This window comes from Misgurnus anguillicaudatus, chromosome 25, assembly GCF_027580225.2.
Source record: "Misgurnus anguillicaudatus chromosome 25, ASM2758022v2, whole genome shotgun sequence".
NCBI lineage: Eukaryota > Metazoa > Chordata > Actinopteri > Cypriniformes > Cobitidae > Misgurnus > Misgurnus anguillicaudatus.
In genome coordinates, this window is record NC_073361.2 from 33785000 (window position 1) to 33857088 (window position 72089).

Below are 72089 nucleotides of genomic sequence, written 5' to 3' on the forward strand. Positions count from 1 at the left end.
ATTACATGACACTCCCATACACATTTACAGTCACTGTTATGCATTACACACATTTTTCTATAAAGTAAAATCGCACGATTGTCATGGATCGCGCTGTCCCTTACAAAAATAAAAAAAATTCTACATATTACTACACAGTAACCATGGTGTAACTATGTTTTTTTGTCAAAATCATGGTTATTTTGTGGTTACCACCATGGTTACAGTAATCTTTTTTTTTTTAGTAAAACTATGGTTTATTTTCATTAAGTGCTCTTTCAACTGAAGTATTTTCTTTTTCATTGTGCAAAATTTGTTTTCATGCAGGTCTGTCTGCTGTTGATTGTAAAAAATAAGCAATATATACTTTTACTAATATTTGATGTTATCCCAGCAGGCATATCCCTGCTAAAAACCAATAGACACCATCACAGAAATTCTATTGGATTTATTGGTTTTAATGGGAATTGTATTGGTTGTATTGGAAACTATGGTTTCTATGGGTCTCTACTGGTATGTATTGGTTCTATTGGTGGGGCCATTAAATTCTAATGGAATATGTCTCAAAACACACTACAAAAAGGAATTTTGTAGGAATTTTGTAGTGGTTTTAATGGTAAAAGCTAATGGTTCATATTGGTATTTTAATGGAAACCATTAGGAATTTCTGTAATGGTTTTATTGTATTTTTCGGCAGGGATGACCGACCTTTAACGTTGAATTTTTTTTAAATAAGGTCTGTGGTTTAATGTTGAATAAATTTGCAAAATCAAAAGGTAATTCAACGTTGATTCAACCTTGTCCTTGACTTTGATTCAACGATGAATCAACATTGAAATGCCTGAGTAAATTATACAGTTTTACCTTCAAGTTTCACACAAAAATAGGAGGAAAACAGTGTTGCACAATCATAATAAGTAATTTAACCCAGATGTTAAAGTTAACATCAGCCCACATGTGCATAAAGAAGATTTGACAGCAGTAAATAAAAACTTGAATTCAGAGTTTCCACATCACTGCTTGTCCAGGAGACAGACCAGTTTACCATCATACATCAAATATTTACCAAACCATCATTAAACAAATCCATATATGCTTCTAAATTAATAACATAATGAAATAATGTAATAACTTACGCTGAGGCGAACTCATACAGCAGGTGTCTCCATATGGATGTTATCTGATGGATTGAAAATGTAATGAGGTTTGACATATTTTGAAAGTTGATCTGTCAGCAGTATTTATAACTCTCTGAAGGTCATTACCAACCCGCAACAACATTAAACTAAAAGAAACGTTTGCATTACCTACTATAGATCAATGCTTTCTCAACACTGTGTAATATAACATATTAATAACAGGTCAGGTGTGTTAATAAAGCAAACCATTGGGAATACTGTATGATATTAATTCTGTTTCTGAAGGAAATGATAGTTGGATCACAATGTCAAGTGCAATGTGTTCAACTTGATCTTCCATGACCAGAGGATTATATCAACCAGAAATAAAATAAAACCAACAAAAACTCACCCTGCCAATAGTCTTCATCACCAAAATAACTTCAGACCATTCATCAAAGTAAACATGCAGACACATTTCACATGTGTAATGTATGTTTGGTTTATGTATTTTATTTTGTATCTTAATGATGTCACTTCCTGTCCATGTTCTTCTGTCTCTATTGTGTTCAGGGGTTTGTTGACAGAGATGAGGTTGTGTATTTATCTCACACACAACACAATTACACATCAGAGAGAATCAGAGGTTATCTTATGAATGATGCTGTAACAGGACCGTCTCACAGGACATTAAAGAAGATTCTGCAGTCTATAACTCTTCAGACTGACACTATGACGATACGTGTGCTGCTGCATCAGCTTGCTAGATGACATTGATTTATCTGGAATGGCATGCTGTCTGTCTCAGGCGCACACGACATGCTAATGCCTTAAAATCAAATCAAATGTGACACCTTCATTGATTTGGAAATGTTGAATGCCAGACTGAGCATTATTATCTACAACAGAATGCTTTAAAGATACAGTAAACACAAAATATCTGTCTGAAGTTAGCGTTTAACACTTAACTTATGATTATCAGAAGACGTGATTGTGTTTTATTCTAAAATATGAAACATCTGGTAGAATATAAAATGAACATGTATAGATTAGATGTCTCATGTCTCGGCAGAAATGTTTGATTGCCTAGTGAGATCTGGCTTTTGAATGCAGACTTGGCAAATATATCGAGATTTCCTCTGAAACTTAAAAACTCAATTTATTTGAACACTAACATGTTCTCTGAGCAAAATCAACGCATGATCAGATCACAAAGGAAGAGCTATTGACCTCCCGATTTATTCAATGGCCAGCCAGCATCCCGTTACCATGGAAACCAGTTTGAGGATCACAAGGAGGTTACACACAGGTGTCTCATCCCCCCACGCGCGCGCACACACACACAGACACAGACACACAACAAATACACACACAGAGTCTTTTTAGACCTTTGAATCTATGGAATCGATTAAGGTTGTTTCTTTCCTGTTCTTCTTTACTGTAAAACACTGAATGCAGAAGTCCTTAAATCAAACCCATATAATCCTCAAAGAGCATAAGATCGCCCATAAGAGCTGAAGAATGTGTGTTTGAATCTTTCTCTCTTTATATTGATCTAAAATCACTTCTGATCTTTGTTGTACCCTGTAGATGTGAATATGGTGAGTTTATCTCTTGATCTGTTTAGAAATATAATTATAAAACGGCCCGTTCTGGCTCTTCATTCTGATTGGTTGAAACACATTCTAAGAGTGATAAAATACCTCGGTAACCCCACGGTTCAGACTTACATAAGTATCACTGCGCCACTGTTGCTGCGTACTGATTTATGAAAATAAAACACCACAGTCTTTAATCATATTTTTTATTTTTCTACAATTGCACAATTAAAGCCGATATCCAGATAAATGTCAATAAATATTGTTGAGTCATCTCGTCGATAAAGAGAAAACGTTCCCTGAGGAGTTTCTAACTCAAATTCATATTTCCGCTATTATCCACTGGGTGGCGATCTTACCCAACTTAAACACTGACGCATTCTCTCAACACTAAAAACACCGTGTCAGTTTTGATGGCTTTGAATCTGATCTCTTACAAAGGTTCTTCACAAAAATGGAATTAACTCCGCTTTTTAGCTGAAAATTTGAGAGGTGATAAGAGAACAAATGAAGGTAGGATGAAACGTCTGTTCTTTCATTGGATATTTTATGTTAATTTAAAGAAGACCATTTTTCTGCAAGGCATTAAACTAAAACTGGGTGGCTACTTAAAAAAAAACGCTGACGTGGAAAGAGTTAAAGTTAAGCATGCTTCCAAGCATTTTTGATAATCACTTCAACAGTTGCACAATATAAATGTTAATGTATTAGATGAAACACCACATTCTTAAATCATATTTTCATTGTGTCTTTGCTGCATCTGTGTTGGTTGGGAACTGCGCTCTGTTGCAGCCACACTTGATTCTGAGGAACTACTTTGTTTGGTGGAAGACTAATATTTGAACTAATATAATTACAACTTATTTGTGTTTTATTTTACGAAATCCCGCTAACGTTATGCATATGAAGTAACCGTTTTATAAACGCAATAAACCCCGCAAAGCAGTGGGGTTACAGTGTATTTTATAACAGCTAATGGGGTTTTAGGCACGACGCGAAGCGGATGCACTGGTAACCCACTGCTTCTTGGGGCTTATTGCTTTAATCTACACTTTCAAAAATGGGAAAGAAATATACATAGACGATTTAGTATGACTTTCATTTTATAATTTATTTATTAATTCTTATAAAGCTGAAGAGAAAAAGGCAATGCTGTGTTTTACAAATCTCCAGCAGGTCTGGTTATTTAATCACAAAAGATGGAAATGAGAAACTTTATTTTACCTGTATAGGACCAGCACTGATCAACACATTTATTTTCTCTCTCTCTCAGACCCGGTGGAGTCAGATGTCCAGCTGATGGTCACTAATACCCAACATACATTTATGCATTTGGCAGACACATTCAAAGCAAAGTGCATTCAAACAATACATTTGATCAGTATGTGTGTGAATCAAACCCAAGACCTTTAACACTGCTAACACAATGCTTCACCAACACAACCAACATCATCCATCAGGAGAGGCGTTGAATCTGTTACAGATGTGAAGTGTAAGAGTTCACTTTAACATCAGACTCATTTGAAGTACAGACACTACAGACATTACATTAAATAAATAAGATCTTTTCTATAGAGGCACACAATGACCTGCACATAAACATTTAGGGACAGTTTCCCAGACAGGGCCTAGTCCCAGACTAAAATACATGTTTAAACTGCCTTCATTTAAAAACATCTTGCCCTGACATATCTTAACATATATCAGTGTCATTGTTTTGTCTCAAGATGCACAACAAGATTGTTTTATGTGAGGTATGTTTGTAAAAAACTACTTAAATGTCCTAATATATCCTGGATTAATCTAAACCCTGTCTGGGAAACTGCCCCTAAAGTTTAAAGAGTTAAAAAGGCAACTTACTAGTGATTGTTTCACATAAAAGTTATAAAGCTAAACTCATATAATAGAGACTGTTAATAAGATAAAGCAGCACTGAAGCAGGTGAACCTGAATCTCTGGTGAGAACTCAGCAGGTTTGTTTCTGATTCAAGCGCTGCTGCTTTGACTCCTGCTGAAATGACCATCTGTGTTGTTTTGAATCATTTCTGAACTGAATCACACTGCTGTGATGTTTATAACTTCTGCATCACAGGGATATACAGTACTGTACATATCTACACATGAACAATTCATCACACGCTCAGAGATTAGTACTGAACAACTGAAATGTTATGACACATCATTTAGTTTCATAAACCTCCTGAAAGTAACCAGTCCACATATACTGCATTTATCATCCAAATTTGTGTAAAATATGCAAGACTTTTTTATGTTTAATTTTTACATGAACCGCATTTAAAATCAAACTTTTTCACTGTAATGCAACTTTCATGTAAAAAAAAATTATCTTTTAGAAATGGAAATTAATTTAACTTTTGTCTGAGAAAAAGCCCCTAATGTATCTATGATTTTCCATTAAACATGGCAGGCAGAATTTTAAACACCTAACATCCCATACTAAGAGACCTAAAAGACCAAAATGATTGTCTTCTTTGTACAATTAACTCTACAAAAAACACATCATGTTACCCAGGTGAATAAAGTACACTTCCATAGTGTACTTAAGTGCTCTATTTTCACATACTAATTTTGTAATTAATATACTTAAAAATCTTTTTTAGTACTACTTAAGATAATCTTAAGAACATCTAGTGTACGTCTATGTGCTATTTTGAGAAGCCATGAATATGAACCAACATCTGCTAAAATGTTTAAAAGATATATTTCTTGTAGTAAATTTAAATTTCCTTTGTATGAAAGTTGTGTTCAAGTTAATTGAAATTGTAAATATATGTTTTAAGTGAAAAAAGCTTGTCAAGTATGCCACACATACTCAAAATGTGACCTCTTCATAACCCATCCCAGTCAGTCATGAACACACGCACACACCCGGAGCAGTGGGCAGCTATCCCAACACCCGGCGAGCATTTAGGGTTAAAGCAACACTATGTAGTTTTTTTACCTTTAAATAATGTCTCTAAAATTATTTCAGTGATAGAACTACTTTTAACTGGACAAATTGTACTGTTGTTGCAACCTGAGCAGCCTCCTAGCTGCTACGAGCACACCCTGAAAGTGGCGGTGGAGGGTAGAGCACACAGCCCCGCCCCTCCCCCTGCCTGCAGAAGAGTGTCTGATACCAGCACTATTGTGCTTTTCAACCACATGGGGGAGCTGTAAGCCATTTTTACATGGACACTACATAGTGTTGCTTTAAGATGCCTTACTCAAGGGCACCACAGTCACAACCCACTGGCCGTGAGATTACAAGCCCAACTCTCTTGACTTTTAATACAGTGATATATTTAAAGCACATGTTAGTTCATATTCATTGTGTCTCAAAATGGCACAGATAAGTACACTTTGATAATCTTTAAAACATTATAAATACTAAAAAGTTTTTTTGTATATTACAAAATTTAGTTTGCGAAACTAGATCACTTTAAATGAGAGTGCACTACTTTTTACCTGGGTATAGATGTCAAAGTTATTTAAAAACCAGCTGCTCAACATTACTGCATCAGTAAGTGAGATTTATTCAACTTAAATGAAGAAAAAGTGTGAAATATGGACAACTAGCGCAGTCGTGTACAAACCCAACATCACTTCATCTCTCTGTCATCAATGGTTTGAAGAATACTTGATCACAGAGCAGAAACTCAATGCATCCCTTTGTGAAGATCACGCAGAGGAACATTAGATATAATATTCATCTTCTAAAGGTCTCAGCTTTGACGTTTGAAGTTATTCATGAGGGTTATGGATGTATTAGAAACTCATTTGAAATATCTGTGTCCCTCACCACTGGCCTTCTAGCAAAGTCAAAGCCCTAAAGATGGGATTGTACTACAGTATATAAGCTATAGTAAAATCACAACCAAACACCAGAGGATATACAGTATAGCCTACTGTAAACATACCAGCAGACCATAAACTTTTATGTAATCAGAAGAGTTAAAAGGCCACAGTGATGGTTTATAATGAATATATTTTAACCATCATTGCTTATTAAATGAAACATTTATGTATACTGTATACATGAAAACATAACATACTGTATATACAGACCTGTTATTATCAAACTGATCACAGATACTGCAGACATTAGTTAGAATTATTATTTATGGTCAAGGTGACAAACAGTAATGTACTGCACCATTACAAAGGACTAACCAGATCAATGTGGATGGCATGACTTTAATTTTTAAATAATTCATCTGTCAACACTGCCATCAATCACAGCCAATCAATACACATTCGCTGTCAACTCAAAATATCACTAAGATTATTTATTAGATGACGTCCATAATGCCCCTATTTGGGGTGGGAGTAAAAAAAATCTGGGACAGTATCTTTATCCACATTTATCCACAAATACACTTAAAAAAACTTTTGGGTTAAATAAACCAGTCAGTCAGTGGCCGTGGGTGGGGCTTTATCAGTGTGACATCACATTAACAAGAGAATCAAAACAGCATGTCTAATGAGAACTCTTTGGTTTAATGAGGATTAAAAAATGAGTGAGTGGATTTTTTTCATTGTAGGGACACAAACATTTATGTCCAAAAGTGAATTTGGCATAATAGGTGCCCTTTAAGACACTGCGATCATGTTGATTGTAAGTGATGTATATTAAAAAGTAAACGCATTCACACTTGATGTTTCTGATTCAATTTGGTTTGTTCTTGAGAATTTCTGCCTCCAGCTCTGTGAATCTGTGCAGCAGTGGTGTGTAAACCTGCAATGAGGAGAAACACATCAATGCACAGAAACAAACAGCAAACCTTTTCACCTGTCACTAATCACTATATGAAAATATAAGACATCAAAATCTCCTGCAGAACATTCAGCCTTTACTTTTAAACACAGTTACTGCTAAGATGCCTTAAAGGGATCATACTATGAGATTTTTTTTATGTAAAATATAATATAAGTATAAGATGTAAAATAAATCTTTGGTGTCCAACAGTTCATAGGTGACGTTTTAGCTTAAAATACCCCACAGATAATTTATTATAAAGTGTTAAAATTGCCCCTTTGTAGGCGTGAGCAAGAATGTGCTGTTTTTGGGTGTGTCCTTAAAAATGCAAATGAGCTGATGACATGCAAACACTGATCACCATAATGATGGTTTGTGGAAATTGAAACGCAATTGTCCTGTCAATTATTTTCTCTCTCTGCACTAAATGGCAGTGCTTTATGGTTGGATAGTACAGATTAAGGGGCAATATTATTATAATAAGACTTCACATAAGAGGCAAATTCTGATCTATTTTTTCACATGCTTGCAGAGAATGGTTTACCAAAACTAAGTTACTGGGTTGATCTTTATCACATTTTCTAGTGACCCACTTATAGCACTTAAACAGGAAAAAGTCAGATTTTTATGATATGACCCCTTTAACTCTTTCCCCACCACTGAAGAGTTATCTCGTCAATTAACTCTTTTCACGCCAGCATTTAAAAAAAAGGCTGCCAGCCAGCACCAGCATTTTTATGATTTTCACAAAAGTTTAATCCCTTCCAGAAAATGTTCTTCTTTAAATATATAAACATACAATATATTAAATGAAAGAACAGACCCTCTGCTTTCAAACAAAACAAAAAAAATTATCTTTTTATCACTTCTTTAATATGGGTAGGTTTCTTCAAAAGTACCAAATTTTGAATAAAAACCTGAGATAATTGCATTTTTGTGAAGGACTTTTAATAGAGATCAGATTCAAAGTGATGATTTTTTTATAGATTCAGTTTGTTTCCAGCCTCTTCATTTGTCCTCGACAAAACCATGAAGAATGTGCAGTATAGTGAATCATGTACCGTATAATCTCAATAATCCATCAAAGTCATTAGTAGAGTTTGAGCATCACAGTAAAAGTTTTCAACATCAGTATCAACACTACACGTTATCTTATATACACATCAGCTCACTCATACAACATGAACTTATCAAAACTAGGTTTATATTTCACAGACAGAAAGCAGCGTGGATGTCTAATGTACTTAAATAGCAAATAATAATAACTTTAACACAGAGACTGAAACATGGTCTCCGTTGACTGTAATTGATGCATTAACCTTGAAAGTTCACTTTAAAGAAAGTATAAATAAAATGTGAAATAATGCCATAAACCAGACAAACAGAAATGTAGAACACAAATAACACTTAAATAAGGAACACAAGACATCTAATAATAAATATTTTAAATCAAAGCATCATAAATATATAACACATCTAATAATAACCGTACAGTGGATTCAAAAAGTCTACACACCCCTGTTAAAATAGCAGGTTTTTGTGATTAAAAAAATGAAACCAAGAGGAATCATGATGGAATCTGTTCCACCTTCATTCCAAAAGTCCAACCTATATATTACATTTAATAACAATTATAATTATGTTTGAATGAAAAATGGCAAACAAAAATGCTACAATATCCAGGTTGCATAAGTCTGCACACCCTTACACTAAAACTTAGTTGAAGCACCTTTAGATTTCATCACAGCATGCAGTCTTAATGAGTAAGTGACAATCAGTTTCACACAAGTATTCAAACTCTGTCAAATTGGTTTGGTGTCTCCTGCGCACGGCCCTCTTCAGATCACCTCATACATTTTCAATGGGATTTAGATCTGGACTCATGGCTGGGCCATTCCACAACCTTAATCTTGTTTTGGTGAAGTCATTCCTATGTTAAAGTGGAGTTGTGCTTCAGGTTGTTGTCATACTGGAAGGTGAAATTCCTCTTCATCTTAAAGCAACACCAAAGAGTTTTTTTTACCTTAAAATAACGCTTCCAAAACCGTTTCAGTCGTTCATCCACTCTAAACAGGGTGAACAGCACTTTCACATTCGCTTTGCAGCCCTCTATCGGCCAAAACCGCACTAAAGAAGTTTCCAACCGTCGGGTAGCAGTCCTGTAGGCCGAGTGAATACTACAAAAACTTGCTTTACGGCAGACCTACAATCCAATCAGAGCCAGCTATGCTGCAGTATTTATGACAGTGGGTAATGGACAATTACGCTTCTAACCTGTAGGGGGAGCAAAGAGCCAAAACTCTTTGGTGTTGCTTTAAGTGTTTTAGCAGAAACTTTAAGGTTTTGGGCCATAATTGAGTGATATTTGGATCTATTCCAACTAAAAAAGCAGCGTCAGAGCCTGATGCTGCCACCTCCGTGCTCTACTGCGGGGATGATGTTCTTTATGTGATGTGCTGTGTTTTTTTTTTTTGCACCAAACATATCTTTTGGTATTATGGCCAAAGTTCAACTTTGGTCTCTTTAGACTAGAATACATTATTCCACATGGTTGGTTTTGGAAGACAGATTTTTTTTACAAACTTTAGAGGTCTTTGATGGTGTTTGGTTAAAAATTGCTCAAAGTCCAAACATGAAGAATTCAGGAGATTATTGTCACATGTAGGGAGCTGTCAGTACTTGCCAGATATTGTTGTAATAATTCATTTAATGTTGCTGTCGGCCTCTTGGCAGCCTCCCTTACCAGTTTTCTCCTGGTCTCCTCATCTATTTTAGGTGGATGTCCTGGTCATGTAATGTAATGTAATGTCACTGTTGTGCCACATTTTCTCTACTTGTTGATTATTGTCTTTACAGTGTTTCATGGTATATTCAACATCTTGGAAATGTTTTTATATAACTTTTTAGGCTGGATGTTACCAAACTGAAAACTTTAGGACCAGTCACGCTTTATTTATGACAGGCATGTAGTCATTTATATTTAGTTTAAGTCTGAATGTGATTGGTTGATTCTGAACACAGCCACAATCCCTATTATAAAATGATGCGCACACTTATGCACTCAGATATTGTACTTTTCTATTTTATTCCCCTAAACGATTCACATCGTTATTTATTTTAATATATAGGTTGCAATTCACAATAAAGGTGGAACATCTGATTCATCTTGGTTTCATTTTTTAAAATCACAAAAACCTGCAATATTTACAGGGCAGATTTTTTTATATGCACTGTAAACAATGATTAAATGTATGAACAGATCAGGTAGGAAATATTAAAGGTGACAGGTGGTCTTTATGTCAAGTTGAGGTGGGTTTGTGCAGTGAAGAAGGTGAAACTCTTTCTCTCTTTCACACAAAATTGCTTTCCGGCCCTTGACATGATTCATCCATTTACCACAGTGTCAGAAGATCCCTCGGGTGAACAGAGAGAAACATCTGTGTGTGTGTGTGTGTGTGTGTGTGTGTGTGTGTGTGTGTGTGTGTGTGTGTGTGCGCATGTGATACAGCAACAGAGATATGATGAAAGTGAGAAACAGACCACAGCAAAAGATGTGGTCCAGTGTAAAGCAATGCAACACAACACCACAAACACAACTCAAAAGTGTTTTTCTAGAACGTTCAGCAGCGTGAAAATGTCAACATGACTGTGATCAAAGAGCGTCACAGTTTCACTCGTGTGAAATACAAAGAGATTTACAACAACCCAACATACAACACAGAGAGGCAATGATCCTATAACCTCACCGGCCCACTAAGACAATTTTGGGCCACTTTCCTGAACCCGACCAAAGCTGTGATCATTTATTGAACAGCTATACTGTGTGATGTTTCAATGGTTTGGAAACAGATCTGATCTTACCTCTTGAGCTCCTGGAGTCGGTGTGACGGCCAGCTGAGGATCTGGAGCCGTTCTGAGCAACTCCACAAAAGACACCGACTCTTCTCCCACGACACCTTCACCAAAAATTATTGGATTTAGTTCGCTTTAAAACACAGATATGAGGAAACACAGAAAGACCATCCATCTTTCTGTGTACTCATAAAGATAAATAGAGGCTATCATTTAAATCTATTGCAGAAACATCTCATGTGCTCCACAAAAGAGAGAAATTCAGTATCAGATCCTGGATGAAGTAACCAAACCTACGCGGACATTTCTGCTTGTTCTGATAGACGGAGAGATGATAAAGAAATGAATGAATGTGAAACAGAGCAACCTTCAGACCAGATATACTCTATAGAGATGATGTCTGAAATATTATCATCTATTCAAATAAAGTTCAGTGGGTATAAGGTCTGAAATGCTAAAGAGAGATGGAGTCAGACTGCAGTGGACGTGTTTGATGTCCATTATGACTTACAGACGAGAGGAATCTCTGAAGGTCAGGAAGAGAAGATAATGAAAGAGATATTAAACCAAATATCTTTAATAAAAGCCAATGAGAGAAACGTTATGAAAAGTTTCCACAGGTGACAGGTCATATGGTGTCATGTGACATACAGTATTCAAATCACACACAAAATCAACAAAAGCTAAATAAAGAGGAATGCAAGAGCATCTCCTACAGCTTATAAAACACACCACACAACCTGATGACCTTTCACACGACTTTATCAATATAACCACCATAAACTCACAAAGTCATGATGAAGAGGTACAGACTGCAAAGAAAGTTAAAAATCTGATAAAAGAGTGAGTGAAGGTGAACCTACATTAGCATCTTTCCTCAGGGACGTCTAATCCAGAACAATGACTCAATCCAACATCTGATTCATTTCACAAATCTATTGATGTAAATCCAAGACTTTAAAGGATTACTCAACTTTCATAAAAGACAAATTCTGATATTTACTCACATGTCATTCAAGATGTTCATTTCTACTTGACTGAACAAAGAAAGACAAAGTTTTTTGAGGAAAACATTCCAAGATTTTTCATTTCAGGTTCTAAACGATCCCAACCGAGGCATAAGGGTCTTATCTAGCCAAACCATCAGCTTTTTCATCTTGCACTAACTGTATGATGCGCCAGCGTGACCTTACATATTACGTAATCCAAGCATTCCACACAAGCCCTGAAAAGTGAAGCCAAAACATCTCGATCACCCCCCAGTGACTGGTCCCAGTATAGGTCATAAACCCCGCCTCCCCATGCTATTTGAATGGGACTAGAAACCAACTAAAAAATTTTATTACACTTCAATTATCTTTTTTCCGAAGCTGGTTTCTGTCATTTACTTTAGTTTTTATACATTCAAATGTTTGTTTTTAAAATAAGTTTGTGTTTAGTTAGTTATTTAATGATATAAAAACGGTGGTGTCACTGCATGATTGACAGCTGTGATATCGTGTCATATGCGCATTCTACGAGAGCGAGGGCGGGGTCTTGATTTCGCGGCTTCACTTCCTGTTCACTACTGCGCAGGACTGGTCCTGAAATCACTACTGCGCAGACTCAAGACCCAAAATGTCAGCGCCATATCAGGACACAGGTGGCTTCACTTTTCACCAATGGAGGAGAGCGAACAGGCGGTGTCCATATTTTTTTACAGTCTATGGCGTAACCATGTTGACAGGTCTCGCATTATGTATGGGAAATTACTCCAGTGTTTATACTGTAAATGTGGAAAAGTGGACTGTTAAGATGTTGTTGTATATATAATCTATAATGTCTTAGTTAATTTATTGTTTAAAAAGTGTGCATTTTACATATGAAAGGTGTGACCTTTCCACGTGATTACCCAATATGTAAGGTCAGGCTGGCGCATCACACAGCTAGTGCAAGATGAATATGCTGTTGGTTTCGCTAGATAAGGCTCTTATGTCTTGATTTGGATCGTTCAGAGCCTTTAAAGCTGCATTAAAAATGTAAACCACTGAAGTCCACAATATGGAGAAAAATCCTGAGATGTTTTCCTCAAAAAACTTTATTTCTTCTTGACTGAACAAAATAAACATAAACATCTTAGATGACATGGGGCTGAGTAAATTATCAGGATTTTTTATGAAAGTGGAGTAATCCCTCAAAAACACATTTATAAAAAATTGATCGTGGATTGAACCTTTAAAAAAACACCAGATCTCACTTCCAGTTTCTGAAGGTTTAGTATGGCAAATAAAACTCCATCAGTGCTGATTTATGTGAATAAGTCAGCCAATCAGATTGGAGCTCATCTTTTTTAAATACCTGTTTGTGGTTGCCAAGTTCATGCATTTAATTCTTCCTAATTAACACAAGCTGGGTGTCATGATTAATAAATAATGAGATGAATTTATAAAGCCTTTAGATATGTGAGGAGTGTAACAGTGTTAAGTGTCTCTCCATGTTAAGTCTCTGGGTCATTAATGAACGTTTATATGAATGAAATGTAATTAAAGTCTGTGTTTGATTTTGACCATGAACGTGTCAGATTCAGACTCCAGCAGACACCCACAAAACTTTTACATTTTATTATTATAATGTCTGATCATTTCACTAGTACATCTGGTTTCTGTCTAAAGTTAATCTTTGTTTTCTGTGATGCTTTGCAGTGATTTTTTTATAAAGGATAACATGCATAGCATCTGTTATTACTGTATATTGTGTATTTGATCAACTATTTTATTTGTACGCTGATATATGTGCAATATAAAGTCTTACCATGTAAAGCTCTGTACGCACAGCCCAGACAGGCCGAATCAGTCACATCAATGGTGTATACTGGAGAATTAAAGACATCGCTCAGCACCTGAAGAGTCAAGAGAAGATCTCAGCAAACCATTTTCAATACAGTAACACAACAGATCAGATCACATGCAGACATACAGTACAGCTATAATTACAATACAAAGCTGCAAATAAACAAACAAATGTATATGAAAATGTAAAAGTTTGTGCATACTTGTAAAATGTCCTTGTTTGATGAAGCTCCTCCTGTCGCCAGCACACGTGTACCTGGAACTATAGAGAAAAGCTTTCATTTAAACAAACTAGAAGATCCACAGACTGATTTAACTTTTTGTGTCTGTGTGAATACATATAATATCATTACAAATCTTCTATATGTTTGGAGGAGAGAACTCAAGTCTATAATAAAATACTAAACAAAATAACAGCTAGGAATACACTGAATCATGTAGTGTGTATATAAACTACATGCATTATTGATACAGTATAACAGACAAGCTCTAAAACACCAGCAATGATGCCTTAAAACACATGCACGCATGTACACACACACAGACACACACAGACACACACGCACACACACACACACACACACACACACGAACGTGCACGCTGATCTGCCTTTATTTGACATTTTTGTTTATTTTAAAGAAGATTGATTACAAAAACTGCTAACCAAGGTTTAGATTTTTACTGTTTTAAGTAAACATCTGACCAAACTGTAAGTACTGTATGTTAAAATGCTCATGGTTTAGACCAGACTCTGCTTAATTTACCTATAATAAATAAATGAATAATCCAGACATGCAAAGAGATGAATGATGATTGAGAGCTGCAGTACTGAATCTCATTGACTCTCAGTGTAAACAGATCACACAATCATTCAGATCAGAAGAAAAATCCCTGAGCTCAGAGTTTCATTAAAGTGTGTTTGTGTGATTATAAAGAAACTCTGACTGCCAGAAACACAAAACACACAAAGACAAACCTCAAAACACACAAACACCAGGACACACACACACACACACACACACACACACAAAACACAAAAACAAGAACTGTGGCACTCCCAGACACACACCATGCCTAAAACACACCGACACACAACATGACTCTTACACACACACACACCGCTGTGCAACGCAACATAAAGTGTCAAACAGAGCGAGTAAGTGTGAGAACATGACTTGAAGTTCAGACTCACTGATCTTGTAGTTGAGCTTTTCAGCATGAACCCGTTTGGCCAAGAACTGTCCTTCAATAAGAGCTCGAATTTCCACCTCACGCTCAAAGACATCGACCTGTGAGAGAGCAAACACAAAAACTGACTTCAGGTAACCACAGCTGAACTTCTCATGAACATTCACTGAAGAGAAACACTGATGAGACACGCGTGAACGCATGATGACAACCACACGTGCTCTATTCAAAATAAACAACCCAGAGAAACAAGAATAAACTTTCATTATACAGAATATTTAAAGGTGTAATCTTCACTATAATGAGCATTTAAACATATCCTAACAAGTCAAAAATCCATGGAAAATAATGACTAACCTGCTGACCTTCAGCATTAAACCTGTAAACACCAACAGCCGGCGGTGTGATCTCCATCACATCAAAATACATCCCTGAAAAACACACACACAGTGTTTGACTGATACATCAACATGCTGTCACCAAGAGTTTCACAAAATTTATTCAATGTTAGTAAAGTGATTTATAAACTAAATACAGCGTGAGTGCAAGCTTGAGGGGTAAGGGGGGACAATCGTCCTTGTGCACGCTTCAGGGCAACCCTGCCAAATATAAGTGCGAGGTAAAGAATCAGTGTGTCCGCTAAAGCTGAAATCACCATTACAATGACATCACAGCGTTTAATTGGTCAGATGTGTATTTACCTAAATTCCCATTGTTACCCATCGGTGTTGACTTCAGTGCACTGGAGAAGTTTTCCCATGATCCTTCAGCGAGTTCATTACGGATTCTCTCTCGAGTAAAAGAGCCATTTTTAAAGCTGATGAGTGACAAAAACAAGCTCAGGTTAGACACAGAGACATTCACAAACACACATTATAGCATTGATCAGTTCCTCACTGATGGATTCTGGGACTCACACTGCAGCTGAAACAACACTGTCAATTCTCTTCTGGTTTCGAAGATTTTCAGTGTCAAGTGTTTTAAAGGTGAAGAGAGATTTTTATGTGTATTGAATCCAACTCAACATCAAAATACTTAACTACAGTATATACTATAACCTCTCATACTTTTTAGCCTTGACTGTTAAAGCACCAAAAAAATTGCTTTAGGAAAAACACAGAAGAGAAAAATCTAATAAAACACATCCCCAGCGGGACACCTACATGTACATTTACTTGAGTGTTTTGCATGTGAATTTTAATCTAATCATGACAAACTATATATCGCTGGAAAGCTCTAAGAGTGTAGTTTTCTTATTTCAAGGCCATCTGATGATAGAAATGAGGTAGTGACAGTCATTTTGTTACATGTCACTGACCCCCATAGGAATACATATTCATATATTCTTAACACTATATCCTTTAATAAATCTGCAAAAATGTTGGCAAACTATATATTATTGGAAAGGTTTAAGAACATAGTTGTCATATTTCAAATCCTTTAGCAATAGTAATAATGTGGTGACAGTAATTTATAAATTTGTGACAGGAGTATGCAGCAAGACATTGACACCTAGTGGCCTTTGTTGGTAAAATCACTAAAAGTGTGACACAAATCTCACTTTGTGTGATTAAAACTTGAAATTTTGATCACAGCTAGTAACTATTTTTTTATTTAATATTTTTACATCCAGACATTAATTTGAAGGTGTACATCACCTTTTCACCCCCCCATCCACTCAAAAAGTGCTGTGCCAGTAAAGGGTTTAAGATGTTAAAGGTTCTTTTCTTTATGAAACAATACAGCCAAAAATGATTTATCTATGGCATCATGAATCACCTTTATTTTTTTAAGAGCGTAGAGTCACTAAGAAGATTTTGGTAGGCTTAAAGATGGATCAATATTAGGATCAATAAGTAAAGCATTGCATTAGCAGCTTAAAGGTTTTTGATTCCCAGTAAACACACAAACTGATCAAATCAGATTTAATCCATCAGAACTGTGACAACATCTCAAAGATTCTTCAAACACTTTACCTGAAGATCTACTTTAAAACGCTGTGCACGCGATCTAAAGACAGATGCTGTTTAAAGGGTAGACAGATTAAAAAACTATGATGTTACCATATTAAAGCCATGTATGCATCCAAGTCGACAGGATTACAGAAGACGTGACCCTCTACAGTGGGTATTGGCTGTTTGATCCACAGAAACACAGTGTCACTGGTACCTAAACTCACCTGAAGAACGGAGAAAACTATTAAAACAGATCTCAGTCCTTCATATACATATAAATCATATTACACTACAGTGTATCACTGATCCACAGACAGGTATTATTATCTAAACAGATCACAACTGGTGTTCAACCCAAATACATTTCAGAACAGAAACCCAAAAAATTTAACAAGTGTTTGAAGACAGAGTTAATATTATTCAGATACTTACAGCTATATCTCCTTCACACAGTCTCATACCGGCCAGTGATGCTGTAAAGACAAAACAACACAACAATTCACATCCCAATAACACAACCGTCAAAATCAATCTACACTTCAATCTCTGTGCTTCACCTCTCTGGACAAAAGCCTTTCAAAGAGAACAACTCTGAACTCTTTCAAGTCAATCTACTATTTTAGTTGACATAACTTATAAAAACAAGTTGTAATTGTTTAAAAATATATGCTGACTTGACAAAAATGCTGTATTTTTTACAGTGTATGTAGACAAGAATCAGAGGAAAGAGTTTATTAATGTTGAACACGTGGTAAGAAGGTCTGATTTTCATGCACCAGCATCTTTACATGTCTTCATTTGAAGTGTAGAGGAAGATACAGAAAAGATCAATAAATCACCTAAAGTCTTCATGCTATCTCTGCACAACACCTGACTAAAATAATAATCCTGCACTTCTAATGTTAAATGTTGTTAACTGTGAACGTCAGGCAGAGATGATGCTGTGTCCCAATCCGCTTTCTCGTTCACTCATTCACTATTCCCTATATAGCAAAAGATGATTGAGTTCACTATATGGGGAAGAAGTGACGACAATGAGTGAGCATCAGAGAGCTGTTACAGAGATTTGGCATAAACCCTTACACCTGTGTGCCTTTATTGTACTCATTTTTATCTGCTTTATAACATTTGGAAAAATATTTTATTCATAAATGTAGATTTTTTTAACCCCTTCCACGACTTATTATATTCAAAAATGACTTAGAAACGAGAGGTCGGAGGGCAATAAAATTGCTTGATCTTTTGATTAATTATGTTTTGCCCTAAACTCTTTTTTTCCATTTCTTTTTACTCTCTATTTAAGTTCATTTAAGTTATGATTTCAAATTTGCATTTAATTATTCTCTTTGTCTTTTCTAAATAATTTTATTTATTTATGAATATGCTTTTTGGTTGTACTGTGTTGAGCCTTTTATTTATCTCCTCATGTAAAATAAATATATTTGCCTTCATTGTTTCTATTATTTTGTATTCATTAAAAATGGATTGTACTGTGAAACGGTAAAGTTTACTTTCTTACTGTGTGTCATATTTGTCATGTTTATAGTATAATAAAGAGAACAAAACAACTGCTTGTCATATTTATATACTATTATTACATTTAAAAAACATATGTATTATATTTTAAATAAAAAGTATCAAATTTATTTTAAAAAGTAGGAAATAATTGACAACAAAAACTGTATAAACATAAATTTATGGTGTTTACTGTCAGTACTCCAGTTATGCGTTTGTCTCCTATTGTATTATGGGAAATATGAGTGAGCGAGTGTACCTTGAATGTTACCTTAAAGTCAGAGTGCATTGTGGGTAAAAAGTAGGGAACGAATGTAGGGAATGAAGTTATTCACTCAGGTTTCTGACATCACTACAAAATGGCAAACAGCAAATGTAACACACTGATAGGAGATCGAAAGGGGTTTCGGACACAGCAACAATCTACGCTATAAAATCATGTACACGTCACCATTAAACCTGAACATGATTTTCACAGCCAGACGGGTCAATAGATGATGTGTGTAAGATTGTGAGTGATAGAGATTGTTGGGGGTTTTTACCAGGATTGTCTCCGGTAAAAGCCACCACTTTACAGTTCTTTGAAAAGCCGTAGCGTTCAGTGTAATATGGAGATATCTCACCCTGTAACCAAAACAAACAACAATGAATCAGAGTTAAACCTTTTAGTCTTTGTTATTAATATAAGAGTGAAGAAATGATTTGACCAGAACAGCAGTGGACGGCACCGGGTCACCGAGTTTTCGGGCCAACCGAGGTGCTGTGTTTCTCAGACAAGACTTTGACCAGTTTTTGGTAAAAATGGCCATCAGATTCATTCCTGAACCTTCAGGCAAAGAGAAACGATGCTGCAATTAATAATCATTTTAATTATGAATTAGTGCTCGTTCGTGTTTTAATAATGAATTATTGTAAAATTGGAGATTTCTGAGATTATGTTCAGATGTGAAGAGTTCGATGAGATGCTTCTGCTTAATAATTCACAGTTTAACACTCTTGACTCATGACAAACTTACTTTCATTATCTTATGAGACTCATATTCACAGATCATTCAAGTGGGAAAATATTACATAGACAAGTTATTAATAATGCATTCTCTCTTGACATAGCAAAGGCAGTTTAAGGTCACAGAAAAGTGAAACATGAAGGTGAGTCTGAATAGTGATAAATAAATCCACCATCACTGTAGTCGATCGCTGCGTAGTCGCCCAGAAAGAGAGATGCAGCGAAACTGCTTATCAGTGATATTCTCTAAAAAAAATGACAGCAGATAAAATGTTATCACATCAAATATTTATACTGTAGTCTCACTTAACCCTAACCCTACGTTTTTGTTTATGTCATATATGTGTGTGTATTGTGTATAATAATTTATATTTATAAATATCTAAAAAATACACACACATGTACCAAGGAGGAATAGGGCAAAGCTAAAATGAAAAAAATAAAAACATCTCAAGATTAAAGTCATTATAATGTGTGATTTAACTAGTAGTTTTTCGAAGAAAAAGTCAAAATAAAATTGTGTTGAAGAGAAATAATAAGAAAAATAATGAGAATCGTAATATTGCAAGAATAAAGTCAATATAAGAATCAAGTCTGCTTTGTAGATCTGCTTGTTTAAATCACTCCATTTTCAAAATATTCCAACTTTATTCTCGAAACCTCATGACTTTATTATGATGGTGTTGACTTTATTCTCGTTATATTACAACTTTTATTTATTTTGACTTTTTTCCTAATAGATTTATAATGATATATTATATTTTTCGCATTATAATGACTTTAATCTCGTGATGTTTTTATTTTAGCTTGGCCCTAATTCTCCCCCGTATACATGCATGTATATATTTAAGAAATATTTACATGCATATGTACGTTTCTATGTATAATTTATATTATATATAAATATGAATACTTTATATATATACACACACACATGCATGGGTGTGTGTGTATATATATATATACATAATTATAATACACAATACACACATATATGATTCTGTTTTTATCTGTATTTTTGTCAAAAAAAAAGAGCACATAAGCTGGTCTAAAGTTAAACTGTACCTCTGTTAGATCATATTTACGCTGCTTCAAATGCCACATCTTAGCAATCTGATTTCCAGTAAAGCGCTGTTGATAAAATATATCATGTGCATTAAATTCAGTCTAAAGACAGATGAGTTGAACACATCAGGTTTAAACTGACTTCATATGCTCGTGATCCTGTGACGTTAGCGAGAAAATGACCGCCCCCTAGTGCCGTCTCCAGGTTCTGACACTCTTTTGCAGTACTGGAGTCCATCCAAACAGGACTGTCTTCAACCGTAAAACAATCCTTCAAGAGACATTCAAATTAGACACATTAAATCAGTAATGTTTACACAATACAACCATATAAACATGTGGGTTACAGATCTGAGAAATCTAACCTCAATGTAAGAGTAAAGTATATCAAAGACAAAGATAAAGAGAAGCTGTGATTTTTACACTGAGAGAAAATAATAATAATGATTCATTATTTCAAATGTAAAGTATTTGTACTGTACATCATGGCAGTATGTTTTCTGGTGAAATCTATTAGGTAAGATATTAACTTGTTGGACTATAGACCCTGAACAAACAAGAGCGGCAGTATGAGGTCATGGATAAAAGTGTCTGCTGCTACATGAAGAAATATCAATGTTGTCACCTGTAATATCACATGCAAGTCTTGCTGTGGGTCGAGGTGATTCAAGGTTTCTTTTGTACCTTTCTTCCAGTATACACTGCCATGTTGCTAAAAAAAACATCAAATAAGATTTCAATAAAACACACAAAAATATAATCAACTAGAATTAATTACACCAAACCTGCTACAATACAAAGAAAATATGATTTACATGTGACAACTTATTTTAGATTGTTATAAAACCATCAAATATATTTCTCAAACATCATTTTTACATAATCTGAAGAAAATCTTAATGATGTTTATCTATGTGAAATGTGCCATTGCATTGCTATATGGATGTTAAAGGATGATAATTCCTGTAAAGTTATAGAGATGAGGGGGTTCATTTGTTCATATCACTGAGTAAAATATTAATAATGTTATATTCACCTGTCCACTGCCTGAGATGGCTCTGACACGAGAGAAGTCAAACTCAGAGTCGCTCATTTTCTTCAGGAGAACATCGAGTGCCTGTGCAGAAGATTTCAGCTTTACTTTTACTACTGTACACTGATAAACAGATGTTCAACTGAGGTGACAATACCAAACCTCTTTATGAGAAGATTATTTATTAGCCAAAATATAGTAAATGACAAACAAACATGCAAAGGACAAGCCATGTGTGAAATTTGTATTTTAATGTGAAAACTGGCAAGCTTTTCAGTAAAGTAAATATTATGTTTCACATGAATCAAGGACACAATTGTAAGATAATAATAATAGTAGTAAAGTCAAATAAAAATAGCAAAAACTAGATATTTAAAAAGATCATATATGTCTCTAAGATTCAATTCAAGAATCAGCCTTAATATCAAAAGGTTTTTTAGGATCATGAGAAAGTAAAAATGTTGAAATGTTTGTCTTACATCACATGACTAATTTGACTGTGACATGTAAGAAAAGTGAATATGAATGTTTTACCTTCACCCACATCAGTACAGGTGATGTTACTGTAAGTTTATCATCATGGATATGAACTCCTCCATGAGTCCTGTGGAAAATACACCATGTGCTGCTGTTAGTTATCAAAAAATTAGCGCTGGGCAAAGACTAATCGCGGTTAATCACATACTGTGTGTAATTATTATGTATATATAAACACACACACACACACACACACACAAGAATATCATGAATATATTTCAGAAACATTTGCATGTGTATATTTATATGTTTTATATATTCTATATTATATATAAATTGATATATTATGAATACAATTTTTTGTGCATTTATGTGTGTGTGTGTGTGTGTGTGTGTGTGTGTGTGTGTTTATATATACATAATAATTACAAATAATAATACACACACGTATATTATGCAAAAGCTCGCTTTTATTTTGTGTGCGATTAATGGCGATTAATCTTTGCCAAGCACTACAAAACACCACCCAAATATCAAAACAGTCCACATGTCATTGCAGTAGATTTTCAAGGCAAAAGGCTACTTGAAGCTTTCTTAAAACCTATTTCACTTTCTTAACTATTTTCATAATAATGACTTTTAATTTGGTATTGCAATTTTTTTTTGCAACATTTATTTGACAAAATTTTGTTTTACAATAGAGACATGTATTATTAGGTCTGTTTGTAAATCAGAAGGGCACGAATTCACACTTCATTCTGATTCATTTTAATCGCTAAATTTCATATACAAAATCACTGGTCGAAAATCATGCTTTACAGTATTTAAAGAAGAAATAATGCACTATGTTTAATTCATATTATTATTGTCAGATTCTACAGGCATGCAATTATTTTCATCTTTTTTGTATAACATTGCTTCCCCCAGCAACAATATCTTTTTTAAGTTATCTATTTTTGTTTGCTTTTCGGACAGTTTACTTTGGATACACTGCTGTAGTGTTTATATTACTGTCAATTGTTCAATAAATAAATACAAATAATGACTTTTAATCAGCTGGTATCAGTGTGATTTTAGTGAAGTCAGTACTCAGTTCTTCTTAAGTTCACAGATGTATATATAGTTTAAAAGCATTATGAATGAATGAATGAATGTTACTTGAACTCCTGCAGCTCGCTGTCGAAATGAACAGCATTCTGGTAAATAACTGTCAGGTTTCCATCGATAGCGATCACTTTCAGCTTTAAAACATTCAAATACAATGACATTAGTTATAGTGACATCATACAATACAATAACTTACAATACCTGTAGGCAAGACAATCATAAAGTTCACACATTACTATATCTCACTGTACCATGGTAAGGCCACCGTACTTCTACTGTAAACATTCTAGCAACAGCACAGTTTGTGCAGCAGGACTCTTATGTCGTATACATTACCTGCTGTGTGCTGAAATCAAATCCCAGGTAATAATCTGCACGTGAATCCATCAAATATCAAACATCCCGCTGCCGAAAACTGCATGCGCTACTGTAGCCGATCTCACTTCATGAATATTAAGTAGAACGTGATGACGCGAACATTTCGTGCGGTCACATGACTTAAATAATATTCATAGGATTGGTGCATTCGCCAGCTGTCCAGCACTCGCTTACCGCCATCAACCAATCACGACGGTCTTTTGAGGTACGTCGTTTAACTTAATGAATATTTATAGGCTTATTTGACTTCATGCGGCGCCGCAAGAACCGACAGACGGATGACATCAAAGTACCGCGAGAGCGAGTGAAGAAATCATATGGAGCAGTCTGATTTCGACTGGCTCTCGCGGTATGGTGATGTCATCCGCCTGTCGGTTTTAAGTCAAACAAGCGCGTGATACAAACAGAGGCGTACATACGCGTAAACAAACAGTAACCAATAAAAACATGTTTTGGGAATCTTTCTGAACTTTCACCTGCGGCTCTTGTCATGTCAGCTGTTTAATTATTGTCATGTTTTTTAAACGTGTGTAAAACAGCTCAAAATTGTTATTTTAGCAAGTTTTTCGAAACAGGAACTGATGCATGTCTGAGACAATTCATGGAAGTAGCAGACTTGGGTGTGTGCACATGAAAACTACATTACACACAAACATGTGCAACACTTTCACTTACTAAGTATATGCTTGAAATAAGCAGGTCTCTCGAAAATAATAAGTTTATATTCCTGGTTTTGTATTTTATTGATCTTTATTTTCTACTGAGCCTATAAATATAAGACAAATACTGATCTCAGTTTGCATAATTATCAGCATCATATTAATATGATGCAATGAAGTGTAGACAGCATTTCCTGCCAGGATAAATCTAGCATTGCAAACAGTAAAGTAAAAAAAGGAAAAAATATCTGGAAGTGCAGTATATTTTTGCATTGTATAATGCATTACTTTTTAATAATGGAAGCATTTAATTTAAACATTTAATCTAAAATGTGCAAATTCATACTTGGTCAATACAATAAAGTAAGCAGCATGCAGAATGATTGAGTTTGTGAATATTCACCTCACCCACACCCACTGTGTCAACATTACTGTGTAAACATACTGACAGATATTCCAGCTATATGGGCTGAAGTCCCAAAGCTTTAGTCAATTTATAAACTATTTTAATTACTTTTCTTTAACTATTTATTATAATATAAGTCAACATTTGTAATATGAATATGTTTATTTTCTTTATAAATACACAGATTTTTTGATCCACTCTTTGCAAAAAGTTGAATGCCTCATTGTTTGCATTTGTCACAACTCTCACTGGCAATGCCCACAAAACACATAGAGCAGCCACACGACTCTTTAGATGGGGAAATATCAAGCTTACGAACTGGTCATGCTTTAATAAAAGTACAGTGAAGTTGCGGTTATCAGAATGTTGTCAAGTTGTCATTGTACATGTCTGACAGGTGCAGATGTTAGGAGGGAGTTGAGGAACATTTTTGCAGGAGAAGACCAGAACAACATGGACATTAAGATGGACATCGCATTTCTAAAAGAGCAATATGACTTCATTAAAGACAAACGGAGACGAGAATCTTGTGTGGTGTGTTTCAAGAAAGGTACAAAAAATGTCCTTTTAGTTTATCTTTTACCTTTCATATATTTGATTAAAGTACATTTAACATTTTCTTTAATTGCTTAATACATGTTATTGACAGGTTCATATTGTAATAATGATACTATTGTGGCATGTCATCAATTCAAGTCAATGTGTGTTTATGGAACAATGTTTGTGTACTGGATGTGAATAGTTTTGTAGCCAAGACAGACAAGTTTTGATGTACAAATAATATTTACAAGTAAAACATTTTTTTGTTTTTGAAGCAATTCTCTTCAGCTTTCATATTGCATAAACTAGCAGATACGTCTACACAGAGCACTTTGATTTCTATTTGACATGTACTTATAGATCTTATCTTTTTCAAAAGGGTTACAAACAAAAGACTCAACGCCTAGTAACACACTCTTTAAAAAATAAAGTTATAATAAAAATGTTATTTATTGCACTGTGTGGTTCAATAAAGAGCCTTTCTGTTGCACACAATGTTGTGAAAATGTTTCTGCAGACTAATAAAGGTAAGAAAGAAACAGTTTTATTAAGAACCTTTAGTGAAAGGGATGGTCCTTTTATAAATCCCTTAATTTTATGGAGTACAAATGTATAAATGTAATTCACATTCATCTACACACTGCATGCTTTAAACAACAGTCACATCACACAAATGTATTGATGTTGTATGTATGTAGTAACTGATCTTTCGTTCTTTATTCACAGAAATAATCAATCAAAAGATATATAACCAAAATCTGATGTCCCAGATCGAACAAATGTCATTATCAGACTCCGAAACCCAGTTTAACTTTATTAAGGGTTCTGATAGCGGCCTGTGGCGCACACACCTGGACATGCACCGCATAACTCACACATTCAATGTCACTGAACACGTCGATCACATGTCCGACTGCAGTGATGTCACAGATGATACCACATCTACTGAAGAGTCCAGCACTGATTTAAGTGAAGATCTAACTGAAGACTCAGATGTCTGTGATAGAAACCAGCATCTCAATAACAGAATGTCAATCACCAGCAGTGCCCTGACCTCCAGGAACACCTGCTCACCAGATGTTTTGTCCCGACAGCTGAGTTTTAGGAGCTATCGGTCATGTTCCTCATCTACAGGATCACAATATTACCCCTTCCCACAGATGAAATGTTTAAAGAAATCTGAGACCGCCAGGAGACTTGGCCTGTACGCTTCATTTTAATGAGAAGACTCAAATGAAAATCTGTTTAGTGTATTAAAAATATGAGTTGACTGACATGGAAATAAAGTACAGTATCTTATTGTTTTGTACCCGGATGTTGACAGATAAACTGTTGACTGTGATTGAGTTATTTCAATGCATGCAGCCTACTTTTAATTTAGTCGTGTTTATTTTTTATTTGTAAAATTAATTTTATTTCCTTTTTCTGCTACTTTTTCTCCTTAGATTTTATTGTATTATTTTCTTTTAGTCATTTCTATTTCAAACACTTTGAATTACCTTAGTGAATTAAATGTACTTTATATAAATAAACTTTGCTTTGCCTTGAACTTTCTCTGCATGTTGCATGAATATCTTTTAACTGTCAATGTCATTAACATATATATATATATATATATATATATATGAAAATCAGACCAACAATCAGACCAACAAACTTTGACAAGCAAGAAATTATACTGTATTTTTTTTTTTTTTACAAATCTTAACAGTCAGCAAACTAAACTATTTTTTTTACAATTTAATTTTAGTCAACTGTCCCATATGGCAAAAAAAATATTTTAAATATATTCAAGATATACAAAAATGGCCAAAAATATACGTTCAAAAATATATTTTTTGTATATTTTGAAAAATATAATGCATATTAAAATTGCATTGGAAGAAAAATATGTTACAAACCCGTAAAAGATTCAAATGAAATATTTTCAACTGCAAAATAAATTTAGAATTTTATATTTAAGCAATATCGCTCGAGTAGGAGTGTGATATAGCTCTATATCATCACGGCTGTGATTAGGCCAGAGGCAATCACAGCCGTGATGATATAGAGCTATATCACACGACTCCGAGAGCGATATTGCTTTTATACAACAGTTCGACGGCACACGTTTGAAAAACGAAAACTAGAAAACAACAACAGAGTTATTTTAAAAGCCTCTTTGTTTGAGAACTACTTCTTCCGCCACGGATTTGAGGGCGGCCAGAATGACAGGTAAAACTTTCGGCTGCTTTGAAGCTCATAACAACTCAATGGACGGAAAAGCCGTTTCTTTATATTACCGTTTCTTGGTCACAAAGTGTAGTTTTAAGATTAGTTCAGTCGAGAATGTATCTGTATTATATTTAAATCTGCAGTCGATTAGTAAAGATAGCGCCTGTTTGAACGTTTGCTTAGTGAGATTCGGTACAAATGAGAACCAAAGCACAGTGTTCACTCGCCCCGCTGACCACCGCCCTCTCTGGGCTACATTTCTGAAAGAGATACCCTGGCTCTCATGTTGGCCTTGTTTGTTTATGATCGTCAAAATGAGATCAAATCAGCAGTTCTTGGTGTCATGATCAAACTTGTACTTGTTTTTTTATTCATATTTAGTGTCTTTTGTGTTGTTATTGTTTTGGCGCGAGGTAAAAGTTAATAAAACTATACTTGTGTAACGTTACTATTGCTTTCTCATTTATTCTTAACGCGATACGAGCACTCGATTATTATTATTAAACTTTGTTCTTGTCAGTACTATACAAAACTGTTTTTTTATAAGTGTCAGAGAGATGTTTTTTGCATGCTGCTTATAAATATACCAGTGGCGATATCTCATAACATGTTTTAATAGTCACGTCACGATAAAGTAAATGATCAATGTCTACATTTAAAAGCTGCGGGGCTTACCTGCAGTTCCACGGTGTTTTCGCGTTCTGATAAAAGATATAGCTCCAGAAAAAAACAAGTGTTTATATTCCTCTTTCCAAGGGTTAATAATCCACACGATGTGACAAGACATTTCTCCCATTAACTGTAACGTAACATCCAAGAGCTCTGATCTTTGACGGAATAATACTTCTGATTGGGGATTCAGACTGATTTATGAGCTAGTAAACTAATGAGACACACACACACGGAGAGTGATTCAAAACAGGGCGTCTGTGTTTTTCCATTCAGAGATGAGCCTGCTTAGGACCTCCATTCACTAGGTGGCGGAATAATACGAAAGGTGAAGCGGCTACAGTGCCGTTATCAGTACAATATCGTATAGCTCTTAGCCAATCGGATTCGAGAACCAGAAAGAACTGTTGTATAATTGTATATATACATTTTATAAAAACTTTTTTGAGAAAAATATATATTCTTGCAATATGGGTTGTAAAATTAGAAATGTTGCCCTGAAATACATTTTGAAATATATGTCAATATATGAACTAAATATATTTTCATATTCAAACATTTCTACAAAATGTATTTTGCATATATTTAAAACATACTTTGGCCAAAGAAATTAATGTATGTTGTTGTATGGGCTTTAAGCTTTAGCTAAATGCTTTAAAATGCAATAACATCAAAGAAGTCATGCACAAATTGTATTGAACTAATAAAAAAGCGTTACTTTTGATATCATCTAATCATATATAAATTAAGTTTAATTTTATTTACACGATTCAGCTCAATATAAAAGAGCTCTAGCGCCAGTTCAACAGAGCGCGTCACACGTCACGTCACGTCACGTCACATCACACACGTGACCGGAAGAAGAAGAAAACGATAACAACATCACGTGGTGCGCATACGGATAAGGTTTGTTTACTGCCAACACAAGACTTTTACAGCAATGACATCTAAATAAAAAGATCGATAAAGTGAGTTTCTTTTACAGACAACCATCAGCTCAGAGCTCTTAACTTACATGTCCAGTTTTATACTGAATATATTCTCTCTGTTTAGGGGGTTTCCATTAACAATCTCTGCTTTCACTTTCACTGCTGTAATATCTGTTCTTTCATTCTTTCAGTGTTTTAAAGGATGGACGAACACATTCAGGCTCGCTTGATCTCTCAGCTCAGAGATGATAACATCCGTCTGTGGCTCGAGCCCTACACCACTGACCATCAGCACATACAGGTCACTTACTGGTGTTACTGGTGTGGACACATCTCACCAGTATGAGTATTCATTCATTATTGTATTTATCTGATGATGTGTTTAGGAACTGTCAGACAGATATGCTCCAGTCACAGGATTTGGGGTGGATGTTGTACGATCAGCTCTGGAGATGATTCAGTCTGATGCTGTGATGAAGGGTGAAGGGAATAAAGAATACAAAGAGACGTCTGTGGCCACGCTTGAGCTTCTACTCCCTAAAGAAGCTCAGATATCTGAACAAAACAAGGTAAACATCACAGCAGATTCAGGGTTTATGGTGCCCATTAACTGTTCAATATAGAGTTATTGTAAAGTCTCTCACTAAAATGTAATTACTTATCTCTTATACAACTTTATTAGTTTTGTCTTTAGTCTCTTTTATTTCTTAAAGGTGCCAAAGAATGCATGTTAATAATCTGTTGAATTGTTCTCTGATATCTACATAGAAGGTATGTGTCTTTATTAAGTGTAAAAATGATCCAGAGTCAGTTTTACATGTCCATATACTACCCTAGGATTTGTCTTTAGAATGAAATGGTCTATTATTACCTCAATTAAAAGGGTCATGAATATTAAAGTTGAGCTCTACTCTGATTGGCTGTTTCTCAGAGCAGCTCCTTCAGTAGCTTTGTGTGTGTGTGTAACCTAGACATTCGCCAGACTTAAACATATGCCTAGATAGCCAGTTTTACATTCTGTGGCACCTTTAAGCCCTTGGCAGTCAGTTAATGTAGATTCTCTCAAGAATATAGTCAGGTCTCATCCTAAAGTTTTTTTTTGTAGAAATACATCAATCTTGAAAAGGTCAAAGAGTTTAGAAGTGTCATTATTATAGATAATAATGTGGTTCTGTGGCACAATATTATCACTTTTATGTTTACCTGTGATTCTCTTCTGATCCTCATCTGTGTATCTGTAAAGAAGAAGAAAGCTCATTTAAAAACCAAACTGGACATCACGGCTCAAGAGCTGAAGAAACAGTGAGTGTAAATGTTGTTCACATGAAACCTGAATGAAATCTGATGTTCAGATGATCTTACGCGATGTGTGTTTGTAATGAAGGATCAGTAAAGATTATGGATTACAGCACTTCAATCTCATTCTGAAGGGGAAAATATTGTCCCCAGGTACAGTATGACTAGAGTTTGATATTGACTTATCACATGATTATTTATGAGATGTGATTTATGCAGTCATCTATACTCAGTAATGTATTTGTTACCTGCTGTGTGTTTCTGAAGAGAAAAGACTTGATGAGCAGAATGTGAAGAACAACAGTAAGATCATGGTGATATCTGTGTCATCTGAGAACGAAAGGAACGTCATGCGTGAGGAAGAGAAGGAGAATCGCTCTGAAGATGAAGGAGTGCAGAGAACTCGAAGAGGATTCCAGATTCTGTCAGAAAGAGGTCAAACTTTAACATTAAATATACAGATCAGTGTTGGGTGGAACTAACTAGTTATATAGGAAATCCATTAAAAAAGTAAAGTAAGGGATTACTTAATCCTACCAATACTTAACAGCTACTTTACTAAGTTTTAATAAGCTGTAAATAGAAGTATATTGAGGCAAAAGTAGTTAATTTAAGTAGTTAAATTGGACTGAAAATATTGTGACCAGAATAATTGGTGTACTTTTATGGTTTATACAAGTTGTTTCAAGACGATCTTTGTATCATTTACTAAACAGGATTTAGAAAGTAATAAGTAATTAAATACTTTTTGGAGAGAGTCATTTTGTACAGTAATCTAATTAGATATTTAAAAATTAGTAACCAGTAATTAATTACTTTATTGAGTATCTTACCCAACACTGGTAAAGACACATTCACAGTCATTTACAGTCTGCTAAAGCACTGCTGAAACTGTGATATGATTTAGTTTGAGCATCTTTATAAGCTGTGCTCTTACATTAGTTTGTGTTTCATGAAGCTTCTTCATCCGTCTATAATGTTCAGATGGTTCAGAGGATCCGGCCACCACTCCGTTTCTGGAGATCGCCGATCAGAAAGGAAATCCACTCCAGATTCCTGATATTGAGAGGAAGGTCATTCATGCATTCATTCATTTTAATCCTCATATTCTCAATGACTTGATGGAATATATAGGGAATAATTAATGAGGGGCCGTTGAATTATGCAAAAGTGATGCACACCCAAGATGGTAATGAGGAATGGTGCGGAGGACCCAGCGAGTGTGCATTGTTTTCAGTAGTTCAGGGGACGAAGTCAATTGTTCCTTTTGTACCACACAGTTGCCACAGACATTAATCTGGTGCCTATTTTAAGACATTTAACAGGTCAAGTGTGTGTTTATTAAAAAATAATCAACATCCATGGGGCATTTCTCAACCAATCAGAATAAAGCATTCAACAGACCCGTGGTATAAGTAAGGAATAATTAATAACGGGACATTAAATTATAAGAAAATAATGCACACCCAAGGTGGGAATGTGGCACAACCTTTTTGGCATTATTTTCTAATAATTCAAAGGACTGGAGTCAATTATTCCTCTTATACCACAGTTACCACAAACATTACTCTGGTGATTATTTTAAGTTATACCACAAGTCTGTTGAATGCTTTATTCTGATTGGTTGAGAAATGTTCCATGGGTGTTGATTATTTTTTAATAAACACACACTTGACATGTTAAATGTCTTAAAATAGGCACCAGATTAATGTTTGTGGTAATCGTGGTATAAGAGGAATAATTGACTCCGGTCCTTTGAATTATTAGAATATAATGCACACCCGCTGGGTAACTCCACACCATTCCGCATTACCACCTTGGGTGTGCATTATTTTTGCATAATTCAACGGCCTCTCAATTATTCCTTTTATAATTTAATGTCCCGTTATTAATTATTCCTTACATATTGTATCTTTAAATAGACTAACTGAACTTCTCAAACATTTATTTATTCATTAGATCTATGATTAATCTCAGAAATTGATCTTAGTTTACAGATTTCTTTGATCTGATGTATTTGTGTAATAGATTTTTTTGTATTGATCTGATGTGTTTGTGTATCAGGCTTTGATAATGGCGATGGGTTTTCATGAGAAAGGTCGAGCGTTGATGAAGAATAGAAAGCACAGCTCTGCTCTCTTTTATCTACTGATGGCTGACGAACAGTTTAAGTACGACATCATTACACACAATCATCATTTTCTTTCTTTCTTTGTGTTTATTTTTTTGACAGTATTGTAATATCTGTTTGATATGATGTGACGATCTCTATCCGTGTTTGTGCGATACAGACAGTGTGACTCTACAATCCTGAATGCGGTGGATAATTTTGCGGTTCTTCAGTTGGATATCGTGTGGTGTTATCAGGCACTGAGTGCTCTCTCACATCTAGACGATGCCAAACAGAGAGTTCAGAACGCTGAGAGATGTTTTCTGAGATGTTATGGAGATCAGCAGAGCCGACTGCAGCAGATCAAAGTATAAACACCATCAGCAGCACATTACAGATGTACAGTAGATGTGTTTCTATTAAAACTGATATAAATGTGTCTGTCAGGGTCACACCGGAGGAGAGGATGTGCTGTTTTTAAGGTTGGATCTTCTTCAGAGTTCTCTGGCTTACCACAGCGGTGATGAGAAGCGAGCATCTGATCTGCTCAATAAAGTAAAAACACAAACACAGATATCATCACAATACTGTCAAAGAAATGCCTAGAAGCTTTGAATATTATGGGGTTAGGGATTATCATAATCCCAGACTGAAATCCATCTTTAAGCAGCCTTCCTTCATAACTCAATATACTAAATCACTTCTGTTGTTGTGTCTCAAGATGCACACCTGTGTTGTTTTTTGTTAGGTATGTTTGTAAATGTCCTCATTAAGGCCTAGTACAGGAAGTCATCAAAAACAATGGGAATGAATGATAATTTTGCACAATTTGATCACACGACATTTTGTTCTTATGCAGTAAGAGATACTGCTCAAAGTCTATTGCTGGAGGATTAAAATGAATCACATTGGTATTTTAGCGTAACAGAAGAAGAAGAATGAGTATTTGTTTGTTAAGGTGTGGTGTTTGATTTCTCACAGGCTCAGGAGTTGTACGGTCAGCTGTGTTTAGATCCGGACAAACTGAACCAGCTGATGAGTTTGGGTTTCTCCGAACAGGAATCCCGTTTGGGTTTAAGAGCGTGTCGAGGAAACATGAATGACGCAGCGCTGCACCTGATGCAGAGAAACAAGGTCCTGTAAAATAGACAGAGTTACACAACATATCCCAGATAAACGCGTGCTGATGTTTCTGTCTGTCCATCAGGAGAGAGATGAGATGAAGGAGAGAGAGCGTGAGAAGAGGAGACGACGTCTACAGGACATAAACACATTGGTGGAGTTGGGTTACAGTAAGAGAGACGCTGCTAAAGCGCTGCATCAAGCTAAAGGAGACGTAGACAAAGCCTACGGGGTAACTCACAAAAACACACAATCTTAAAAAAGCTTTATATGTAAAGACAACGAGAATGATGTTGATCTTGTGCTCTTCAGATTCTTTTAGATCGGGCTGAGGCTCAGATGTCAGACACTTTGGATCTGGTGAGACTCAATGACATCACATTAACAGCTCTTGTGTTTATGACATCATCATTATGACGCTTGTGTTGTTGGGCTTTTAGCCGGGATTATCCGATTCATCTGTGAGGCTGATGGGTGATGACAGCGTGTCACAATCTTCACCTTCATCTTTATCAGAAGAGCCCAGCACTTCATCTGACCCGCGTGAGCATCTGAACACATCACACACTAAAAAACGAAAACTCTCACCGAACATAAAGCTGCATGTTATGTTTGTTTGTTTGTTTGTTTTAAAGGCTTTAAATCTTTGTGTAGCTGTAATCCTGTTGCACTCTCCAATACTGATTTAACTCTTATCTGACCAATCACATCACACTCTGCAATGCATTAGGCCTGTTGTGCAATTAATCATTTTTGACTCAAACAATTACAAAAACAAGATAATTGAGGTAAAACAATTATTGTGCATCATTCGTTTCTATTGTTTCGTCTTATATTGTAAAAATATTATATATAAAAGAATGCAAAGTATTAATCCAGTTTATATTTGTAAAGTTTCATGCATGTTATGCAAGCTGAGGCATTACTATCCCTCGCGTTTAAAATATGATATATATGCGTATAAATATATTGCGTGCTGCTGTGTTTGTAAAGCACTTCTGAAGGCGCCGCAGCTTTGACATGTTTATAGAAATGCATGATGCAACGACATTATACAAATGTATTGAATTGAGTAAAGCACAAGTACCTCCCTTTAAAAACACAGAGATCCTATTTTGTCTTTTAAGTCCCTCCTGAATTTGTATAAATCCCTCCAGTCACAAAATTTTTTAAAAAATATATAAATATAAAACGCATGCACACATATATATATATACTTGGTAAAAAGGTTAAATAAATGCATGTTTTTAACATCATTGAGTAATTGTGTTAAATGATCAGGATTATGATTTTTCTCATAATTGAGCAGCCGCTGCATGTCTGTTATTTAAAGATGATTGATTTGTGTTTATTTCCAGCATCGGTTATGTCCAGTCCCATGGATGAGGAGTTAGTGAACGAGGTTTTAAAGGACATTCCCAGACATGAAGAAGATTATCTGGACGTCACGCTGGAGGAGGAAGAGGAACTCATGGCACGACTCAGATCTTACATTAACAAATGACCAGACAGAAGAAACCTCGCTGTTTTCTGCACATATGTTTAACACGGTTATCCTTGTCTGTTATGTAATATTTCTCTGAAATAACATTGAATGGAAAAATGAAACATTTCTTTAGCTCACATTTAAATCGTCAAAAAGCACTTACTGTATTTAAAACCGTTCTGATTTTGAACTATTATGTTTGGATTATTTTTAGCATTTATCATTCATGTCTTTTAAAGAACAGAGTTCAGACATTGAATGTGTTTTTTGGTTTTGTTATCTCATATAAAGTTTCATGCATTGAAAGTTCATTTGAAAGCAATATTGAGTTTTACTCGATTCTCTTTATGTTCAGGTTCAAAAATCAAACCCAAAGGGAATTTGTTCAACATGCAATAAAAGTTTTTTTGGATGTTAATCTGCAGTCATTATTTACATGAATATGATCTCTTTGTTCACATTTAGGATTGTAAATGTTGTTTATGTTGATCTGTGTGTTGTAATAGTACCCATAATGCTCTTTACAATATATAAAAATTCTAGTCAAATTACGCAGTGATATCAGATGCCAGATTTCAATATTCATGTACTATAGTATTTATAGTAGTCCAAGGGGTAGTTTCCCAGACAGGGATTAGACTAGTCCTAGATTAAAATAAATGTAAGAGCTGTCCAAACTCAAAACCTCTTGTACTGACATATCTTAAAATACATCAGTGCCCTTTCTTTTGCCTCAAAATGCACACAAGTCATGGTTTAAGTAAGGCCTGTTTGTTAAAACTATTTATATTTCTGAATTAAACTAAGGCCTAGTCCTGGTTTAAGCTAATCTCTGTGTGGGAAACCACCCCCAAGGTACTATTATAGCAATACTTTGTTGATTTGTAATACATATCCTGAAACAAAAAGTCACCTGATATATAAAACAAACACATTGACATGAGACTGTACTAGTTATGAGAATGTCAAATCTAAATCTGTTTGGATGGACAGTGATTGATTGATAGACACGGACGCTGTTATGTGATAAAATAGTTCAGGTTGAGATTGTTGTGTTTATTTTACATGAGATCAGGAGGGGTTTTTGGAGGGTTAGAAGTAGTTGATGACCCTGCGGATGGACTGAATGTTTGGGGTTTGTGCCTGCCACTCGTTGTGGTTACAGTAGTTTCCTCTCTCCACGATGTACATGCGACCCCTGAAGTTCGGCTCTTCATACATCACCCAACTGTAAAATACAAACACACTTTAGTTTCATACAACACAGACTTATAATCCGATTGTATAATTCTGCACATTATGTGGCTCATTTCATTTATTCATGACAACGAATGAGTAAACAAATGATTCAAGCTCATATAAAGCTGCTTAGATGAGCTTAATAAACATGCACAAATGTACTTTATAAACACTTAACCCTAATCCTAACTGCTTTTATTAAACTGAGAGGAAAATCTTAACTAAACTCAGGTGATATATTGAAGATCGTAACTGCAGGTCTGCATGGTTGTCAAGTAATGATGTGCAGTCACTGGTGTGTTATATTATTTTACTAGATTATTTTATAACCACCTGACAAATGTCATAAAGTATAGTTGAGATGCTGGATGCTACTGTAGAAATGACTGTACAGCATCACAGAGACCAAATATTACCTTCAGTTGACGTGTCGAGAACTATATTCATTTCATTAATCTGTAAAGTGAACTTACGCTCCATCACCGAAGACTCTGACAGAGTTGACGCAGTTGTTGTTGAATCCACGACTCTGGAGGAACGGACAATCATCACACAACTGCATACACTGACCGCTGTAGTTACAGCCATCAAACACCTCCATCCTATAGTGCTCACCGTGCTACACACACAATACACAAACACACACAAGAGTCAACTTGGCAAAAAAGGAAAACAACAACAAAATGATGCTGCCATCTTAGACACCCAAGTCCAACAGCATCTCGTATAAAGAAGCAATCCCACAATGCACTATAACATGATTATATAGGCTATATAAATAATACAGATTAACCTTAAATCTAATTTAGAATTAAAGTTCAGATTGATTTAAATACAAATCCATACTTTAGCAATAGTAGTAAGCACACTATTTATGTAAGAGATCATAATGTACTGCATTTTAAACATTTCTATGAAAATGCATAAAAAACAAACCGAATAAAAACTACTATGGACACTAGTTATGTCCTATTATTCAGATATGTTGTTGCATACTCCTGATATTATTCATCAATGTTTTTACTATAGTGGTAACTTACAAGTCTGGGGAACGAGTGGACACTTGGACTGACCCATATATAAAAAATACATTTCTTTGGCCATAAATATGTTTGAAATATATGGTAAATGCATTTTGTAGAAAGTAAAGCTTAATATAATAATTTTTCAATATGAAAATATATTTAGTTTTACCCTTCATATATTAACAAATTTTTCAGAATCTATTTCAGGGGCAACAAATACATTGTTTAATTTACAACCCATGTGGTAAAACTATATATGTTTCCTAGCCAAAATTAAAAAGTTTGTATAAAATGTATACAGTATAAAATATAAAATTATAAGTATATATTTTTGCAGTTGAAAATATATTGAATTTTTTTTTAATCTGTTATGTTTGTAACATAAAAAGTTTTTCTTCAAATGCAACGTGAATATAAATGCTTTAAAATATATTTTAAAATATACAAAACATGGCCAAAAATATATTGATGAAAAATACATTTTTGTAAACATATTTCACAATATATTTCAGCACATATATTTTTTGTATATTTGGAAATATATTTAAAATTATATTAGAAAATGTACTTTTTGCTGTATGGGTGAGTTGTAAAAATTTCTAACAAATTGCTTTCATGGAAACTAACTCTTTGGTGCAGTTTCCCAGACAGGCCTTATCATAATCCCAGACTAAAACGGATGTTTGAGAAGCCTTCATTTAAAACATCTTGCACTGACGTATCTTAACATATATCACATATCAGTGCCATTGTTTTGTCTCAAGATGCACACCAGTAAAGGTATGTTTGTAAAAACTACTAATATGTCCTAACATAGCTAAGGCCTACTCCTGGGTTAATCTAAACCCTGTCTGGGAAACCACCTCTTTAACTCACTTGTCCTCAAAGCCACACGTTGATGTACAGACGTCTATTACCCTAAAGATGTCAACTTCTCTTCTAACTTCTTTCATCCCAGTTTATTTCTTACCATCCTGATGGGTTTACAGGAGCCCATGTGATCATTATGAGAATTCCAGCGCTGGAACTCTGGGTATTCTCCTCGCTCCAGGATAAACTGCTGACCCTTAAAGTCCGGATGATCGTAGCAGATCCAGGCACCGCTCTCCACGCGGATGGAGTTTACTCTGTTCATGAATCCACGATCCTGGAAGTTATCACAATCTCCAAAAACCTCCAGTCTCCGTCCGGTGAAGCATCTGCCCTCGTAAAACACGATCTGAAATCAAAAAACAAAACCTTCATGACACTGAACTTTAGGCCCAATCAATGAAGTTTAAGGAAAAACACAAAACTTTATCACATAAATACTGATCTAGTCCTGATCCAGCTGTCAGGTTTAGTTTTATATGAACTGGTGACTGTGATGGTCATGTTGGTTTTGTCTTTGACCAATCAGATTCTTACCTTTCCAGAATACTGAGACATTTTCCCACTGGATTCTGTCCAACCGAGCCACAGGTAAGAATGTGTAACAGGGAAAATTTTGGACAGCTCAATATATACTGCCGGTGGTGTGTGACGGGGTATCGCGAGATCAACCTGACAAAAGATCAACAATGAAGGGTTTAAAACTTCTGCTTATCCGACACTTTCTGTTGGGAGCGCTCGCTGTGCTGCTGATGTCGAGGTCATCACACACAAACACAAAAGATTTTGCTTCGCTTCACTTTGTGAAGGCAGTTTGTAAAGGTTCAGAAGAGAGAAAATATTCAATCTCTATCTGGTTGTATTCTTTTAAAACAAAGACTTGGAAAATAATTCATCAGTTTCATCATATATACTGTGAGCAGACTGAAGAAATGTCTACTGTTGATCTGTTATGGACATCTGGATTTTGACTCTAGATACTGATGGTGTTTTTATTATTTCTCATATTTAAAGATCATTGAGTGAAGACATTTTGAATGAAGCTACTAAGAAACTAACAAGATTTCACATTTATTAGTTGATGATAATCCTGATGAACTTTTCAATGTCATGCTAGTAATCAAATTATAAGTCACATTCATCTTATAGATTTATGAATCAAAGGGAACTCATTAAACACACAGTATTAATAAAACTTGCAAATGCCAAACTTATCGTGACAAGTAAAGTTTTAATCCAGTTCTTTTTTAAAACCATACTGATCTTAGATGTGAATTTTGGGGGTTTAAAAATCCATGCTAAAGTTTTTAAAGCATTTTGTACATAGTTTTCCAATTTCAAAATTGTCACATCCATTAAATTTTTTTCTCATTAAATTAATGATTTGTTTTGAGACAGGGTGACCTATAGTTCCACAATCTAAAGCTTAAGTTTAATTTTTTTCTTTAAATAAAAATGAAAGAAGGCATAAGTTGAGAAGAAACTAAATGTTACACTATGTTTTTAATTTCTATGCTTAAGAACCTGTGGAAAAGAGAGAAGCGTTGTTCACTGTGTTAGTTGCTTGATTATTGCCTTTTAATGGGTTTTAATGCATGTAATGCAATCACTATGTTCAAATGGACAAATTGTATTGACAAGAATGTGATTGTAAATGCATGAAGAAAATCTTAATAAAAAGATTTTGGCAAAAAAAGAAAATAATTATTTGTTATTTGAAGAGCCATCCCGTCTTCATTTATTTTATTGGGTGTAATTGCTTCTGGCTTTGTATATTAATTCACAGATTTACTAGAAGGTATGTCGTTTCCTCAAAACTTATTTTTGTCATGAGTATAGACTGAGATTTTCTGAAGTTTAGGAAAACATAAACAGATGGTTGATAATAAATGCATTCTCTGGGAAATTAGATTTCAAGTTTTTACTGCAAATGTAAGATCCATAACGCTGGAATTTCTCTTTAATATAAAGCAAGTCTTTTATGAGATAGATATTTAAGCACTAAGTCTAAATATTTTGAAGGCAGAATGTGAGTATATAGAATCACTCGTTTATTTTACTTTATTAGGTGTATGTGTGTGTTTTGTTTACCATGTTTTCTCCTATTGAAAGTGTCAAAGTTCTTGTTCAAAACATTTTTTTCACATTATTATCTCCATTAAACTGAAGTCTTGTCTTTAACTCACAGCATCTGACTCTATACACACAGAGATCACATTTAAACCATGTGTCAATCATAGATTCCTTTAAAACAATAGATTTAAAACATATTGCATTCGTAAGCGTTTCATGATTCTGTCAAAAAGTCCAACTTAAGTTAAAGAATTTGGCTTAAAGAAAAACTCTATTGTTTCAAGAGAAAATTAAATTATATCATCTAAATTTGTCCTTGAAGTTTACCCAATAACCCTAACCCAATATAGTAACTATATTCTACAAACACATTTATAATGCACTAGCTTAAAAACACACAGTAAATAAAACACTTTGAAAAATCACGGCAAAAGACTCAAGTTGTAGTGAAACAGAAACGCTGCGTTTAATGATTACAATCAAAAAAGTTCAACAACATTCACTCCTGAACGCTGCGACTTTATTGGCTATAATTACCGTTTAAGAAACACCATATACAAATTTGTCAGGGTTTGAGACAGCGAGGAAGATGAGAGGTAGAAAAGAGGTAAATGAAGACATAAGGCTGATGATGATGATGATGATGAAGAACAGGGATGAGGCAGAAAGCAGATGTGAGTTAATGTCAGAGAATGGGTTTCTCCCAAATGAATAAAACTTGAAGGAAAAAAACTAAAAAAATTAAAACGAAGGTGAAATGAAGTATAAAAAGTTTAAAAGGAAAAGCCAAACTTTTATGGAGAAAAACAGGCAGCTAGCCACTTCAAGTAGAGGGATTTCCCAGTGTCCAGTGCTGTGGTACAGCTGCGGGCGGAGGGGAAAAGGGGTGCGGTGGGGTCTGTAAACAGACTTTTCTAGCAAACATCTCATATTAAGTGTCTGTAACCCTGTTCAAATCCTGTAATTCCGAAGCTAAGCCTTTTCTTCACCATAAAACAGACCAAAGAAAACAAAAAGCACAGCTGCTGGATTAACCCGAAACACCAGAAAAAAACAAACATGCTCGCTAGAAAAGTTTGTGCTGTTCTCTGGTGGGCGGGGCAACTGTGGGAGCGGGGCGGGGCATGTCAGAAAGGTCAGGGTTATCTACATCACGGAGCAAGACGTCCGACCCTGTGGAGCTCCACCGTCCATCTTCTCCGCCTCCAGGATTATCCTCTTAAACACCTCCACGGCGGTCTGAAAACAAACAAACAAACACTCTTCAAGTCAACACAATTACTGACACACACACACTTCATATAGGTAATAATTCATCCGTTTCATGAAACTTCATCAGGACTGCTTAATATAACACAAGAGCTGCTCTGTGAGAAATACAATCTTAACGTCACAATGAGAAGAATACTTATTATATATGAACAGCTGTTTCTCAATCCAAAAGCATCACATATACAGAGTAGGCTGCATATGTCATCAAGCCTGCTTTATTTAAGTTAACTGAGCATTACATTCACAAGTCATATACATATTACAACTATTTAATATTCTGAAATATGAGTCTTGATCACGTATGCAATCTACAAATGGCACCTCCAGAGGTTGCAGCCTTCAGATTAAGAAAAGAACAATTCTAAGAACAAAAAAATACTCCTTGACAACAGAATCCTACAGGATGTGTTTGAATGACAGATTGTAATAATCACATTTCTGAGTGTCAGTCAAGCTCAAGTAGATGAATATATTTACAGCTAATAGAGAGAAATAACATCAGACAGGTCACGTCTCATCACCTGGTTCTCTTTCGCTGAAGACTCCATGAAGGATGCGTTCCAGGATTCTGCCAACGCTTTCCCCTCTTCACAACTGATCACACTGAGAGAGAGAAATCAAATCCATTTTATAATAACAGCACATGATGTGCAACAATTCACTGCCTGTAACTTCAGAGCTGATCCACATATAATCTGAAGAGACTCATGATGGGATGAATAATACACCTTCTGAAATATTATCTACAGCGTCTTAATCTGTGATTCAATCATCAACTAATGGAAAGTGACCTATTTGTCAATGTATCATAACCCATACTTGGAATATGACTAGAGCTTATTTTTATAATCAATTAATCGGGCGATTATTTTTTCCGGTTAATCAACTAATCGGATAAAAACATAAATATTACTCGATTCGATTTTTCACTTCTAGTTAAATAAGGCACTAGATGAGGGTATTCATGTGTACAAAAGCCACACACACACACACACACACACACACACACACACACTACTAGAGTCCATGATGGCTGCACTTCCTGTCCTGCTTTAATGAGGGGGAATTTACACTGATGACATCACATCCTGTACAGCAGTGAACAACAAACACTTTTACTTCCTTTACATTCCCTGACAGTAACTGTGACTTACAGAATCTCAAATAACTGAAATAATCCGTCATAAATGTGATGTTAGTGGTTTATTCAAGTATAAGTGTATTCTGGATTCTGCTGGTTTTTATGGTATTGATTACTGAACACAAGAGTTGATGCTCAGATCTTCATGACATTTCATTCTTTAAATACTTGTCTGGTCATGAAGGTTTACTGTCATTCATGTTGATGTAATCATGTTTACTACTCGTTTTCAGTGCATTATGGGTATTTCTCACAGCATACCAGCTAATACTAATCACACACAAACAGTCCTGAGAGATGTGTGGCTTTCTGGTTCCCAGTCTGAAGAGTTCAAAGGTTTCCAGTGGAATGGGAGTTTAGGAGGTTTTGATAAACATAAGAGACTAATTCTCAATGCTTCAAATAGACATCAGAACAAATGACATCACATGACCCACAAAGATTTACTGCCATTTCATTTATAATAGAAAATAGATTAAATAAAGAATAATCTCAAATAAACTCCATCAATAAGAATAAAAAACTAAAATACTCTGAATGTTTATTCATTATTCTCCTTAAGAGTCAGAGAAGATCATATATTCATGATTATACCACGGCCTGTTGAATACTTCATTCTGATTGGCTGAGAAACGCTACACGAGTATGCATTATTTCTCTGGATATACACACATGTGACCTGTTAAAAGTCCTAAAATAACCACCAGAACAATATAGAGGAATAATTGACTTTGGTCCTTTAAATTATTTGTAAATAATCCACACCCGCACTATAACTCCACTCATGCCACATTACCACCTCAGGTGTGCATTATTTTTAAATAATTCAACGGCCCGTTGTCAATGATTCCTTACATAAATCACTCTTACCGTTCCATGTGAAGATCTTTCTTATTGCCCACCAGCATTATGGGTACTCTATGAAAAGAGACAAAAAACCCTACATTCACATCAACTGATGGTAAAAATCATTCATGCAGTTTAAACCCAAATAAACATTGCATGAGGAACAGACCTACAGTCCATCCATCTTTAAAACAATGACAATGATTATATTGACTTGAATGTTGTGTATTAGACGTCGTCCGATGTGTGTTTTTCAGGGCCGATGTTGATAAAGATTATTACAATTCGAGTAGACCAATAACTGATATATATGTCTGGTGTAAAAATAAAAAAACACAGGCTCTGACAAAAACTTTCAATGCTTTTCAAATGTTTAATCCTAACTCGGAGAAATGTTAATTATAAGATTCATATTAATAAAAATAATTTAAAAAAGAGCAGGACACACCCAAAAACTATATAAGAAACATCAATGATTGACATGGATAATCGTGCATGTTGACAATTGGTCAAACCCGTGTGTGTACATGTTGCAGTTTTTGGAAATGAGCAGATATCTTCATGAACTTTCTACTGAACATCTCCTCTGTGTCAAATGAGTTTAAAGTAACCTGAGGATGAGTAAATGATGATAATCTTAGTAAACACTAAAAATCAAAACTTACTGTACTTTCCCGACCATATCCAACAACTTCTCATGGATAACTTTAATTACTTCAAAACTGCAAGAGAAAAACAGATACGAGTAAATATAAAGCGTGTTGTAATATCATCGCTGGATTTATAATGAAAGTAAGATGTCACAGATATGGTCACGACTCTTTTAATGCGAGTACCTTTTATTTGATGTGACTGAATACACCAGAATGTAACCGTTGATGTCTATTGAGTAAGTCTGAGGAAAGATTGAGTATTCATCCTGGAAAAAACATCAATAAAGATCAGAAAACAGAGACATAATCAGCATTTGAATGAGGTTTACAGTTTTTATGTGGAAACTATCTGCGACCTTCTGTTTAACATCTCATTTCCTTTACAGGAGAAAGAAAATCCTTGTTTTTAACATCACCGGTATGCGAACATTTAGTTCAGCAGTATTTCATGTTTTTACAGCATTTATTTCTATTCAACTTGATAAAGCTGTGCATGTATAGCATCATTCAGTGGTTTATTTATTCTGTGAATATGAGAAACTGACAGCACATGACTTCAATCATACAGAAATGTTTCTTATAAGTATTGAGTTGATGTTGTTTTCTCTCACCTGACCGGCGGTGTCCACCAGCTGTAGTGAATACTCTTGACCATTCACTGTTATCATCTTAGTGAACGCTGGAGATAAACAAACACATGAAGACAACGATCAGATTACACACACAAACATTTACACAAAACATACATTTGAAATATTAGCAGAGAAATATAAATGTCATCGAAACACATGACAGAGTAAAACTGACTGAAGGAAAAGCAGATAAAGACATCGATCTACACAACGACATGACCAAAGCCTGAATCCAACATCACAAACACAAATATTATCTCAATGACTCGACTCATTTTTACTCTCACGCATCATTCATTACTTTAACTCATTGTGCTTACCAAAGATAAAAAAAACATGAAAATACAGCAAAAACATTTCAGACATTACAGTTAATCCAACACAAGTACTAACATGATGATCTCAGAGAGATATTTTTAGTCTTACATCACTAAGGGCTGGTTTCCCAGACAGGGATTAGACTAGTCCTAGACTAAAAGAAACACAAGAGCGGTCAAAACTGAAAACAACTTGTACTGACATATCTTAAAATACATCAGTGCCCTTTCATTTGCCACAAGTCATGTTTTTATTAAGACAAGTTTGACATGTTCAAACATAAGTAAACTAAGGTCTAGTCCTGGTTTAAGATAATCCCTGTCTGGAAAACCACCCCTCAGTGGCTGATAAACATTGATGGACACGTGATCATGTGACCTCGCAGAACAAAAACATGAGTAATTGTAAACTGGTTTGTGCTCTGTGACTGTAACTTTAACTACCCATACGTCTGTCTCTCACACTACTGACTGTTATTTATATACTGCACAACAACAACAACAACAAGAGAAATACACAGACATCACACTACTAACAGTGCTGTTACACAACTATCATCATCATCATGTTTGTGCAGACTTGCATCTAACATGACATTCATGTACTTCACTAGTCAAGAGTTCTCTTTAAATATCTGGGTTTAAATATGGTGACAGCTCATCTTTAACTAAATTCACTTAGAGACTTTAGTTTAATATCCACTACAGTGAAGCCTACAATAAGAGTAAGAATGAAAATGTGTGACATGATGAATGTGTAATAAAAGAATGAAACAGTAAATGCCTCTTCTTGACATTTGATAAGAGTGATGAGGATCAAAATTCACTTACTGTTTTCAATAGTGGGATCATAAGAGTCGACAAACTGGCCCTCCACAAACTGTATTGTCAAAGAAGATTTACCTGTAACACACAAACATCAAACTTTAACCCATCAGATGAGTTTTAATGTGTCAGAAACGATAAGAACACGTTTAGATAATAGAGATTTCATTCTAGAGAGAGCGTGAGAGATGCTCTGCAGTCTGTTGCTATAACAACAGTGAGTTCCTCTCAGCATCCCGAGTGTTTGTAGATGTGAATCTCATTCAGAGTAAAGACTGACTCAGGAGTGAAGACGATCTGGGATTTCTCATTCACGCAAACACTTTTTCACCATCACGTAACATTTTACAGCAGAAAGTGTTGGCCAGAATCTAATTCAATCTTTCTTATCCATCTCCCTAGTAGGGATGGAAATCGGACAGTTGAATGGAATGGAGGATGATGGACAAACAAGGAACGAGGGGACTCGGGGATGAACCTCATATTTATATTTTGTGTGTGGAATCGAAATGTAATTGACCCATCGACCCATATACATGTATTGTTACACGCCTAAAGTTACATTGCGTATAAAGAAAGTAAAACAGCTCAATTCTGTTTAAATGACTTGAACACAAGTCTACAGAAGAAACATCTCTCATCCTTATCGAGTTTTTGACTCTTGATTTTATTACGATCATTTCCTTTTAAAAAACAATGCAGAGGAGCAACTCGCTTCTCTTGAGTTTAATGGAGGTAGATCAAATTTCCAGCATCCTTCCTCATCATTTCTATAAATAGATGATGAAACAGGAGAGCCATCGAGAACAAACATAACATATAGTTCCCATCTCCCAGAGCAAAAACCCAAATACAACAAGCAGATGAGGAAATAACCTTCAGTAAACGACCAATAAAGTGAACATGCCGAACATCTGCGCTCATACACCAAACTATTTAAACACGACAACATCAAATAGAGATATAAAGTAAAGATCATTATTTGAGGGCATCTGTCATAAAGATTCAACTGAACTCATATAAACACAAGAGAATGATGGAGTTAAAAATCATCATTCATACAACTCAACATTTATGACAGAAGCACAAACTTTGTTTTAACATTAAATGGTTTGTTCAGGTGTATGTTATCTGCACAACATGAAATGCAACCTAAACAACATTCAGTTGTTCATAAACAATAGTTAAGAATAGAGCTCCCACTACATTTACTATGATTTTACTGCGTGTATGTGAGATAAAGCTGAAGTTTACCGATGTGTGTATTTAGAGGTCTTCGGGTCACAACCCGAGACCAGATTCACGTGTGCCTCTGTCTCAGCCACGAATCGGTTATAATATTAGTGGATTTGGGTCTCAGGTAATTAAAAAAAAAGGTATTTTGCCGGGTCTGTTTGGTAACCAAGGGAACGCTTAAATGTGCATTTAAAATTGAATGCACATTTTAGCGTTACCTTGGTGTCGTCATTAGATAACAAAGTAGCGGGCCAAATTGGTTGTGAGGCTACAATGATTTCTGCACATGAGTTAAACAGGTGTGTGTATCCAGCAGATGTTGGCTGAGCACACATCACTTTATCTTTGTGTATTCTGACTCACAGTATTTGTGTAGATGGATCAATGCAGAAATCATGCCGATCTGGAATAAAACTTCACTTATTTACATAACCGTGAACATCATTTACATTATTACTCAATCAACAGTAAAAGTCAAAACAATCTGAATTTAAAAGAATCGTTACTCAAAAAACTAATTCATGTGCACTTGTGACGTGCCAAACCTGTATGTGCGATTAATTCTGCTCAACACAAACAGAGAAATATTACAAATCATCTTTTACTGTATTCTTTTGCCCGTAATATATCTTCAACTTGAAGTAGTTCTATGAACAGAATAGTGTATATAAAACATATATAGATAGCTGTGTCTTATAGACGGTTTCATATAACGTATGTGCGTTGTCGCGGTTAGGGGTCTGGACCGAAAATAACTTATAGGTCTCTGTTTGTCTGGCTAGTTGTTAAACTGAACTCTGGGACAAATACCTCGGTGAAAATAACAAATGTTTTACTTTCCTAAAGACAACGATCATGAATCAGCACTATGTGAAGGGAGGTTTGGGAACTGATCCATAGTTAAAATTGTATAGTTCACATTTTACACAGTAATGTAGTTTTTGATACGCTTTAGTTATGATTTAAACTAAGGTGATGTACTTCTTGTTTATTTAGCTTGTTATCAGAAATGATTTACCCTAAAGGGACTCTCTTGTTATTGATTCTTTGCGGAATTTACCGGAAGTTACGTTTGTTCCACAAAAGTGGTTTGTTTATGTTGTTACTGCAGAAACACGCACGTGTTTATGAGCTATAATCTGCATCTGAATCAATTCCATATAAATGACTTAATAATAGCTTACTGTATATTAATGTACATTCATTTGAAACAGAAGTGTTTTTAATGAATATAAGCGTGTATTGTGTCTCACTTTAATATGAGAAGACTACAGCAGTAAAACATTGAGGACTGAGGCCTGCGCACGTTCACGCTGACTAAAATGCTCGCCCACCGTACACACAAACAGAACTAAGACTGAGATTAAATGTACACTGTACTAAGATAAATCTCCTGACATTAGAGTTTATATTAAACACTCGCGCTGATAAACAGTTAAAGATCGTGTTTACATGTGCGCACGAACTGAGGAGATGCAGCGCGTGCTCGGGGTGACATTCAGCTCACGCGACCGTGCACGAGCCCCACGCGTGAGGGGAAAAAATTACACGCCGATTAAACAATTTATTCCAGTTGCGTGCTGGACATCACGATACTCACCGACGGATCTGTATCCCAAGACGGCGATCTTTCGCGATTTCGGCTGCGGCATCTTTATTTATCCCCTACCGCATCAATATCGACATGTGAGAGGATTTTGCTCCCGGAGCGCGCGAAATCACATTGACTTGTTCCGGTTCTGCAGTTCGTCGTCGAGGAGCTTGAAGAATAAAAGCGATAAATTCAGTCGTGCAAATGAAGCGATTTTGTGTAAATAACGAAGAAACTGAGTAGCGCGACTCTGCGTCACTCCCCACCGAAAGACTGCGTTAATTGTGCAAGAACGAGCAGGCGGGATTGGTTGAGCTCTCGCTGAAAGGCGGGACTTGCAGCTGTCACTCGTACAACCATTGGTTGAGGGATTCTCGTCGTCTCTATAAACGTGAACGTGATTGGGCGATCAAAGTTGTCAGTGATGACATCAAAGGTCAACCAGCACACACAGGAAATACGTCATATAACTCATATAACTTACTTTCGCATTGCACAAAAAAAATATATATATATTTTTTTTTAAATAAAACGGACAACGTTGCCCATTAATATTACATTTTGACTTTTGTTTTGGATCTTTTCAGCTGTGTAAATATGACTCAAAGATGTTATTTTCTGTTATGAATGTCCCAAATGTTTTTCCTTGAACAAACTGTTTACTTTTCTTTTATATGCCAAATTCTTTATCCACAAAAATGGCCTAAACCCCCTTCTGTATTTTCCACTCTTTCTTGCAAAATTATATCCATCTCTAAGACTTAAAAAAGTACACCATGATAATTTATTTAAATATTAAATTATGCAGTTTTCTTACTCATTTATCGAACTTATAATTGTACATTTTAGTTCATCCAAACCTACATTGATCTTGATATCTTCTTTCTGGTTGTTATTACAATTGTCTGTGATAAAACAATGTTTTCATTCTATAATAATACTAATAATAAAACAATTAAGACAGACAATAAATATTACGATCAGAAAATTAAGTTGTTTTAAGACAAAAGCGTGGTCTCAATGTACACATTTATCTCTACACTATATTCTTTAATTAGAAACTAAATGTGTGCAAAACACAGAAAGTAAGTTTAAATACTTTAAAAATATAATTTTATAGTCAAGTAAAAATGGGGTAAATTTTAAACCCATGACAGTAAGAGGATGGTTAAGATTAAAAAATATCATGGGCTGATTTGGGTGTGTGTGTCTCAAAGATGTATTGCAAGATCATTTTTAGTTAACACAGCTAAATGACATGTTAATCCTGTGCAGGTTTATACACATCTCTCATGATTTTACAGTCTTGGTAATAAAGTGTAGGTAAAATGTTGACAGGAGTTTATTACTCGCCCTATAAAAACAACACTTCCACTTCCTTCTTTCTCTCTAGTAGTGTAGTGTTACTAGTATATGACGTGAGGAAAATTAGCTGAAAGTAGCTTTCTAAAGCACTTTTTATAAACACAAATCACTTTTGTTTTCTTTGCTGTTGTAAAGTTGTTCTGCATAACAGAGTCTGTAAAACAACAACATGTAAATGTATGCAAAGGAATGCTGTGGAAGTCCTATCATCTTTTTATGTCTCTTACTTTATTATGGTGTCACTGCTGTATGTTTTATATAAGGAGAGGGTTGCCTGCAAAGGAAAATATGAGACGATCTTGATTCTTTATAGGAAAATAAAGAAACATTTGTATTGCATTACATTAAAATGACATTTCAGTGTCTGCAATACTGGTTAAATCTTTCTAAAAATAAATCTAAAACAAACACATTTGTTTTGCTTAACTTACTCATGTCCAACTTAACTCTTAAGAGGATTTTAATGTCAAAGTAAAATGTCACACACACATCAGCTGTCAAGCCAGTGGTTCTTAAACTTTATTGGCGTGCGGCCCCCTTGTGTACGGTGCATCCCTTCAAAGCCCCCCAAAGAAAATGTATGACCTTTTAAAGAACAGATTTTATTATTTTGTGCATATTGTCATTTTTAATCTTAATATAGTAAATGTTTTGAATTTGTTAATTTTTGTTTTATTCATGCTAATTTTATTATTACATGCAAGATAATAATTATTCATCATGTATTCATGATTTTTTTCTTGGCTTACAAGTGTAGTTGATATTGCGGTCTGGAGTGTTTTTTATGTCTCTGTCCTGTCTTTTATGGTGTAAATGATGTTTTTTTTGGTCTTACTTTATTTTATTTTTAATAATACGGATTAATGTACATCACCTTGGTCAACATTCATTGTTTTTAGTGGTGCTATATAAATAAAGTTGAGTTAAGATGTATTCATTTATCTGATTAATCTTGCAAAAGCTCAAACAAATGAAAAAATCTGAGACAGAATAGAGTAACCGTGCTTAACTTGAAAAGCAGATGCTTTAAACAGAAATATAATATGTATCTTAATTAAAATTGATACTGATTTGAACAAAGCAAAATCCTTTAAGTAGAAGTATTAAATACATTGTATACAAATACATAAGTGATTTATGGTAAGCCAGTGCTCTCCAACATGGTGCAACATTTTTACACTGCATCATTGCATTTTCAGGAGTGAGTCTTGATCTGCTTTAACTAAAAATCAAGACATTTCTTAGTGTTTTAAAGACATCTGTCTCATTATAACAAACTCAAGTATGTTTTCTTTTCACAGAAATAAAGTGGGGGGGGCCTTTAAATTGTTGTGGACAATGGGGGGGGGGGCTTGAAGTGATACAGGTGAATACCCCTAGATTTAGTGGATTCACACCCAGATTTAAATGCAGTTGTCACACCTGAAACTTTGCAGTTTGTACAGCAGTGGTCTCCAACATGGTGCTCAGGTTGCCCACAAAGAGTCTCTTTATAGCCTCAATTTTAATATTTATTCATTACATATTTGTTATATTAGCTTGGCTTCTTGTAAGTATGATACATTTGAGACAATGATAAAACATATCAACAAGTAAAATATTTTTTGTTTTGAGTAGACTATATCAAAAAGTAGCCCTCCAGATTGTTTTATCTATTCTTGTGGTAGCCCTTGGCCACAAAAAGGTTGGAGAGCTCTGGTTTAAGATGTACACATCACATCACATTGTTCTGTCTGACAGTCAATGAGATTATGGAGAATATTAGGAGAGAAATCTTGTGACCATTAAACAAACTCAACACTGCTTTCATTTATTTATTCTCATTTAATTCTTGAACTTTGGGATTCCGCAAAAATTGACACACTGCACCTTTAAATCTCATCCCCACATAAACACCTGGGCCCGGTTGCATAAAGCACCTTAAGTGTAATTTTCCCTTAAGTTGTTTCCTTTAAACTTAAGGGTGTTGCAGAAAAACCCTTACGTTTTTTCTGTTGTGTCTCCATGGCAACAATAGTATTTTATAACAACAAACCGGGGTCACTGTCATGAAACACTTAACGATTACTCTTACCTAAGAGAACCGTTTAAGGGATTATATGCAAAACTCTTTAATTATTATCTTACAGAAGTTAAGGGGAATTTACCCCTTAAGTGTCATACTTAAGGAAAAAACTTAAGGTGCTTTATGCAACCGGGCCCTGAAACTAATATATTCCTATATTTATTCATAGACAGAATGCATGAGTTTGCTTTACTGCTCTCTCTCTCTCTCTCTCTCTCTCTCTCTCTCTCTCTCTCTCTCTCTATATATATATATATATATATATATATATATATATATATAATTTCTATTTTGAAAAGTATTCATTCAAATGCATAATGATGTTTTGTGAAACATATATGAATTTGATGTCATTTGAAATGACTGTCAGCTGACTTACCTTTAACCAGCTGGAGAAACACACTTTTAGATCAACCATTAGAAACATCTCTTAATGAATGTGAGCTTCCTGAAAAGATCATTTTCTTATAATCCAAAAAATCTGTACAGCACAAAGGACACGTGGACGACAGGTTGGCAGATATAGATATGTATTTATAGTTTTTTCATACCAGATAAATAAAAAGTTAACAATACAATCTGGTCACTATTATATGTGGAGTCCTTATGATAATAATGACCAAATTAAAACATGATTGTCACTCAGTGTGCTTCACAAAAACCATCAATGAATAAATTATCTGGTGAACTTCAGCTATTTACAATATAAACAAAACGATCACAAATACAAGCTTTGGATCTTTTGACGGGACGGTTCAGCGCGTGAATCGTTTCAGCAGTTTCTCCATCGTTCAACACAACAAACACAACGTAACGCTTTAATATCTGCACTGGTAATGCCACACGTGTTCAACTGTACATGCCAACAATTAATAAACAGAAGTACAAAAGCAAATAAACATAAACATGATAGAAAATAAACATCCACGTGACGTTGCATTCCACACAGAAATGGAAGTGACCGACATCGTCCGACCAAAATAAAAAGCCAGTAAAGATAAAAGGCATCAGTCTCTCGCTGAGGGTTCGTGACGGACGAACTGACGTGTGATCAGATCAGAGATGTGCACGCTGAGGAAAGAGTCCAGTGTGGATGATGTCATCTGTCTGATCCCATCAGCACTCGTTGGGTCGGTCCGGTCTGGTTTTAACATTCTTGTGTTGTACAGGGGGCTTATGGAAAAGAAAGGAGGGGGGCTGCCGTACAATTTACCCAGAATTCAAGTATTCCAGTGCCACTTCATAACAAAACTTGTATTGATCCAGCAGAAGAATAAAAACACAACCAGCAGGTGTCACTACAGTCTGATGAAGAAACAATATTCTCTCCTGTAATGTTTTATAAGCACTGAATGCTTTAGTGTCAATAAAATTTGACTGAGTCAGAAAAAAAAACAGTACTGTTTTTTGTTGTTGTGTACTGGACACATTCACATCACATTATTATTTCTATGGATACACTGATGAAATATTCAATAATGATTTATAGTTCTGGACTGAGAGAGATGATAGGAGGTTTAACCCTTTACAGGTGGGAAATGTGTGTTTGGCGTTACATATTTAAAACAATAATATCTTAGTCTAAACTTACACTAACCTAGAAAAACTATATATTGATGGAAAGTTCTCAGGTTGCGTTTTTCAAATTTCATCACCATTTTGCAAAAAGAATGATGTTGTAAGAGTAATTTTCTAAAATGTCATGGGCCAACAGGTGGGCCAAAGGTGTTGTTACATATTTATTATTACATATCCTATAAACTTGAAAAGATGGACAGCTCTAAGAATGTAGTTTTCATATTTCAAGGCAATCTGATGATAGAAATTGTATAGTGACATTCATTTTGTTACCTGTCACTAAACCTATAGAAATAGATATGATGATTATATATTTATAATAACACTAATTTCCTTCAAATTAAATCTATAAATCTTCAAAATGATTGACAACTTATATATCATTGGAAAGCTCTAAGAATGTAGTTTTCATATTTCAAAACCCTTTTGCATTAATAGTAAAGCAGTTCAAGTAATTTATTAATATGTGACAAAAGTATGCAGCAAACCATTGACACCTAGTGGCTGTTGTTGGTAAAACGTGTAAAAAAAGACATTTTTTGTGAATTTTTGGAACTACTTGAGACTTGTGGCTTTACTTTTGTAGTGTTTTGGGAGTAAACATTTTCATTTTTAAACATAAAATAAATAAATTCAAATAGCTGTAAGTAGTTATTGACTCAACATTCACAACTACAAACACTTCAGTGAAAAACTTTAAAGTGTCTTCTTTAAAAAGAGATTTTGCTTCTAGACCAAATAATCCCTCCACGCTCAATTGACTTCCATAGTAGGAAAAAATAATACTATAGAAATAAATGGGGTCCATGATCGGTTTGGTTACAAACATTTCTCAAAATATCTTCCTTTGTGTTCATCAGAACATTATAATGTATACAGGTAAACAACATGAGTTGAATGATGAGAGTATTTTTCAGTATTTTTGTGTGAATTATCTCTTTAAAGTCGTGAAACTCACCAGCAGATCCACCATGTTGGGTTTGTTGTTTCTCAGCGTCTTTACAGCGTGAAACACATCGACTGAATGTTGCTGTCTCAACATCTCACAGACGATACTGATGGCACAAAACGTCCCGCTGCGACCTCCTCCATTACTACACACACAAACACATACTGTAGTTCTCCTCTGTCAACACTAGGTGACGCTGTGCTACTGCTTATCAACTCACATCACATCATTTACTGTCTTCACAGTTTCAACAAGACTTTACAATTACAGAATCAATATGATCAGAATACTCAACACGAGATAACAAACTACATCTGGATTCATTTGATTTATTTGTTGTTTTATGTAAAATAAAAACTGCATTACAATCAATAATCTAACAAATCAAAATCATTTCTAAAGTAGTATTAAATGATCATGGTTAACTCGCTGACTAGTATACTTGAATTGTGTATGTGACTTAAGACAGTGTACTACGGTACGGCCCTCTCCACCATCATATTCCTCCTGCCATTTATCCACCTGTCTGATGAGTTTTAGGAAAGAGCGTTTGGAGACGGGTGTGTCGCGGTACATCGGCCAACCCAAAAACTGGAACTGCTGTACCATCCGGTAGCCATCCTGAGGCTGAAGAGAAGAGAAACATCACATGACAGGTCAGCATCACAACATCACCTTCTTTAATGGTGTTTCTGTGGATCAGTGTTTGCTTTCTTTCACACCCGTGCGGCGTTGTAGATCCGGAATATTCTGCTGATGATATCCTCCTCCAGATCAGCCGATACGAACTCCACCTGGATGGGACCGTGTCGATGGACTCCGTTCTCAGGCCAGTACTGAGGGCAAAGCTGCACACATCAAACACATATTACTCATTTATTACCGCAGTACAGGTGGAGTTAAACACTTAGCACACAATAAAGAACAATCAGCACTGAGAAACATTACACAAATTATCTGCTTTTGTATGTGAGTTTATCTGTGTGTGTGCATGCATGTGTGTGCGTCTGTGTGTGTTTGTTATTTTGTATGTGTGTGCGTGCATGCATTAGTGCACAGAACACGAGTGTGCATGTGTGTCTGTGTGTGCGTGCATGCATGAGTGTGTGTGTGTGTGTGTATGTGTGTGTGTGTGTGTGTGTGTGTGTGTGTCTGACCTGAGCAGGATCCACATCATTCAGCATGACTATAGATGTGCAGTGATAATCCAGCACGAGTCTCCAGAAGTCTTTAACGGTGTTGGGCAGAGGATGCTGGGTGACGATGAACGCAGACGGCTGTTTGTAGCTCTGTGAGATCATAAAGAGAAGAATGGGATTATCTGTCTGGCCTTGACTAATTGTCTGAAAGTTTTAGGTGGTTTGTTTGTTTCTGCACATATTCCACGTTGTATTAGCAGCACTTAGTGTAATGGAAACAAATGTGCTGTCACATATTTCACAAACAAAGCGTTTGCCAGTGAAGTGCATTACTGCATTTGTTTTCTTGCTTCACTGTTATGAATTGCTTTTAGTCGTTCGCTTGACAATGAAATGAATCAATTCCATCTGGTTTTGAATCATTTTCAATGAGCACGTAATTGTGAGCAGAGTGATTCACATCCATCACAGCTCAGATTATTATTAAGACAGATGTTCACGCACGCACACACGCACACACACACGCACGCACGCACGCACGCACGCACGCACACACACACACACACACACACACACACACACACACACACACACACACACACACAGGTGTCATTTCCAGCTGCTATCAGATGAGATTCATTGAGTACAGGTGAGTTTTACACTTTTTAGTTTAAACTGTGATTATTGTAACAGAATCTACTAGAAACATTTGATCATGTGAAGGTCAGTTAATACTTCATCAGTCTGATTACAGTAATATTCATGTTTGACTCTGATAGTTTGCATGTGTTTTGTTTATGAGTAATGTGGTCAAACAGAAAGTTTAAAGTTGCTGATCTAGAGACAGATTTACTCAATGTCACTACGGCAGACACATACGTCCATGAGAGCGGCATTGATGTAGTTACTGCTCTCTCCATCAATGGTGATGAGGAAGGGTAGACATCGGTCCGGTGGCAGGACGTCCATACAGCGATTCTTCTCATGGTTACGCGGTAACAGAGCGATGCTGCAGTCCTCAACCCGTAATGTGGGTGTTACCATATTCAGTGTCTGTCACGAGAGAGAGAAAATACACACAAGAAACACGTGAATCAAATCATACTGACACATTTACACATACACACGCACACGCTTAAAACATACATGGGCATATTTATAAATTAAAAAAAAATGGCAAAAGTTTTCTATAAGGAGAAAGATTTTAGAAAAAGGAGAACCACACTTGTGCATTCACATGCACGTACACATTGCAAAAAATGACTTTCTTACTTAGTATTTTTGTCTTGTTTTAACTAGAAATACCTTAAAAGTCTTAAATCAAGATGTATTTTCTTGATAAGCAAATTACCTAAGAAATTAAGTCTGCTTTTTAGACAATAGTCCCTTTCACACATACAGTCTTTACTGGTAATTTACTGGTAAATTGCAGTTAACATGTCATGTGTGAACAGAACCTTTCCGGTAAATCAGTGCTCCCAATTTACCAGTAAGACAGGTTGTAAGATTAACGGTAATTTGCCGGTAAGCACTGTGTGTGAACGAAAAATATAGCATTACCGGTATTTAGATGACGTCAGACCGCGCTGACAGATCGGGCGGGCCAATCAGAAAGTTTTTTATGGTGACGCGGTTTCCCCCAGACTGTTTACGGACGTTTCCACACAAATGTTGCTTAAAAGTCGAGCACACCTGAAGTTAACATCCTCATTTCTTCACCAAAGTTGTTTAAAACAGCTTACCATCTTATTGCCAAATTGCCGACGTCCTTAGCACACCATCTGTGAAGCCTAATGTGCAAACGCGCAGGTTCCGTTTGACGCCGCCTAACGCAATGTTGTTTGGTCACGAGCAACTTCGCGACCATTTGCCACAGATGTGAAAACAACTAAATACGGACCGTGGATATTAAGTCATAACCCGCCGTTTACAAATACGACACGGACGGAGCTCGCCGGCCGCGCGCCACAGGTAACTTCCGCTTTCTCTACGAGTTTACCGGTATTTAGATACTGATGTGTGAATGATGTCTTACTGGTAAAAAGACGGAGCGTCACTGCATGTGTGAACAGCACATTTTTGTATTTACTGGTAAATTCATTCTGGTAAATTCATGGTAATTTACCAGAATTACTGTGTGAAAGAGGCTACTAACATATACAATTTAAGTGAATTTGTGCTCAAAACAGGCAAAATGATCTGCCAATCTTGAAATAAATTTCTTTTTTCTTAAAAGGGCCATGGCATTTTTCCATGTTTAAGTGTTATAATTGGGTCCCCAGTGCTTCTACTAACCTAGAAAATGTGAAAAAGATCAACCCAGTAACTTAGTTTTGGTAAACCATTCTCTACAAGCACATGAAAAAATAGGTCATTGAAATTTGGCTCTCCTTGTGATGTCATAAGGAGCTCCTTATTATAATAATACCTCCCCTTAATCTGCACTATCCAATCACAGCACTGACATTTAGTGCAGAGAAAAGCACAATTGAGTTTTAATTGCAACAAACCACCATCATTGTGATCAGTGTTTGAATTTCATCAGCTCATTTGCATTTAAAGAGATACATTTTTGCACACACCTACAAAAGGGCAATTTTAACATGTTATAATAAATTATCTATATGGTATTTTGAGCTAAAACTTCACATATGTGCTCTGTGGATACCAAAGATTTATTTGACATCTTAAAAAAGTCTTGTGCCATGACCCCTTTAAACACTTTTCTCACCCCATTAGCAGATAATTTTGCTTGTTTTAAACACAAACTCACTTAATTTGTATATTTTTGTCTAAAAACTACACTTATTTTCTTAGGTCATTTTGCACATTAAGAAAAGGCATCTTAATTTAAGAATTTAAGAATTTAAGAAAGCACGCACGCATGACACACACACACACACACACACACACACACACACACACACACACACACACACACACACACACACACACACACACACACACACACACAGACTCACTCTGAACTCTTCTTTGATTTGACTGGAGTTTGTTTGGGGATCCAAGCGGTTCATGTCATAATAGATCGACCGAAGCTGATTGGCCGGGATTGTGGTGTCTCCACAGAGACACGCCTCCAAGATGGCATCATGTATGAAGACATACTGCTCCTAAAAGATGAATATATTAAACACAAATGAATACCAGATCCCAGTTTAACCAGTGAATCTCCAGTAATGTTTGTATAGCAGCATCTGATAATCTCTGATAAATCAAACTCTCTCTGATTCTCTCCATGTTTGTCCAGTCTGGACGTTCTCTCAGTGTTTTCTTTAAGTTCACAGTACAGGTCTCCTCATGGGTCCATTTAGATCAGAAAACCCAAGAACCAAGTGTGTTCGGGTCTAAAAGTTTCAGGTGTGCCTCAGACACGGGTCGGGTATAATATTAGCGCCCTCAGGTAATTTAAAATGAATGTGTTTTTGCTGAATGGTCCCAAGATGACCGGAACTATCTCGGGTGTCTGCATCAAGTCCTTCTTCCAACCCCTCTTTTTTTCAAAAGGACTTTTGACATTGTGTTAATAATCATTAAGTCAGACCTGTCAATCAATTTTGAATCTACGCTGTAGTAACTAGGTTGACTGGTCTGACTGGTGCACGCCGGGTTAAAAAAAATTGCACTGGGTCAAACTCTGGTCTAATTTTCTCTGGTTTGTCTCGGGTCGAGTGTTTCTTTTAAAAAAAGTTTTTAAGCATGTTAGGTAAAAGTGATTGGGGTCTTTTCGGGTCGGGTACATTTCTTTGGATCTGAGAAGACTTCTAGTTCACGGTCAGTTCTGAGTTTCTCCATCACAGACGTTGACCTGACAGATTGATGTAAATCATTTATGAAGTGACATTTAAAATATGCCTTTGGGTCGTCATTCTTCAGAATGTCTTAGAGTCGGACCTGCTGGGCTGAAGTGACATCACGTCGAGCCCTTGACCGCGAATGACGGTCAAATGACATCTCAGGCTACACAATTCATACTTACAGATCAGTGCTACACATATCCCCTTATTCTTAATACAATTTACTCAAAGAATATACCAAGAATAAGTACAATAATTATTATGAATAAAAACAAACAATATGATCATAAACTCATTTATTAAGCAGATAATTGAGTGTTTCTCATTGGTTACCTCAGTCTGCACCATGTTGACTCGACGTGACCTCAGTTCTCTCACACAGTTGTAAATGTCCACCACACCTTCACGCTCGGCCATGTCCAGCATGATGTCAATGACGATGAAGCAGCCGGTTCGACCCGCGCCGGCGCTGAGCACAAGAAAACAAACACGCATTAACACGACGATCAGAGCGTCATGTGTGCCAGTGAACCGAAAACGCTGCGAGCGTCACCTGCAGTGCACCACCATGGGGCCGGCGTTAGCCGGATTTTTCGATTTAACCCTCCGGACGAATCCCAGCAGTCCCGTAGCGTGATACGGCACGCCGTGATCCGGCCAGCCGGTGAAATGAAACTGTCTGATCTCTCTGATCTCATGAGCTCCTCGCTGCCGTGAACAGACCAACAAACAGAGATAAAGATGAGACCAGAATCCTCTTGGCATTGTTCATACTAACACCCCAAATCCAGTAAATACCATCTGACACAACAACTGGTCTGAGAACAGATTCAAATCTAACACACAGACAGCGGATGAAATATTCACACTCAGACAGAAACACAGAAGAACAAACACACAACACGAGTTATTGTGTAAGCGCTCGTCTTTAAAACCTTTTCCACAGCGAAGGTCCGGATGACGTATTCAGACAGCAGTTGTGTTTCTATCAGTGTCACCTTCATGTCTCTGTAGATCTCTGTGTCATCAGGCCAATACTTACAACATTTCACCTGGAAATACACAAACAAACAAACATCACATCAATATAAGATCAGTTAGTTTCACAGATGAGGCTTAAGGTTAGTCCTAAACTAAAACACATATTTGCACATACAGATCTTAAAATAACACAGTGCTATTCATTTGTCTCAAGATACACACCAGTAATGTTTATTAAAGATGATTAAACATTTTAATTTAAGTTCGTGCTGGCTTTAGCTAAACCTTGTCTGTGAAAGCAGGCCTATGTGTCTTATTTTAAAACATTATGGGATTTCCCGGACAGGGATTAGACTAGTCCTAGACTAAAATGCATCTTAAATTTAAAAAAGTCTTGCACTAACATATCTTAACAAAGGCCTAGTCCTAAATTAAGCTAAACCCTGTACGGGAAAGCGCCCCTAAAAGTATTTTTATCAAAGACCAAAGTCTCATGCTGTTATATATCAGATATTTAGTTTATGTGTCTCAGATAGAGAATATATATCACATCCTCCTCTTTACCTCCATTATTTCATCTCTTCATTAACCTTCAAATCACATCCAGAATCTTTCCAGCAACATTATTCATATTCTGATATAATGTTTCCTGTGATATCCGTTCATGATGTTTATCTGCTGGTTTTCTCTGTAAATGTTGTGATAATTGTGCTTTAATGTTTGTGTGCGTTTGTCATTAGAAAGAGCGTTCGCCTGAAGACCGATGTGAGTCTGGAAAGACGGCCGGTTGTGTGATGCTATCGGCTTTCTGCTAATGATGAGTGAAAATTAATCGTATCATATTTACATATTCAGTCTTTCATTTCCTCAAGCTCACTGACACACCACAAACTAATAAACATCACAATAAATCAGAGCGAACGGACACAAACAAGCCTTTCTCTTTTATATTATTAACATTCAATTGCATTATGAATTATAACCGTCACAAAGAAAATAATCATAACAGACTCTTCATTTCTGGGTTAAAGTATGAACATGTTTTTTTTTTTAAGGTTGTAAGGTTTAAGGGCATCTAGCTGGCCTACTTCTATCATCATCATCATCTGATATAAACCAGCACTACATTCAGATTTTAATGACTTATTAACCACTCAAATGTTATTCCAGCCGAGACTCTTTTGTTCTTGTCAGATATTAAGATGGGGCTTTAAAAATCCCATTAGTCGAAGGCAGCAGATTTCCACAGAGATTTGATCCCTTTCTCGCGAGCCACAGACTCTGACAGATCCTAACGTCTACACCAATAACATTCATACAAGAGAGATGACGGCACTTTAATCCCAGATAATCTTCTTCTAACAGTGTCAACTTTAAATGTCTTAAGAACAGCACTGCTGACACGTTTAAAATCCTCTGATATAATCTGCTTACTGACTTATTATAACACACAAACTAGATTCTTACAGCTTGTGTAATATCTGACTGTTCTGGGTGTAGATATGACTGAATGTTTATGGGATGTTTCTGATGTCAACAGGTGGTCAGGACGCTTTTAATATGACTGGAGACAAACACAACAGCACACGGGGAAATCTACTGCTAGACATCATTAACAACAAATCACACATTTACATGTCCTGTGATGACACACACAAACACACACACTTTATATAAGAATCCTGTAATGTAGATCCTATAGATTAATGTCGTCAGCTCAAATAAAACGTCATATGCAGATTTTTCATTAGTGTGTGTGTTTGTGTCTGTGTGTGTATTGGAGTTGATATGGGACAGCTGGATTCAGAGGGCAGTCGTGTGACAGCTTGATGTGAATATGGTGAATATTAGAAGAATTCCCAGCCTTCATCAGTGAGGAGGAAGAGCAGATGGTGCTGTTGATGAAGAAGGAGGGGGTTTGATTTTCACTAAAGAATGCAGCGGACCACCGGGACCAATCACGTGATGAATCCTAGACATGTGTGTAACTGTGGTCTGAGGCCGAATCTTACTGGTTTCTGCTTTTAGTACTTCATACAATGCTGGAGTGACATAACAATATTTGAAGAGTTTGGTTCCAAAACACAATAAATCCATTTTGACTAATTTCTGTTAAAACATAGCATCTTTAGGTTATAAAAACATAAAAAATTAAAATCCATAACATGTTTTTGAAAGATTTATTATAAAACAAATTTTTTTTCCACAATTTTTTTTTTCGAAAGGCTATAAATCTATTCAATCAATGTATAAATGAGCATTCATATTTGCCATGTTATATTCATTAAGTTGACTAGTGGTTTACACTGATTAAAAAAAATAAACATTAATGGCATTAACCAAAACACTTACTTTGTCATATTAAGATCACTGTCATTGCTGCGGTTATACTTGACGTCGTCGCTTAATATTTTTCACAACGATCAGCTGTAAAATGTTTTGGTCCTGCTCAATTTTCGTTGACTTTGAGTGAAATTATGGAAAGTTATTCATAAGATCCGCTGGGGTCAATGTGTTAGCATGACAGAATCTTGATGCTGTCAGGAGAACAAGCGGTCGCCTCTCGCGTAAATTATAAGATGTTGATGGCTTACGTTTCTTTCCCGTCCTTGAAAACCATCACAGGTTTATCAATGCTATTAAAGTATTATTTTGTTTTTGTTTGTTTGTTGATCACGAAGTACAAGATGAGGAAAACTAAGATTCGGTGTATTCAACGCGCTGCCATTGTTTGTTTACATTGTGTGGAATGGTGCGCTGTGATTTGTGGAGCGGATTTATTGCATTCTGTAAAAAGGAGGAGTGGCGTTTATCGCATTTTGGGAAAAAGGGAGAAAAGATGACAGAATAACACGGCGGATATTAGATTTTGCGTAAAATTAAGAATTTACTTTTAACTACTGACCTGATATAATATTGATTTTGGCAGTAACTCATTTTTTTTTAAAATGGCGTTTATTGTGTTTTGGAACCAAACTCTTCATTTCTTCCCCATTCCCAAATGTTTCTTCATGTCTTTATGATCAAGTTTCTGCTGGATATCGAGCTCAGCATGGAAAGATCAGTCCAAACAAACTCAGAGAAGAGAAATAATAAATCTATCTGATTCCTGTCTGCCATTGCTTGGACACACAGATCACAGTTACAAGCCAAGCTCACTGAAGGTTTAAAACTTTACAGAGTAAACTCTTCATATTAAACTGGGACAGGAGAAAGTTTTTGAACATCTGCAACATAAAAAACACTTAAACTTACAGAAGATCTAAGATTTTATTCTCAATATTATTCACTACTCAAACTTTTCTTCATTGCCCTCCAGATATTCATCATTCCCAACAGTGTGCAGTAGATCTTCTCTGAAGGCCTTTGTTTTACATCACACACGTTTACTACGGTAAATCTGCAGAGACTTCTTTTATCTCGAATAGAATCGATAAATCATCACTTGTTCATATTTCTGATGGGTGTGGAGTAACCTGATCTCTGATCAGAGGAAAACTCACCCGGCCTACTTCCACCAGATTGGTTACCATGACGATGGTTGCCGTGTTCTCCTGCCACACCATCCTCCAAAAGTCATAGATGGTTTCCTGCATGGGACCTGATGACCAAAAATACAACATCATATAAACATCAGCTAGTTTACAGTCATTAGAAATAATAAACACCAAAACTGATACAAAAAAAAAAAAGTTTGTTATTTTTGTTTTGGATTATGGAGTAAAATATGAGCGGGGCATTTAAAGGCTAAAGCGAATATTCCCCTGAGACAAACAAACACAGCGACATTCCGAAATCCTGAAGCTCTTTGGTGGATTTGGTGAAGGGTTTAACAGCCGCAGATGTTAAAATATCTCATTTATAAATGCGGATTCGAGCAGATTTCTGCATCTGTGTTTTCATTAGAGCTCCAAATCATCTTAATAAGAGCAGCGTGCGAGTAATAAAAGACTGCGGCATGAGGAATTAAAATCACACGTTTCATTAATTCTAATTAACATTGTTTTTAATCAACAGCAAATCCTGAAATGACTTTTGACAAACTAATTAACTCACTGCTGACGCCCTGAACTACACAACAATACACAACTATACACCAGTTTACACATTCATCCACACACAAACTCATCCAGCTCAATGTGACTTTGCATTCGGCTGTGGGCTCAACATCACATCTCATTCTCTGGTTATCATGTAAACCTGATGCATTTATTCAACATCTGTCACAACTCGGCGGATTATTTCCATCCGTTATTTTATTGCATTCATCTGTGGGGACTGTAAACAGCCGTAAGGGAAGGCGAGTAAACCGCATTTATATTACGGCTCTTACCGTATATGCCCACCTTTTATTTCTCCACAGGGATTTTAATACTCAAATAAAATATAACCGGTGAACTATAGATTTATATGATCATAAACTCTCATGCGTTGAGCAGAAACACAAACGCTTTAAACAAAAAAAAAGACCGTTCCAGCATCCGGACGCATCAGGAGAATCGCGGGCCGCTCTGACATTTGCTGTAATTTGCTGATCCTCTAAGCGCTTCTATTCAGTCGGTTTGGGCTTTAAGTGAAGTCAGACGACACCAATTACTGCAGGAGCGACCGTCGGCTCTCAGCGGGAGAAACTATAGCAGCACGACGCTGTCAGACGCTCGCACCCCGAGACTACAACGCTTTCATCCTCATTTCAACCAGACCTCAGGGATTCTCGAGCGGAAAATTATTCCCATTTTTTTAGCCGTCACATGAGAGGAGGAGAGCCGCAACAGTCCGGCTGTTTCTCTGAGCGCTGACATTCAAATGTGCTGCATTTATTCATGAATCTACTCATTTGTTCACATTATGAAGGAAAATATTCCTAGTGTGACTTGAATATCTCTCTCTCTGTGTGTGTGTGTGTGTGTGTGTGTGTGTGTGTGTGTGTGTAACTATGTATGTGTATTACTGTGTGTTTGTGTGTGTGTTACTTTAATTGAGTATCACACTTTCACACACGAGTTTCTTCAATTAGAGAAACTCTGGACAACATAAAATCATTAATAAATAAACAGTGTTTCTGTTCAACTATTGATCAGATGATTTCATCACATTCAGATGAATTCTGGTTTAATGTGAAGTTCATCTCATGATGTCACAAATCTCAGTTATAAAACATTACAAAGAGGAGTTGAGAGCAAAATCCTTCATATTTTCTGTAATCTAGCTAAACATCCAGCTGGATGTTATTTTAGGATAAACACAGACAGGGTGAGCAGGATCTTGTACTGAACGGACCATTTTGGACACATTTCTAAAACCAAAATCTCTTTAGAGGACAGAAGTGTTCCCAGAATTGCCTGGATTTCAAAATATAAACTATTGAAGAATGAAGTGAAGTAAAGTTGTGTCAGGAAAGATTAAAAGTGCGTGCCGGACGCTGTGGGAGGAACTAACAACAGAAAGTTTGATCCAGTCAGCGTCTCTGCGGATCGGCTCGGCATCGCTCCAATAAACAGGTAATTATGTGGCTCCCCGAGTCACTAAAGCAGCTCATGAGTTTATTAGAGGACATGATTGTGTTCAGACCGATGAAGAAACATCTCACAACAACAATCAGATGAGTTCACCAGAGAGATTAACAGAGAACAACTAATCCATTTCATACTCAACAACAAGACCCAGGATTCTGACTGTGCTTAGACAAAGTTATAAAACGGCCCGTTCTGGTTCTTCATCCTGATTGGTTGAAACACGTTCTAAGCTGTGATAAAATACCCCGGTAACCCCACGATTCAGACCGCATTACATAAGTATCACTGCGCAACTGTTGCTGCGTACTGATTTATGAAAATAAACATCACAGTCTTTAATCATATTTTCATTGTGTCTTTGCGGCGTCTGTGTTGCGCTCTGTTTCAGTCACACTTCATTCTGAGGAAATACTTTGTTTGGCGGAAGAGTAATATTTGTTCTAATATAATTACAACTTATTTGTGTTTTATTTTATGGAAACCTGCTATGCATATGAAATAACCGTTTTATAAAAGCAATATGCCCTGCAAAGCTGTTATAAAATGCACTGGTAACCCACTGCTTCTTGGGGCTTACTGCTTTAACAACTCAGTCTGAGTGTAAGTGTGTGTGTGTGTGTGTGTGTGTGTGTGTGTGTGTGTGTGTACTATGTGTTATGTTAGTATGTATCCTGTAGCTCAGTGGTAGGTAATTGAATTAGCAGCATAAAAGATCAAGGGTTCAACCTGGGAAACAACACATACTGATAAAAATGTATATTTTTTTATACTACTTTGGATAAAAGCATCTATCAAATGCATACATGTAAATATAAGTTACACAAAGGTAAGAACTTTAACAAAACAAACCAAAATCAAGTTATACTGACACTTAAAAGAGGGAAGAACTTCAGTATTTTACCTTGTGTAGCGATGTAATGATTCGGTCGATGGTAGCCCTAAAAAACAAAACAATAAAATATTACATTACAAAGATTACAAAAGTTCAAAGTCAACGAAACTTTTTACTAAATTAAACGGGTAAGAAATAATGACTTCATTATGTTCCAAGCTCAGGTATTGGACTATATACCATTACATACTACTGACAATGACAGTACATAAAGTTTGACAGAAAAGAAGATGTAACACACATTGCTGAAATTAAATGAACAATAATTTAAAAAACCTGAAAACTGAAAAAAAAATGTTTTAAATAATAAACTCTGAAACATCTGAAAGAGGATCAGACTTTATAAAAGTTCCATACGGTATATAATAATTATTATATAATGTGAGATTACTGGCATCATCATAGAAGTGTTATCAGAATAAAATGTCAATGGATGCACTTTTCACTGTTATATAGTTTGGGTTTTAGTACATAACGTAAACAAAATTTGACAGTGTGTGTGTTTGTGTCAATGACAATATTTGAATAATATCCTCTTCTGGATGATGACAGATGTGCTCAGTGTGAACTGTATTGAGATGTAACCTGTACAGATTCTGTAAATGATGTCAGTGTGAGTCAGTGGTCTCCATCATGATGTCCGCACAGAGTCTGTGAGTTTCCAGCCAAAGCACATTCTAATAATAGCCTTAATCTCAATATTTATTTATTACATATTTTTATATTAGCTTAGCTTCTTTTCTGCATGTTAAGATTTTAAACAATAATAAAACATATTAACAAGTAAAATAAAAAAGGTTTTGAGTAGACTATATCAAAAAGTAGCCCTCCAGATTGTTTTATCCATCATGGTAGCCCTTGCTCACAATGTGATGTGAGTGAACGAACACAATTTTTTATTTGTGAGTGAAATTCACAACAGTACAACACAAGTCTTTAACTGTATCTGAAGTGTAGAATGTCTGAAGAGTTATTTATTTAAAACTCTTCACTTGTTTAAAGCATCTATAGTATCTGAAACACATGGCGTCCACGCTCCAGACCAGCGGCATATAAAGCGAATAGATGAGGACAGAAACGGGTTGATCAGTATGCAGAACAGAGCGCCGGTGAGTTTGGATCACGGCCACGAGGTTGACAGCAGACGAAAACAACATTTACTCTGTCAACAGCTTCAGGACGTGTAGAAACATCAGGTGGGTTATTTGAGTTAGTAAATCATACCTCACTAAACTAAACCCACCACAGCTAAAGGGAATATGGGATAGATTCAACTACAAATATAAAACATTCTTCAGTCTTACATTCAAGATCAAAATTCATCCACAGGATAAAACATTCACTAAAGAAACGTACATATATCAACTCTTTCTAATATAAAGAACTTTAAGTTGGACTGGTCAGATATTTTGCTTTGACACAACGTCCACACTGATTACACATACTGTATATACTGATAATGTGTGTGTGTGTTGTGTTTATGCTCCTGTAGGTGTTATCTGTTTAAGTCTGGGGTGTGAAATCAAATCCAGAATCTGCTGACAGTGTGTCTACATCAACAGATGCTCATGATATTCACTGAGAGTCACACACACACGCACGCACGCACGCACGCACACGCACACACACACACACACACACACACACACACACACACACACACACACACACACACACACAGCGACGTGTACTTACATCCACATAATTAGCATTAATGTAATCTGAGCTCTGTTCTCCCTCCACTGGCTGAAGTCGAACTCGTGAATGATCATCTATAAATCACAGAAACACACTGATGAATCAAAACATCAGACAGAGACTTTAGCTCAATAAAACCACAACAACTACCTGAAACTAACTTAACATTAAGCTCTCGTCTGTCTATCTGATGAGAATGCAAACCTTTAAATAACAAACATGAGCCCTTTGTACACAGAGATTACGGAAAATACACGGAAAAGGCATCCAAGAAGTTTTCAGGTTTGACCTTTTTTGTTTAAGTAATCTGATTGTTTTTGTGTCAGCTGTATTGAATCTGATGATATGTAATCCCAGAAGCTTCAGGTCTTGTGTTCAGCAGCAGTATGAGCAGCAGAACTCTCGTGCATGCGTCGCAGTCTTTCTCTCTGAGTGATGTGATGTGACACGTTACTGCACTCGCAGTCACACACGCCTGCAGCCGGCTGCACAGAACCTGCGCTGTGATTGGCCGCTTCGAATAAGACATGACATTTCTGGAGCCACCAGTGTCTCTAATGTCCAGTGGCTCTTGGGAAAACTGTTAGGAGTTTTAGGACTTAAAGGAACGCCCTGAAAAATTATCCTGCTTTATATAAGCTGATTTTAATAATTAGCATTGACACTTAGAGAGCTTGTGTATATTCATGAGCGCACACACACACGTCTGTATGAACGAATGAGGTTTTCTGTATATCTACACACAGACGTACATGCGATGATGTTGCCGTAACGATTCTTCATCCTGTTCTCATCTTTTTTGGCCGAGTCCCACGGTGCAGCCTGACCTTCGAAGAAGCTCTGAGAGAAACACAGAAGACAGACGCTTAGCAGAAATGCAAACACAACGTCAAACAAGACCTTTAACACTTATAAAAGTGAAAAGAACTCATTTATTAAAGAAATGTTCTGGGTTTCATAAAAGGTAAAGACATGAAATGAGATATTTTATTTCTATAATGTGATACATTTGTAAACTTGAGAATAAAAGCACAGGTGAGACACACATGAAGAGCACAGATTCACATCTTAATACCACACTTTATATTTCATGTTTTTATCCAAACTTCACAGCTGTCTTAAAGCCAGAACATTTCTTTATATGAAAGGATTGTGATGGTTTCTCTGACACACACTGATATGAAAGAGAGAAACATAAACAGCAGACACTGAATCAAACAGAAAGTCATGAAATATGTATTTTTTGTATGGAGGATTCAGCCGCGCAATTACAACTAATTATGAAAATAAAGCTCAGCGCTGACGTTTGAGGGCCGCCGGTTATTTCTGCAGTTTTATTCCCTGAAAAGTGTGGACGTTGGGCATAAATAGAGCGTAATGATGTATTATATTCTGAGATGATATATCCCACAGTCTCCAGACAATTCAGATGATTGGCTGTGATTGCAAGTAACTGCAGGTCTTTCTCCTGGGAAAGCTGATCTTCATCTGAATACAATGATGACATGAGTTACATCTGCAGGGGAAACCACTCCATCATTTGTCTCTTTGTGGTTAATGACACCGGCGTGATGGCTGATATTCACTACGGTAATAACCGCGGATCTGACGGATGTTCAGAGGGATCTTTTGGACTAAATGCTTTCTCTGCTATTAGGAGACAATTGTAAGTTTGAGCTGAGATCGAAAGTAAACCGTATACAATGAGCATGAATCATGCCAAATGTTTGCCAAGAAGGTCAACTCTGGGTCTCAAGCAAAGATTTGAACGTCAATGAACTTTCATTTTCAAACATGACGCTCACGTAGTCAAGTAAACCTGACCAGACTGACCTGAAAATATGACTCATAAACTATTAGATGCCAAAGCAAAACCTTCATTGCAGTTTCTCTCTGCTGGTCGTAGCTTTCAGGCCATCATGAAATCTGATTTAAAAAGTTTGCACACCGATGCAATGTGATGCAGACATCATATTATGTCAATCATGTTTCCGAAACTTTTGCCTATCATACACAAATTCAGATCGGATTAAATTTTCTACGTTTTGACATTTCAGAGCCACCGTACGAGCACATGACAAAATCCAGAATGGCTTCTCGCAGCAAAAAGCGAGCAATACAAAGAGACGAAATATAAAGACAGATTGTGGCAGATGATTGCAGAACAGCTTGGAAAACAGGATTGTAGGTACAGATTTCAAAACAAAGAGTGTACAAAGATTATTGTGCTCAAGTTAACTAAACAATATCTTCTCATTCATCCATTCAAAGTTAATAGTGCTAATGTTATGAAGACTCCATTTTGTTTTGTATTTTGCAAATTTTTTCACAACCGATTAATACGTTTTTTTTGTATTTGTCATTATTAACTCTTTCCCTGCCATAATGTGCCATCTGACGAGTTATCTCTTCAATTAAGAGAAAATGCTTCCCTGCCAATGACAAGTTTTTTACGCCAAGCCATGTTTCTGCTATTATCCACTGGGTGTCGCTCTTACACAACTTTTAAAACACTGAAGCATCCACTGATCCAAAAACAGTAAAAACTCGGTATGTTTTGATCATCGCTCTGAATCTGATCTCTAACAAAAGCCTTTAAATGAAATTATCTTAGCTTTTTGCTCAAAATGTGGTATTTTTGAACAAATACTTGAGAGGTGATAAAAAAACAAATGAAGATAAAACATTTTTGTTTGAAGGCAGAGGGTCTGTTCTTTCATTTGATATATTTGTATGTTTATATATTTATAGAAGAACATTTTCTGGAAGGCATTTTGTGAAACTTTTGTGAAAATAACAAAAGTTAAAAAAAATGCTGGCGGGCAACTTAAAAAAAAAACGTGGGTGGGAAAAGAGTTTTAAAAATCCTCACACACAGAAACATTGCCCACCCTTGCCCACTGAGTCTGGTGCATATTAATTCATATGAACATTTCAGACTTTAGTGTGCAAGGATCTTTACTTAAAGGGATAGTTCAGATAGTTCAAAAAATAAAATTCTTACATTTCCTAATCCTCATTTTGTCCTGAACCTGTATGCATTTTTTAAATTCTGTTAAACACTAAACAATATATTTTTAA

General features: G+C 35.8%; 5 protein-coding genes and 1 long non-coding RNA gene across 8 annotated transcripts in view; 2 read left to right on the plus strand and 4 right to left on the minus strand.

The window, feature by feature from the left end:
• Positions 1 to 6799: 6799 nt before the first annotated feature.
• xylb (xylulokinase homolog (H. influenzae)) lies at positions 6800 to 23975 on the minus strand. 2 transcript variants are annotated; one of them, XM_055182414.2, is made up of 19 exons: positions 23818 to 23975; positions 23533 to 23615; positions 22432 to 22501; positions 21901 to 21981; positions 21490 to 21576; positions 21007 to 21135; positions 20865 to 20930; positions 19973 to 20045; positions 19501 to 19619; positions 19336 to 19417; positions 17711 to 17751; positions 17387 to 17502; positions 16025 to 16140; positions 15681 to 15754; positions 15328 to 15424; positions 14338 to 14396; positions 14097 to 14184; positions 11316 to 11410; positions 6800 to 7433 (listed from the first exon to the last, which is right to left on the minus strand). In XM_055182414.2, exons 1-19 carry the CDS (start codon positions 23866 to 23868, stop codon positions 7365 to 7367), a joined length of 1596 nt encoding a protein of 531 aa, XP_055038389.2. In that variant the 5' UTR covers positions 23869 to 23975; the 3' UTR covers positions 6800 to 7364. The 2 variants fall into 2 exon arrangements, with proteins under 2 accessions (XP_055038389.2, XP_055038390.2); XM_055182415.2 differs by lacking the exon at positions 23818 to 23975 and adding an exon at positions 23733 to 23753.
• A 47-nt stretch (positions 23976 to 24022) lies between these two features.
• LOC129426203 (uncharacterized) lies at positions 24023 to 26988 on the plus strand. Its single transcript, XR_012367999.1, has 2 exons — positions 24023 to 25474; positions 26191 to 26988. It is a non-coding gene; the product is annotated as an uncharacterized lncRNA (long non-coding RNA).
• Positions 26989 to 29121: 2133 nt separating this feature from the next.
• Positions 29122 to 35708, plus strand: nub1 (negative regulator of ubiquitin-like proteins 1). 2 transcript variants are annotated; one of them, XM_055182753.2, is made up of 15 exons: positions 29122 to 29253; positions 29468 to 29577; positions 29663 to 29845; positions 30520 to 30578; positions 30661 to 30725; positions 30840 to 31007; positions 31557 to 31645; positions 32637 to 32743; positions 32864 to 33050; positions 33130 to 33237; positions 33664 to 33816; positions 33890 to 34036; positions 34117 to 34164; positions 34245 to 34347; positions 35163 to 35708. In XM_055182753.2, exons 2-15 carry the CDS (start codon positions 29479 to 29481, stop codon positions 35306 to 35308), a joined length of 1662 nt encoding a protein of 553 aa, XP_055038728.2. In that variant the 5' UTR covers positions 29122 to 29253; positions 29468 to 29478; the 3' UTR covers positions 35309 to 35708. The 2 variants fall into 2 exon arrangements, with proteins under 2 accessions (XP_055038728.2, XP_055038729.2); XM_055182754.2 differs by having other exon boundaries at positions 29181 to 29315.
• crygn2 (crystallin, gamma N2) lies at positions 35463 to 39093 on the minus strand. Its single transcript, XM_055182756.2, has 4 exons — positions 38962 to 39093; positions 38525 to 38773; positions 37003 to 37148; positions 35463 to 36518 (listed from the first exon to the last, which is right to left on the minus strand). Exons 1-4 carry the CDS (start codon positions 38980 to 38982, stop codon positions 36383 to 36385), a joined length of 552 nt encoding a protein of 183 aa, XP_055038731.2. The 5' UTR covers positions 38983 to 39093; the 3' UTR covers positions 35463 to 36382.
• Positions 39094 to 41000: 1907 nt separating this feature from the next.
• rheb (Ras homolog, mTORC1 binding) lies at positions 41001 to 49303 on the minus strand. The gene is made up of 8 exons (XM_055182755.2): positions 49020 to 49303; positions 46190 to 46261; positions 45021 to 45088; positions 44593 to 44675; positions 44422 to 44478; positions 43781 to 43828; positions 42291 to 42372; positions 41001 to 41736 (listed from the first exon to the last, which is right to left on the minus strand). The coding sequence occupies exons 1-8, from the start codon at positions 49069 to 49071 to the stop codon at positions 41644 to 41646; spliced, it is 555 nt and encodes a 184-aa protein (XP_055038730.1). The 5' UTR covers positions 49072 to 49303; the 3' UTR covers positions 41001 to 41643.
• Positions 49304 to 52953: 3650 nt separating this feature from the next.
• ptprma (protein tyrosine phosphatase receptor type Ma) overlaps positions 52954 to 72089 on the minus strand; it is a 181086-nt gene continuing 161950 nt past the window's right edge. Inside the window, exons 21-34 of the mRNA XM_073864064.1 lie at positions 69761 to 69848; positions 69006 to 69082; positions 67320 to 67356; positions 64406 to 64503; positions 60857 to 60973; positions 60475 to 60629; positions 60255 to 60390; positions 59088 to 59237; positions 56986 to 57159; positions 56125 to 56256; positions 55690 to 55815; positions 55428 to 55594; positions 54976 to 55109; positions 52954 to 53702 (exon numbers count right to left, since the gene is read on the minus strand). Of these exons, the coding sequence (XP_073720165.1) occupies positions 53650 to 53702; positions 54976 to 55109; positions 55428 to 55594; positions 55690 to 55815; positions 56125 to 56256; positions 56986 to 57159; positions 59088 to 59237; positions 60255 to 60390; positions 60475 to 60629; positions 60857 to 60973; positions 64406 to 64503; positions 67320 to 67356; positions 69006 to 69082; positions 69761 to 69848 (1644 nt within the window). The 3' untranslated portion in view covers positions 52954 to 53649. The remainder of the gene's footprint in view (positions 53703 to 54975; positions 55110 to 55427; positions 55595 to 55689; positions 55816 to 56124; positions 56257 to 56985; positions 57160 to 59087; positions 59238 to 60254; positions 60391 to 60474; positions 60630 to 60856; positions 60974 to 64405; positions 64504 to 67319; positions 67357 to 69005; positions 69083 to 69760; positions 69849 to 72089) is intronic.

Bases quoted from the DNA above. Each gene is read 5' to 3' on its own strand.
- rheb (XM_055182755.2), bottom strand. From the start codon at position 49,071: ATGCCGCAGCCGAAATCGCGAAAGATCGCCGTCTTGGGATACAGATCC. The intron at 44,479-44,592 runs GTACTCGCATTA...TTTCTCTTGCAG, and splicing joins TCAGTCACATCAAATAAAAG to TTTTGAAGTAATTAAAGTTA. The intron at 42,373-43,780 runs GTAAGAGTGATT...TCTCTCTCTCAG, and splicing joins AAAGATCTTCACATGGAACG to TGTGATCAGTTGTGAAGAGG.
- xylb (XM_055182414.2), bottom strand. From the start codon at position 23,868: ATGGATTCACGTGCAGATTATTACCTGGGATTTGATTTCAGCACACAG. The intron at 21,982-22,431 runs GTAAAACATTCA...TCTTCTGCACAG, and splicing joins CTGTACTGATGTGGGTGAAG to GCACTCGATGTTCTCCTGAA. The intron at 19,620-19,972 runs GTGGATTTATTT...CTTTGCCTGAAG, and splicing joins AGCGATCGACTACAGTGATG to GTTCAGGAATGAATCTGATG.
- nub1 (XM_055182753.2), top strand. From the start codon at position 29,479: ATGGACGAACACATTCAGGCTCGCTTGATCTCTCAGCTCAGAGATGAT. The intron at 31,646-32,636 runs GTCATTCATGCA...TTTGTGTATCAG, and splicing joins TTCCTGATATTGAGAGGAAG to GCTTTGATAATGGCGATGGG. The intron at 34,165-34,244 runs GTGAGACTCAAT...TTGGGCTTTTAG, and splicing joins TGTCAGACACTTTGGATCTG to CCGGGATTATCCGATTCATC.
- crygn2 (XM_055182756.2), bottom strand. From the start codon at position 38,982: ATGTCTCAGTATTCTGGAAAG. The intron at 38,774-38,961 runs GTAAGAATCTGA...TTTTGATTTCAG, and splicing joins TGTCTCAGTATTCTGGAAAG to ATCGTGTTTTACGAGGGCAG. The intron at 36,519-37,002 runs GTAAGTTCACTT...TGTATTTTACAG, and splicing joins AGAGTCTTCGGTGATGGAGC to TTGGGTGATGTATGAAGAGC.